The sequence below is a fragment of the Neltuma alba genome, unplaced genomic scaffold (assembly GCF_004799145.2).
Source record: "Neltuma alba isolate B1F8T4 unplaced genomic scaffold, ASM479914v2 tig00012963_pilon, whole genome shotgun sequence".
Classification (NCBI taxonomy): domain Eukaryota; kingdom Viridiplantae; phylum Streptophyta; class Magnoliopsida; order Fabales; family Fabaceae; genus Neltuma; species Neltuma alba.
This window is the reverse complement of record NW_021637322.1, coordinates 169,444-232,799: the sequence shown is the minus strand read 5'-3', so window position 1 is coordinate 232,799 and position 63,356 is coordinate 169,444. Positions and strand designations below refer to the sequence as shown.

Sequence of the window (63,356 nt, the reverse complement as noted above, 5' to 3'; positions counted from 1 at the left end):
GATGTAATGAAAAAAAATAATCTGCTCAAAAAAAAAAAAAATTGAGAGACCTGATTCAAGATGGAAGAAAACTACAAGGATCTTCATATTACTTTTCCCGTCCCTTGTGCAGAAAATTCAAAACTTATCACTAGACGCAGGTCCCCTACTCCCCTTCGTGGCAGCTGCTGAAATAATGAAAGGATTGACTTGCCTGCCTCCCTTGATTGTGATTAAATAGAGTGTGACAGAGAAAAACGAATTCTCATAAAAACTCATGGGTATATTTCAATAAACTCATGGTATATTTCAATAAATTAGATTTTTCTTATGCCTTATAACAACTAAAAATAAGGAACGAATATTAACAACTTTTTTTTTAATAAAAAGTTCATATAGTAAGAAATATAAATGTATCAATTATAAGTTTATATAAATGGAATATAAATTATAAATATAGTATAATACTTAATTTAATAAAATAAGAAAATTAATAAATATTATAAGTTTTCTACAGCACACACGCGCCCCTTTTTCTTTTTGGATACTTCCATTCATTTTCCAACAATTGGTCTCCCTCTCATTGACTGGGGTTAGCCTTCCGTCACCCTCACGGGCCAACACCTTCACAGCCATTGCACTAATCTAGTTCAAAACATACACGCCACCTACGTGATTTGTGCCTTAGCCATCGCAATAGTGATTACCTAGTTCTGTATTCAAGCTTTATTTGTGGTGTCAAAGTCCGCAATTTCATCTTTTTATGGGACCCTCTAAACCACATTAGTCATTATTTTCTGTCAAACAAACAGTCAACTTTGAAATATTCAACGATCATGAATTTTATCAGCTTTTTTAAAAATTTCATATTATTTTTGCACTGAATGTTTGTTTATGATGCTGGACTCACATTGGGAAAAAAATTCTTGAGTATAATTTACAAATAACCCTTTAATTTGAGTACGTGGGAGGTCTGTGGGTATTTGAGCATCATAGATTTTAGAAGTGTTTGGATAAAACCAAACCGTGGTTTGGAGGATAGTTTCTGAAGAGTAGATTTATGGAAGAATAGATTTTGTGAAAAAGTGATTCTGAAAAAGTGAGAGTGTTTGGATAGTTGTTATCAGAAGCATTTTTTGCATGTACAAATTACTAAAAAAAACATAAGTTAATATGATAATTACATAAAATAAATTTTATAAATATTTGAATTTGAAGAAATAAATTTATTGATGATATATTTTTACCAAATAATTAATAATATATTAAAAAATTCAATTAATAAATAATTAATGTGTATATATTTATAAAATATAAGATTAAATATGTTTATAAAAAAATAATTTTTTCTCTAACAGAAAAGTATAATTTTCTTTAAAGATTTTAAACATGAAATCCCATAACATTTTTCACAACTAGTTTTTGTAACAACATACCACTTCCGATCTTTAATATAATTAATTAATTAATTATTACTACGTGTATATATATTTATAAAATATAAGAGTAAAAATATTTTTGGAGAAGATAAAATTGTCGGCCAGTGATTTCAAGCTAGGTGAAATAAGGGTGTTTTTGGTCTCAAATAAAACCGTTGGCCCCTCTACACTCCCTATTATCACTACAATCAACTACCAAAAAGCAACAATTTTTCACTTCTCACTAAACTATGGTTTTACCAGACCAAAAATATGGTTTCAGCTCTAATCAAGTTTTTTAAAAAAATTGAGCCTGTTTGGATCTCATCTTATTCAAACTATGATTTTGCCTTCCAAACTATGGTTTTGGATGACACCCAAATAGGCTCTTAGTATGAGTGTTTTTGGATCCAAAAAGGCAAGAACCAAGATTTATGATTTACAGAATGAGAAGAGACAAGAGAGAGAGAGCAGTCAAGATGCTCTGTTTACCGATTTTAATTTCAAGCAAGTATAGCATTTAGGATGATGATGAGCTTTCTAAGTAAGAAGTAGGCACATTAGATGACAGTCCAGTAAATCATACTCTTTACCCTCAATGGACGGTTAGTTCTGCTATCTACCATTACTAATGGAAGAAGTGTTTTACAGTAATTGAAGAAGGGAGGGTAAGCGACGACCTTGTTGCAGCCATTGCTTACAAAGATAAGAAAAATGATATTGTCCACAAAAATAAAGAGCAATAAGACGATTTCTCACCACCCAAAAAAAAATTGAGAAAGATGGGGAAAAATCAATCACAAAAGCTTATTATAAGCAATTGAGAACACACACACACACACCCACACTTGTATATAAGAAAACCAACATAGCCTCTTAATGGACATCAGAATAAACAGGGGGCCGAAGAAAAGAAATCCAAATTTAAAATTATTAAACTGTTATTGTACTAGAATTTCATTCAAAGACTCTAGGGAGAAATTTTCAGGTAAGGATAAAAAATTCAACATAAATTCTAGTGTTTTTTTTTTTGGCCATGTATGATATACTACCTCCAATTCTAATTAAAGATTTATTTATATTTTAATTTGCACTATAAACTAATTAGATTTTATAATTAGGACAGAAAGTAGTAGATTTTTTGCCCTCAAGTATCTATCTTAGATGTGCATAACTTTCTTGAATTATATGTTGGCAAAAAAATTCTTGAATTATAGGCTAAAAATTTCAAAATGTATGACATTGAATGGATTGATGATGACAAATGAAAACTCGGAAGTATACATTGGTTTATTTATTTACATTTGTGTCATTTTAGACTTATTTTGGAAATTCAAATCAAATTATCACTAGTGGCTAATCGACTACCCCCTTTGTGGCAGCTGCGGAAATAATGAAAGGATTGACTTGCATGCCTCCTTGTCCTTGATTGTGATTGACTGACAGAAAAACGAGTGATCAAAAAATTTTTAACCCTTTAAGCTTACGTTACATAAAATTTTGTTTTAACTCTTTAACTTTAAAAAGTATACTTTTAATCTTTTAATCTTAAAATTTTATAGTCTTAAATAATTATTTTTTTGTAACAATCATTCATTGTTTGAATATTAAATTTAATATGTTAATATGTTAATAATATTTTATCTGTTTTAGGAGTTTAATGTTATCAGGATCAAAATAAAAAAAATCTTGTATAAAGTTAAAAGACTAAAGTATATTTTTAAAAACGAATATTATAAAACTCGGTATTTTGATCCAAACACTACAAACATAAAATAAATTTCCCAAATACGACACGTGGGAATTATTTAGATATATGCGACATTTTTTAGAAACTCGTTCAGCCTAAAATGAATTTTCACCCTGACACGTATTTTTTTAAATTAAAAAACGAACCTTCTTTTCATTTTGGTAAAGTATAAATACAATTAAATCCCTCTTCGCCGATTCTCTCTACCTTTTCAATCTTAGAGAAAATTACAATTAAATCCCCATCCTCTCGTGTCTACCCCTTCCACTTTTTTTTCCCGGATAAAGTTGCCTTTGGCACTATGTTATTTTTTAGGTACATTCAAAATTTTGATCTTTTATATGATATATCCAGTAACCCTATATTATTTTTTTCTAGTTACATTCAACATTTTAAAAGTACTGAATGCGCTAAAATAAGATTAAGATGCTAGATGTATATGTATTCTTTTCTTTATTTTGTATCTCTTTCTAAATAAAACGATATGAGTAGATTTTGGATGTATTAAAAACTTTAAGTGCACAAAATCATGAAAAGGTAATTTAATTAATTAATTTATTTCCTATAAGTTAGAGATTTGGATATATTAGAGTTCAAAAAAATCTATAAATATTTTATATCTATTTAATTTATTTATTTCCTGTGCATTTAAGTATCAAGATGAAAATTAATTTTTGTATAAAATCTTCTCATATCATTTTTATTTAGAAAGAGATGTAAAATAAATGAAAGAGTAAAATGTATCCAGCACTTTAAAAATTAGAATATGGATTTAACTTAAAAAATAATATTGGGATGTTGGATATATTATATAAAAGATCAAGATTTTGAATGTACCCCAAAAAAAAAAAGATAGCGCTGAATATGCCTTTATCCTGAAAAAAAAAAGAAAGAAGTAGATATGAAAGGATGGGAAAATTAGTTGTAATTTTTTTAAGATTAAAAAGGTACGCTGCAGAAGCAAAAGAAATAGGGTATTTAATTGTAATTTTTACCAAAAATAAAAGAGGAGAAGGTTGAACTCGTTCGCAGTCCCTTTTTTTTATTGAAAAAAATAGGTGCCAGTGTGAAAAGTCATGTTAACCTGAATGAGTTTCTAAAAAATGCAGCATATGTGTAAATAGTACCCACGGTGTAGTATTTGGAGAATTACTTTTATTGTTTATAGTATTGGGATAAAAATGCCCATAAAGCTCATTGGTATATTTTAATAAATTAGATTAGATTTTTGTTATGCCTCAACAAAAACTAACAATAAGAAAAGAACATTAACAACTTTTTTTTATAAAAATTAATATAATAAAGAATTAATGTATCAATTATATGTTTTATATAAAGGAATTTAAACTATAAATAAATATTTGGGAAAATGAAAAGAAAAGGAGCTGAAAATTTGTAAATGCCAAATAAGAATGTCAACAAGAATTTGTTATCATTTGCAAATTCAATGTTGTCAACACCAAATAAAGTGTTATTACTAAACCTGATTTAAATTTAGTAATTTTCAGCTTTTTTTAATCATCATCCCTAAATATTAATACTTTAATTTAATAAATAAGAAAATTAAACAAAATCATTTAATAATAGCAGTAATGTTTAAAAATATTTAACATGTAAGATATAAGTACTTAATTATATCATATACTAAGTATATTACCTTCGGTTCTAATTATAAGAGCTAGTTGACTAATTTGAGGAGATTAAGGAAAGAAGTCAAGTTAGTTATTTGTAATAAATAGGTGCCGTCTTTCCTAAAATATCCTTGCTAATCAAGTGTATTGGCTAGAACAACTATTATTAGAAGGACTACTTTGAGAAAAAATACATAAATATGAAAGACAAAATAGATTAGGTCTTATATTTAGAAGCAAAAAAAGTCAAACAAGGTCTTATATTAAGGACCAGATAGTATATATCTATATGTAGTTTAATGTTAGGTTGAGCTTATTTTTGCATATTCACATAATTCGTATTTGTGAATTTGTTAAGTATTGGATCAGGCTAAAATCAGTTCAGAAAGTTCGAAACATATAGTTGTTTATTTTCAATAGTTGGATTATGGATTCATTATGTAGTGCAATTGTTGGCACTGAATTTCATTAATCTGGATGCATGTTTACAGTACAATTCTCGTTTCAATTTCATGATTTGAGCAGGTGGGAGATCTTGTGGGTATTTGAGCATCACAGATTTTGTTTATACAATAATTGCTTCTGAGTTTTACTTTGAAATTTATATTTTTTTTCAGTTACAGGAATGATAAGATACAATGAAATTTTAATTACTGGGCATATGAAGCTAAAGTATTGAGTAAATACATTAAAAATCTAAGGCTCTGTTTGATATGAGGGAAAATGAGAGGAGGGAGGGGAGGGGAGGTAAATTTTAATAAGCTCGAGTTAAAAAATTAAAAAAAATGAGTTAAAAGCTTTTAATTAATTTTGATTGCTCTTCTATATTACTTTTTCTCTATATTGCAAAACCCCACTTTTTCAATTTTTTAAATAGAGCTCATTAAAATTTTCTTTCCTTTCCTTCCTTCTCTCCATCTCTCTGATACCAAACAGTAATTAAAGGAATAGATCCTTAAAGTAATTAAACAGTTAATTCAGAAACAAAATTTTAATTTAATCATTTTTGAAAACTTAATTGTACTGATGCATCTTGTGTGATAGCGGAGAACGAATTTGCTGTCTCTAGAGAAAATCCGGCCACTACGGCAGCACAGGCGTTTATTTTCATCTTCAGTTTTCGTTTATTTCCAAGCAGACTCAATTGGACCTTATTAATACCGAAATTAAAGATTATTAATGAAATGTCTATAAGTGAATTCTGTCCTCAGCAGGACGAGGCTTTTTATTCATCTTGTCGTTTGCCACCAAGACTCAATTTGGTACCTTATTAATTAGAGAACAAGTATTTTTATGTTATTCTACCGAATAAGGAAATTCAACATATGGCAATCTTGATATTTTATTCAACTATGTGACTCCCATGCATAAATTAAACATCATTACAATCTATGTGTGTATAAATAGTAACAATTACAATCGTATAACTAAATTTCAACTTCTCAATTAAATAACCTTTTTTAGTGTCAAACTTTATCAACAAAACTCTAACAAATAATAAATATAAAACAATTGAATTAGTTTGAGAACATAAATTCTACTACACCACATATAAAAAATGAACTTAGCATGAAAGAGCAAAAAGTTACAGATAAGTTTTGTCTTCTTGCTTCCAATGCAATCCTTTCAAAATTCTCAATTAACAACATAATCAATATGTTATGATTAAAACATATGAAAAGGATTTTATAATTAACTATGTACAGCAAAAAGTCATAAAATCTGAATCCCTTGTCAAACATAGATAACCGCAACCCTAAAGTTTTAAATGTGATTGCCAAAACAAACCGGATAATCAGTGTACAATGAGTGACGTCAGCAATTGAGTAAAAGCCAAGTCTACAAATGAGGGAAGTACTACTAACGTACTTCAATAGAAAAGTGGTCATAGCCTGCAATCAACATTTAAAACTTTAGGGTAATTGAGTTAAAAATAGCATGCGTATGATTTTTCTTCAGAATCTCCTTATAAGTCTTGCTCTTTTTTAATCTTCCGATAATAGAAGCCGAAACAAAAAGGCGTGATTGAAACAATAAGGGACACCGCTATTATAATTGTCCGTGAGTGGTCTTCGTCTTTTCCTGTGTAAAGTAAATGAGTGTGTACTTACATGTCATGGAGAAAAAACGGAGAAGATTTGTAAGCACAAAATTGAGAGAGAATAAAGAATATCAATTTATATGTAGTGAACTATAAGAAAAATGATTAGATCCTCAATTACTTTACCTGTATTTCCTGAGATTTTGGGAGTTTGCGGGTATGCACCACTATTATTTGGGGGATACGCAGTTGTCACCGAAACAGGACTTTTACTGTCATTATAAAATCGATACGATTCAAACCTCAAGTTGTGGCTAGGATTCATGACCTATCCTCTAGACATTTTTGGCAATCTTGGCCGGACAGATTTGGAGTACGTTGTCAACTCGTAAGAGCTGAATTCTGTTTTTGTTGCAAAATTTTTCACTCCTTCATAGCTGATGAGTTCGATGTCGCCGCCACTAGACCATTCAATGTACTCGCTAATAGCCTATTGAAGCCGTCGTTTTGGTTTTCAAGCATATCCAAACCAGATTTTGTATATAGAGGTTGTGTGTCCATGGTAGAGAAGAGCAATTGGAATAGCGAGGCATACTCTTATCGTACCAAATGATAGCCTCCCTTGAGGGCAAACACCCTAAGATCCCGTTTGGTACGAGGCATTGAAAATAAAATAAAAGGACTAAGATTGTAATTAAAAAAATCATTAAAATTGTTTTTTAACATGATTAATTGCTTGTTATATAGGATTAGACAAACCGATAAAGGTAAGATTGGGGAATACCATGTCCCCCATGGTATTCCTCAATCTCACATATATGGATTTGTTTAATCCCACATACCAAGCAATTTATCATGTTAAACACTCTTTCAATATATTTTTTTTAATCTCAATTCTAATTCATATCCCTTATTTTTAATGCTTCATACGAAACGGTACCTAAAAGTTCAGTTGCCAGATTCCCTCACCGACGCATTCACGGTGGAGCTCAAGGGACACATCACCCTGACACATAAAGGGGCCGTAGACTGTGTCGGACTTGTTTCCGACGATGGTTCTGTAGATCGAATCCATTGTTTTTGGCGGTGCTGGATGACATGGAGAGTTCGCGAGTGAGACTTTTCACGGTGTTTAGGTAGGGATCGTTGGCAATAAAGCTTTCGGCGGTCCACAAGTTCCAATAAGAATCTCTGTTTAACAAACGAAACAAAATGTTTATGGTTAAGCCATGGCCTTGACCTTTCTTAAACACCCATTCAATCCTTCAATAAATAGAGAAACATGATTGTATTTTAATTATGAGTTAATTGTTATTTTCGTTTTCAAAAGGTCAGCAATTTTTTTTCTTTTTTACCCTTACTTTCATTTGATAATTATTTCTTAAGAATTATTCAATCATGTCTTCAATGAAAAAGACAGGAAAAATTGACTAAAAATTAAATTAGTAGAGATGCATCTCCGTTGACTTTAATTCTTGAATTCTCTGACTGCAAATTATGACAAAAACTTAAAGCCTGCGTGTGCGTAAAAATAATAAAAATAATTTTGTTTAAAAAATGATATAGATAAGAAATTATTCTTATTTTAATTCCTATAACCATTAAAATAATTATTCTAAAAATTTAAAAATAAAAAATAAATTTAATCTAGATTGTCAGGTTTGGACTGCATGAGCTTTGGGTGTTCATCTTTACCGGCTCCACACAGTTGATATTTCAATTGTTAATTTAATTCGAGAACTTTCCAATTAACCAACAGCATAGTATAACAATAACATCATCCAACCTCTAAAGAGAGAAGTTGTAAGTTCAATCCTGAAGGATGGGTTCCGCTGCATGTAACTATCCCCTAAAAAAAAAAAAAAGGTCTCCAAACAAGAAGTATATAGGTCCAACTATTTTTAATACTTAATATATTTGGAAGAGAATAATTAATAAATAAACAAGAAATCAACTGTTTGGTTAAAAAAAACTATATATAGTAGTATTATGTTTTTGAGAAATATTAGGAGTTTACTATACTCATATTACTTAAGATTCCATTAGCATATTGAGATTCATGAGATTCACAATGAGAATGTATAAGAAAGAGCTATCGGAAAAGAGTGTTAAGGTTGAACTGGTAAGGGGCTAATGGAGGTGAAGCTTTTATTAATGGTGCAGTTGTGGTCATAGTAGGTAGGGATGTCTCCGTCAGGAGAAGTGAAGTCGAAGGAGGTGAGAAGGAGATAATAGAATAGCAGTTTCAGAAATGGCATATCCATCTTCCTGTCCAATGCTTCTGCAGGGGTTCTAGTCAATCAAGTGAACCTAAGCTTCCACCGGTTGGGCCTCTAACGCTCCAACCCCACTTTCCACACTCCTATCTAGCGCTCAGATATCTTAATTATTTTTTTTTTGGTATTTAGGGGATATTTGGGAGATCTCAAAATAAATTAAAAAAATATTTTTAAATAAGTCGAGATGAAACTTTTCTCATATATTCATTTCATATGTCATAAAATTATTTTTTAAAATCATGATTTGGTTTCCACCCAACAGCTCTTAATACAAGAATGATTTAACTAATTCAATTCAGATAAATTAAAGAAATTAAAGAAATTACTTAATGATAACAAATGTAAATTTATTTTTCTAAAATATCCATATAAAATACTAAATTATTATAAGTGAAATAAATTAGTTTGCAAAAAAATTAGGACTCTGGATGATTATTATTCTTTATTATTATCTTTTAAATTCCAAATAAAATAAGAAACATTTTCGTATCCTGCTATTATAATAAAACGATTCGACTGTACTTATACTTTCATGATCTTTAAAAGATAAATTTTTTTTTGCATATTTTAATTTATTTTCTTAAAAAATCATAAAAGGTGCAAATGGTACCATTTTATAACTATAATATATCATAATGTGTTTTATTTCATGTGGAAGATGGTAATTAAAATATTTTTAAAAGCATTAGATAGAATATCATGAGAAGTATTAGAGTGCGCATGAGTGATTTATCCTTATTTTGATGATGATTTGCTCATTTCAAATTCATTGGCCGCCAAGTCATTTCATCACCGTCACGATTCCATCGGGAGCGTATTCAGGAAGCCTTTTTTATTTTTGGTTAAGCTAAATCTAGCATTTTAATTTTTTTTTTTTAATATGTCCAGTATTTTGATTTTTTTTTGCTTTGATGCTGGACACATTTTAAAAAAGACTTTAGAATATTAGACGCACTTAAATAATATTTAGGGTGTTAGATGAACTAAAAATATTTCAAAATACTGAATATACTTAAAAAAATACTTTAAGATTTTGGATACATCATAAAATACCTTAAGATGCTGAATACACTTTAAAAAATACTTCGAATAATGAATACATCTTAATTTTTTATTTTACCCCAACGAACACGCTTTTAGTCTCTGCCATCTCTCCATCGGTAATTAGAAGTAGAGTCATTCTCAATTAATGGGGCCTTCCCATTCATTGGAGAATTTAGAAAGCAAAGCGTCGACTTGCGTCAGCATTCGTCATCATCAGTCAACCAGGCAGGGGACGTTTATGCCTCGTTTGGTAACACTCAATTGGAGGGGAAGAGAAACGGAAGTGGGAGTAGAACCCCATTGCTTTGTGGGTTTTCTGGAGAAGTTGGTTCTTTAGATATACTCAGAATTGAGATGGTTCCATGAACGTAAGATTTTCTTACTATTTTATTTGTATCATCGGTTATGTTATCAATTGACAATTTTGCTCATCACGGACTATATAAGCCATATTTCATCTCTCTTCTCCCTCAGACCCAACTTTAATTTGTACGTCAGTTAATCTTGGTAGCTGATGTTGAAAGTTAATTAGCAGGGAGTCCGTTAAATTATAAGCCACACTATATTTGCAAGACTTGTTAACATGGGATGCATAACAAATTCTAACGTATTGGCTTAAAGCTAATTCAATATATTGTCGGGAGCTTTTCTTCTAAACCAAATCCCAAGATCACTCGTCCAAGCCACCCAAATGATTGAGATACTTTCTCCCTGCAAACCATTGTTAACGCTGCTCCCCTTCTGTAAGTGCTAGCATCAACAGGGACAAGCACGAAGAAAGCAAGGCCTAGAACATCAATGGATCCCATGATAGAGACTGATATATAAATTTTCTAGATATATCTTTAACTATTCATTTTCCCTTTATGTGGAGCCTAGGCTCCCCTTCATCATAATTTGATGCGTGACTAACTGGCTCGATAGATCCAACACGTACGCGTTCTAGTCTCCGGGACACCGAGGAGGTACCATATATTTTGTAGGACCACAGTCACAATAATTGTTCGTAATTGACGTCCTTTTTCCCTTCGATCATGAAGGCAACATCTTCAATAAAAATAATTCAAAACTTTTCGACTAAGCCTATTATAATCCGTTTTCATATTGGCCAATATATTTTAGTCGATCGCACACGCTGCTGGGTCGAGGGACAGTACAAACACCAACGTTGAATCCATCTTCAAGACGTGTTTGATCATCTTAAGTAAAATTATGACTGAGTCATTGGTTTTTTATTTTTGGAATGTTTATCTGATGCGTCCGAAATTATTTGACTTAGAATAAATATCTTTGATTAGATTTTAACTTATAATAATCTTTCAAATAAAATTTACTTTATAATATCACGTACAGTTACTCTTATTAAGTTTATAACCAATACTCTTCTAGTTATATTTATAGAGTAGAGAGAAAAAACCATTTTTTGGGTTCTATTTATATGGTGTTGAGAAAAATTTTTATATGGATATACAATATTAATTTTACTCTTCATTTATTATTATGTTGACTTTGTTTAATACATGATACATAATGTATATTAAATGTGGATCAAGTTAAAAAATTATTGAATTTTAAATGAGAATCAATGAAATTTAAGGTTTTTCTTAGTCTATGTGAAATATGTTGGAAGTGATTTATAAATAAGAGGAGAGAAAGATATAGCTGTTTAATCAATGTGTAAGTTGGCGAAGAAAAGGATAACTGTGCTGTGTGTATGTATATTTCTATTAAATGCCGCAATGTAATTAATTTAATGGAAAATGTTTATTGATAATGGGTGATTTCCATATATTTAACTAAACTAGATAGCATTAAATCAATATCAAATATCGTTAATATAAAAAAAATTTACTTTTTATGCGAAATTATGAATAGCACGGTTCATCTTTGCTGTCACAAAGGGGAAGACATACCTATTACCTTGTCTAATATGATCACAAGAAATCTTTGCGTTCTTCTTGGATGACACCTTGGCATGCGCCATTAATTATTGCTCATTATCTGTGATTGAAAACAACAATATTATTTAATTTCTCAAAATGAAAAAAAATGAGGACGGACTGAAATTCCAAACTGTATTATTTGATTTATTTGATCACTTGCGGGTCAAGCTGGACTGGCTTTGGAGCATTCTCAAAAGATTTTTGAGGTCAACTGCGCTCTATGCGCGCTTTAATTAATGAAGTTGGTTGGGAAATTATTGTTCTATGTTTGAAAAACTTGCCAGATCAAAATGAACACATATTAATAAGACTATTTCAATATTATGAGCGGATATTAAATAATTATTTATGGAAAATCAACAAAAACAATTATAAATAGAGTACCTCTGAGCACATCGGAGTTCATAATTCATTTGAATGTGAGCAGGGGCTTTGTAAATTACATTTTGAAAAATATTACTAATAATGATTAAGATCTGAAAATATTCAGGGTTTAAATAAGTTAAATGCTATATAGTTGAATATAAAGTTTAACTATATAATTATCAGTTTTACACGATTGTCGTAGTCGTAGTCTCAATCTCATGTGGCGCGACTTTAGGTAGCCTTCCTTCCTACTATCTCTATTGATAGTCCTTCATAGCACGGTCTCCGCATGATAAGCCTTGGCTAAATTTTATGAGAGAAATTTAATTGATCCAAGCAAGTTTAAATTTATCATTATCTTTTTTCCCGAAATAGTGGTTTTAACAATTAAGAGATAATTTTTATTTTAAATCTTATACACATTAAAATTTTAAACTGTTAAGAATATAAAATAAATGATCTTAATATGTGGCCTATTTAATTTTAATGGGAACGGTAGAGATTTCATGTCCATCACTTGGATTAGGATCACCTAAATTGAATTCCCCCCTTCACTTGTCATTGAAATTCACTCAGTCATAAATCAAACTCTTCAAAACTATAAAGCATTCGCCTCGTCTAAAATAATACCACCAACACACCTTAACAATATGCCTTTCAACATCATAATTTTGTTACTCTGCTTCATCGGCTTCCTCCATTCTTCTTCTGCTCAAGTCATAGGTCGTAATTCTCTTCACCCTCAATGCTCCACCCACCACAATTTCACCGCCAATAGCACCTTCGACTTTAACCTCAACACCCTCTTTTCTTCCTTAACTTCCAACGAAACCGCCCACCTCGACTTCTACAACACCACCGTTGACGGCGGTGGCGAGACCATATACGGCCTCTTCATGTGCCGGGGCGACGTCAACCAAGACGCATGCCACCAGTGCGTCGTTGAGTCAACTGCAGAGTTAGCTTACTATTGCAGATTTTCGAAGGCGGCTGTAAACTGGCTTGACCCGTGCTTGGTTCGCTATTCTCAGCACAACTTCTTCTCCACCGTCGATAGAAAGCCTAAACTCAAAATGTTGAACACTAACAATGTCTCGAACCAGGCAGGATTCATGAACGTATTGATGACTGTTATGAACCTGACGGCAGATGAAGCGGCGAAGCCTGCTTTGATGAAAAAGAAGTCGGCGACGAAAGCGGTGGTGGTAGATATTCAAACTCTGTATGTGATGGTTCAGTGCACGCCGGACCTTTCGCCGGGAGATTGCAGAACGTGTCTGAGTGGTGTGATCGGGAACCTTCCATGGTGTTGTGAGGGCAAGATCGGAGGAAGAGTGGCATATCCAAGTTGCTTCGCTCGCTATGAGCTGTATATGTTCTTTAATTCTTCTACGCCTCTCCGGCCAGTAAGGCTGCCCCCTCCGCCTCCGCCTCCTCCTCCTCCTCCGGCTCCATTAACTCCTCCAACTCCTTCAGATGGTAAGCTTAATTATGTGCTTTTCTGATTTCTGTTTTCTATGTAAATTAGAGTAAATCTATTGATGAAAATATTATGGATGCTGATTTTGGCATATACTCCCATTTAACTGTAAATTTCTGGTTTTGTGAGAACTAGCTAGCCAGGTTAATTAAAGTCTCATGCTCATGACCATTTCATAGTTTAGTTTCTCATCGATTTTTTTTTGTATATGAAAGATATGTATATATAGATTGAGGACATATGTGGTCAAACACGTAAAAGAAATAATTTCAATTTTTGAAGGAAGTACGAGTTAGAAATTAAATAGTATATTATTATTTTATTCATACAATAATAAAGACCCGAAACTTATTCGAGAAGTTTAAATATTTTTTAATAATATTTTATTCTTTCAACTACCAATATAAGAGCATAATAAATTACCACCCCAACCAAAAAAAGAAAACAAAAAACAAAAATCAGAGCACAACACATATTCTGGAAAATATGTATTTGAGATTTTAAAATATCAAGGGAGAAAGATGAAACTTTATAGGTGGGGCATATATATGAAGCTTTTTATATCTGAAAATGATAATGTTCTCTTCTATTAAATTAACTAAATGATAATGTTCTCTTCTATTAAATTAACTAACTTGTATTTTTTGACCTCATAGCAAGGATGCATCGAGATCTTTAAGGAAGTCCTTTAAATCAATTTGGAATCATGTGTAAGAGAATCTGAAAAGTCGCTCCCTTCAAGTCAATTTGGAGTCATGTGTGAAGAGAATCTAACATGCTTCCCTGAATTATTTTGAAAATCGCTTTCATATTAGATTTTCTTGACAATCTCAAAAGTTGACTTGCTTGGAGGTTGATATATAGTCTCTTATGGCTTTTAGCTCAAGATTCAATGTGCTGATTAATACTCCCTCCAGTCCTAAATATAAAACCCATTTTATAAGGCAAATTATACTATAAAATGAGTCTTATATTTATGACAAAAAAAGTAATTTAGGGAGAAAGTGATAATGAGTGACATTAAGACGTGGAAGTATCTGATGTTCATACAGTAAGAAGGAAAAGGAGATTAAGGACTATTGTGATAGCTGTGGCTTCTCCTGTTGGTGCTGTGATACTTCTATGTTTCTCCTTCTATTTGTCGAAGAATCAAATAAAGAAGATACGTATGGCTTTTCTCATGCAAAAATACTGTAAGTAATTTTCATTCTATCTCTTCACAGGAGTGGTGATACCTCTAGTATACTTTAATATTTAGGTTTATTTGTCTAGTTGGAAGCGAAAGCAACACTTTAGAGCCTCTGCAATTCAGTTTGGCTACGATTGAAGCCGCGACAAATAAGTTTTCACAGGAAAATTGTTTAGGTCAGGGTGGATTTGGACAAGTTTACAAGGTGAGAAAGCAGGCAGTGCCAATGGAAATATTGTAATATATAATTCAATATATGTACCGTTTTTACTAATTAATTTAACCATGATTTCAGGGCATTCTTTCAAATGGTCAAGAAATAGCTGTAAAAAGACTTTCAAAAAGTTCTGGCCAGGGAGTAGAAGAATTTAAGAACGAGGTTTTATTAATAGCCAGACTCCAGCATAGAAATTTGGTGGCCTTGCTAGGATTTTGCATAGAAGAGCAAGAGAAAATTCTCATTTATGAATATGTTCCCAACAAAAGTCTTGATTATTTTCTATTTGGTTAGACACTTCTAAACTCATTTTAATTCTTGATTGAAATTGATATACATGCGTGTTAATAATTATTTAACTTTCTCTATCTTATGAATATGCTCAAGTCAATTACTTATTTTCAACTATCTTTATTTAATTTGTTAGTTTAGTCATTAATGATAACTTTATGTATAGGTTCTCAAAAAATCAAAGTACTAAATTGGGAGGAGCGATGTAAAATTATAGGAGGAGTTGCTCGAGGAATTCTTTACCTTCATGATTATGCTCGAGTTAAGATTATACATCGTGATCTCAAGCCAAGCAATATTTTGTTAGATAATGAAATGAACCCAAAAATTTCAGATTTTGGCATGGCCAGGATGGTTGGAATCCATGAAATTGAGGAAAGTACAAGTAACATTGTTGGAACCTAGTAAGTTCTAAATCTCTCCTTCAAACTTTTTACAGCTATCATGATATGGTTGCATAAAGGAAAGTTGGCCTAAGTTGACATAAAAGTTCTACTACTACATATATTACAACTATAGCACTTATTTTTTCAAATCAGTATTATTTAGGAAACATTACATGCCCATCGCTCCCAAAAAAAAAAGCACTACAGCTTCCTTTTTTAAAACAAAAAATTAACAACAAGTGTAGCGCTTGAAATGTCCACGTATGTTGCTTACTATCTACTGGAAAAAAGTCTATGATTGATATTTTGTTTTTTTTAGTGGTTATATGTCTCCGGAATATGCAATGTTTGGACAATATTCTGAAAAATCAGATGTTTTTAGCTTTGGAGTAATAGTATTAGAAATGATCAGTGGAAGGAAGATCACAAGCTCTCAAGATCAATCTCATGGCCTCCTAAACTATGTAAGTTAATTAATTATGATAATGTGTTTATCTCACTAGTATTTCATGGGTAATTGTCTTAAATTTGAGAGATTAATATAAGATAATTAAAAGGCAGTGATTAAAATAGCTAAGCTTACTAAATTGGTGCAGGCTTGGAATCAATGGAACGAAGAAAAGATATTAGATGTATTGGATTCAAGTCTAAATGAACCTGAATTGTTGAATGAAGTGGACAAGTGCATCCAAATTGGGTTGCTATGTGTTCAAGAAAATCCGGAAGCAAGGCCTTCTATGGCTACAGTTGTTTCATATCTTAGCAATGATTCAATTCAATTGCCATTTCCACAAGAACCTGCATTCTTTCTGGAGGGCCAAATGGAGCTTAATACCGACAGTAAAGAATCAATTAATGAAATGTCTATAAGTGAATTCTATCCTCGGTAGTACAAGGCTTTTATTGCATCTTGTGCTTGGCCACCGATGCTCAATTGGGTACCCTGTCAATTAGAGAAGAAGTATTTTTATGTTAATGCACCAAAATGAGGAGAGTCAACATATATAGTAATCATGATATTAGTATTATGCAATACTATATTTTCCATTACTGTTATATTAATTTTTGAAGGAAGTTCAAGTTAGAAATCGAATAATATATTATTTTTTCCATAAAATAAAGCATGGAGTTCAAATGTATTTTAATAATATTTTATTTCAATTAAGCTAAATTCATTAAATTATTCTTTTTAGATATTTTAACATTTAAATCACTGAATACATTAAATATCCACATGGAACGGTAAAGTCATTCCATGCAAGTCAATTTGGAATCGGACATGCTACCCTAAAATAGTGAAATCACACTGGCAAGCGCGAAACGCAGAAACGACCCTACGGTCGCTTTTGCGCCCTGCTGTTCCACCGACGTAAGTTTTTGGGAAGGGGGAAACATGCATCCACTTCAAAGTTAAGATGATTCATATTAGATTCTGTTCGCACATGACCCAAAATATTGACTTGCTTGGAGGTTAGATAAATTAAAGTCTCTAATGGCTTTTAGCTTAAGCTTCAATGCCCTTATCAGTATTGTAGAGAGATAGCAATGATGAGTGACACTGGGACGTGGAAGTGCCAAATATACAGTAAAAAGTAAAAGCCGATTAAAGACCATTGTGATAGCTGTGGTTTCTCCTGTTGGTGCCGTGATACTTTCATATTTCACCGACTATTTATCGACGGATCAAATAAAGAAGACACGTATGGCTTTTCTCATGCAAAAATACTGTATGTAATTAATTTTCGTTCTATCTCTTTACTGTTCATCATAGTGTCTGTCTTGCTAGTTGGAGGAGTGGCGACACTTCTTCGAGTACATACTTTAATATTTTGGGTCTGTTTGTCTGGTTGGAAGCGAAAGCAACACATTAGAGCCTCTGCAATTCAGTTTGGCTACGGTTGAAGCAGCAACAAATAAGGTTTCAAAGGAAGCGAGTTTAGGTCAGGGTGGATTTGGACAAGTTTACAAGGTGAGAAATGCCGTCAATGTAAATGTTATAATATACATATAGTATTGGTTACATTGTTTTTCCTATTTAATTTAACCATGACTTCAGGGAATTCTTTCAAATGTTTAAGAGACAGCTGTAAAAAGACATTCAAAAAGTTCTGGCCGAGGACCAGAAGAATTTAAGAATGAAGTTTTGTCAATAGCTAGCTAGACTTCAGCATAGAAATTTGGTGGCCTTGCTAGGATTTTGCATTATCATTTATGAACATGTTCCCGACAAAAGTCTTGACTGCTTTCTATTTGGTTAGACTCTTCTAAACTCATTTTAACTCTTCGTCGAAATTTATACACATGCGTTTTATTAATCATTTGACATTCGCTGTCTCATATATGCTAAAGTTAACTACTTGTTTTCAATTATCTTTATTTAATTTGTCAGTCTGGTCATTAACGATAGCTTTATATATGTACAGGCTCTCAGGAAAGCAAAGTGTTAAACGGGGAGGAACGTTACAAAATTATCAGAGGAGTTGCTAGAGGAATTCTTTACCCTCATGATTATTCTCGAGTTAAAATTATACATGGTGATATGGAACCTAACAATATTTTATTAGATGATGGAATGAATTCAAAATTTTCAGATTTTGCCATGACTAGGATGGTTGGAATCAACGAAATTGAAGGAAGTACAAATAAAATTGTTGGAACATAGTAATTTATAAGATTTTCCCTTCAAACTATCTATATCTATCATGATATATGGTTAAATGAAAAAAAGTTTTTGCCTCAGCTGACATATAAAACTTCGCCTTCCATTTTTTTTTCATTTGAAATGTCCAAGCGTGTTGCTTGTTATCTATTGGAAAGAAGATATAATTGATATTTTTATTTTTTTCAGTGGTTTTATGTTTTTAGAGTATGCAATGTTTGGACAACACTCAGAAAAATTAGATGTTTTTAGTTTTGGAGTAATAGTATTAGAAATTTTTAGTGGAACGAAGATCACAAGTTCTCCCAGTCAATCTCATGGTCTCCTAAACAATGTAAGTTAATTTTATTACGCTGTAATAATATTACCTATGTAATTGTCTTAAATATGAGAGAGATTATCTGAACAATATTGTGTGAAATAATAAAAGGGTGATGATTAAAATAGCTAAGTTTACTAAATTGTTGCGGGCTTGAAATCAATGGAAGGAAGAAAAGATATTAGAGATTTTGGATTCAAATCTAAATGAATGTGAATTGTTGAACGAAGTGAACAAGTGCATCCAAATTGGGTTGTTATGCGTTCAAGAAAATCCAGAAGCAAGGCCTTCTACGGCTACAGTTGTTTCATGTCTTGGCAATGATTCAGGGGATGTTTGGAAACACACATATTTATTTCGTAGACTGTAAAATCACTTTGAAAACCATAGTTGGGTTGTTACCCAAACACCCCGTCAACTCAATTGCCATTTCCACAAGAACCTTCTCTCTCTCTCTAGAGGGCCACAAGGAGCATGGTACCGAAAGTCCAAGGATCTATTAATCAAATAATTTGTCGGTCCTTGATATAAGACCCATTTAACTAATTTGATTAAATTAAAGAAGTTAGATAAGTTAGTTAATTATAAGAAAAATGACATTTTTTCTAAAATATCATAATCATCACTACTACAGAATTATCAATACTTGACCCTAAATACTTGACGGTTATAATAAAAACTGTCAAATAAAGTGAGACGGAATTTACCAGAAGAAAAATTGACAGTTTTAAAAAGAACCGTAAATTTTTCTTTGAAAATACTTGATGGTTTTAAAAAGAACAGTCAAGTATTCATCAAATATTTGACGATTTTTTTTTAAAGCCGTCAAGTTTACTAAATTTAAAATATTTATTTGACAGTTAAATTAAATAACCGTCAAATTTACTCATTGAGATTTTAGGTCATCCTCATTAAAGCTTGTTCTCACCCTTCTTCTCACGCCGAAGCTCTCTACTTCGCCCTCTCATCCATCTTCCCTTCCCATTTCCTTCAAGAGTCTAACACCGCTTCATGGAGGAGAGGAGCTAAAATCAAACTCCTCACTCTCGATCCCTCTACTGATGCTAAAGCCCTCTCTCGTCCTTATCCTTCTTTTCATCCTTTCCTTCAAGAACCTAAAAACACGATGAGAAGAGGTCGAAATCGAACCTACGTTGGCCGTTGCTCTCGCTGTGGATTATACAGGGGATTGGTTGATTTCGTTCTCATATATTATGTTTTTCAAAGAATTTGAGAAAGGAAAGTTTTGTGCTAGGTCACATAACGTTTCTTCCGCTACTCGCTTGGTTTCTTACTCTCTCCATCTTGTGTTGCAGTACCTCAGATCTGATGAACAGATTTTTATCGCGTTATATCACCGATATAGGATACCAGGACTAATGTGTCCCTCGTATTATGAGAATGACGCCCTGAAGACTTGACTACTTCTCGCTCCTGGATGTTTCTCCTTTTCACTTTTCTGCATTTTCCTCAGAAATTTTCACCTGGTATGCTAGATTTCGGTCCTCAATTAGTTGCTGCTGCTCTTTGTTCTTTATCATTGCTATCCCTGTTTCAATTATCTGTGCTTTTCGGCTTCTTGTTTTTGTTACTTTTTATTTCCCAATAATACATGATAATTCTGCCTCGATTCTTCATAGTTTTGTTGTTTGTGAGCTCTTTACTGACTGTCGGTTGTTTCTTAGTAGCGTTCTTTTGTTATAGGCGTTCGACCTGAGTGTTGATGTCCTTTCTTTGATTTGCTCGACTTTGGATTCAATTGTCCTTTCTTTTCGAGAAAAATATGATATATAAATAGATATATGTCTTCCGGCTAGTGATCGAGGGGCAGTTAGATGCTAGCATTTCTTGCTAAAATAGTTCATTTTCATATTTAGTTTTAACAAAATTTAGCTATGGGTTTACTTTCTGAAGATTTGGAATGGTTTTGGTTTCCTTCTATCTTTTCGGCATGTAAATTGGAACAATTAACAGCAAATGCGAGATTTGAGGAAATAAGCACACATAGGAAGTCCCATTACAAAACAATAATTTTCCTTATCAAAATCTTCACTTTGTAGGGATTTAGCAGAGTTGAAGAATATTGGAAAAAAGAGGATAAAGTGGAAATAAATGGCAAATAATTGATTGAAGAAGAAGAGCAATAGTGAACTATTTCTATGTAAAAGTTTTCTGAGATGATGCTCGGAAATCTAACTTATGCTAAGGAAGCCTGTGGCGTGTTTCCTTCTTCTGTATGGAATTTTATTATTATTGATGTCCTTGATATTAGATTTATTATTCGTACTAGAGTTCTCTCTCTTGAAAACATTTTCTTTCAACCTATTGAACAATTAATGTGGTTCCTGTTTAGATTTTTGCCTTTTATTAAAGTTGCTTTATAGGCTATCCAAACGGAGCATATAACCTTCTTGCTTTGCCGAATGTTGACAAACAAAGTGTTTGATAATCTTCTCTTAACTTTTGACAAGCTTCTTTCATGTCTTTCAACCCAAATCTGATATTCATATCATGCAAATCTCTTGCATTGATGAGGGGGAAAAACACTTCAGGAGCCCTGTCGCACATAGTGCTGCTTCATTCTTAACTTCTTTCTTTGTAGACACCTTTTATTGAAGTATATCTTCCTAACCAAACTTATCCATAATCATAACTCTGGCTAGGAAATTTTTTTTTTTTTTTCATGTTTTGGACCATATTTTGCACTTGAATAACTTGACGGCGGAAAATTCTGTTTTGCTAATGTTTATTATTGCAGTTTTACTAGTTTACATCAGAGGCTATATCCAATGTGAATTTATCAGGGGAACTTGAGTCTTATACCATACTGCTATCAAGTTCATTAATATGGTATTGTTCTTTCTTGAATTGCTTACAGGGGGACTTGAGTCTTATACTGCTATCTTCGTCTCTCATTTATTGGAGATGATGGCAATGTAGAAAGGATGTTCACCTTAACCAAGAAACCTAAATTGTCAGGAATTGAATTAATTGGAAAGGTAATTTGGGTTGCATTTTTTCAGTCATTCATTAAATTTTTCTTCTTGGCTCTCTTCATCTTTTTTTTTTCTAGGTTGTATCCTTTTTTTATTATAAGAGATTTGGACAAATATTAAGAGTTTTGCATAGTTTAGAAAAAGACCAATTTAAATCTAGCACAACAGAACTTATTTTTCAAGTATTATACTTTTCTCATACATCCAATTTACCTTTTTCAGGCAGCTTGAGGCAACAGAAGGCTATGGGTGCATAAGCAAAGAGTAGAGTTTGTACTATGGTGTTTGATCAAGAACCAATTTTTAGGAATTTTTTATTAATAGAATTTTATTTTAGAATTCAAAAGATTTATAAGAGAATGTTCTTTTGTATAGGAGTGCTCAGTGATTGATTATTTTCAAATTTTATGATGTTTACATCTAATGTATTAGATTTTAAATTCTATAAATATATTTGTTTATTTAATATTATTCTCTTATTATTATTGAATAATTATATTGTACATCATAATAAATATTAATAGTAAAAAAATGAAAAGAAATAAATAATTAAAAATAATTATATAAAATTAAATAAAAATATTTTTTTATACTTTACCTTATTTGACGGTTCTTCATGAAGAACCGTCAAATAAGGTGACTTTATTTGACAGTTGTTGGTAAGAAACTGTCAAATAAGATTATATTATTTGACAGTTATTAACAAAAAAACCGTCAAATATTCAAAGAATATTTGACAGTTATTCACAAAGAACCGTCAAATATTTCTAAGAATATTTGACAATTCATAACCGTCAAATATTAATTTTGAAAATATTTGACGCCTTCTTATTTGACGGTTCTAAACAGTCAAATATGAACAAAAATAACTGTCAAATATTCTTAATTTTGTAGTAGTGCATCTTTTTTAATACCACTCTCCCTCTTCTACTTGATTATAGTTGAGGGAGTATCCATAGGGGTCATTTAGAAAAATTGACAAATATAAGAAATTGATCTTATATTTAAAATCAAACCAACTCAAGACTTGAGTCTTATATTAAGAACCAGAGGAGTATCTATAAGTGAATTCTATCTGTAGTTGATAACTCATTATTTTAAATATCTTAAACGAATATTTTGAGTGATTTTTGAGAAGTTATCAATAGGATTTTGGATGATTTAAAAGAGATTTGAAAAGAAATTAATTGTGAGCATTATTTGGGAGATTTTATTATAAATATCTTAGTTTGAAATAAATAAAAATGAATAATTTTAGGTTTAAGATTTAGTTGATTTTATCTTATCGTATTTCAATTTCTTGTAAGTTATTCCCTTTTTTATTTTATTTTTCAGCTTTTTCTCTTTTATTTGTTTTATTTTATTTTCTCTCTTCCATCAGCTTTCACGTGCTGCACAAGAGGTTCATGAAGAAGACATCAACGCACCGTTTGAAGAAATAAAGATTGGAATTTGAGGAGGGACGACAGCGTTTGTGAGAAAGGTCGGACGCAGCGTTTTGGGGCGACCATTTTTGGATACCTAACGACACCGTTCATCATCGTCTGGGAGGCGGGTTGTGTGAAGACGGCGCCGAACTGGCTTGGAGAGAAAACTGGAAGTGACAGGAGGCTCCCTTTCGGACTGTGGAATATCTCCTGGGATCTTCATCTTCTAATCTGCGTTTTGAGGAGGACGTTGACGCTCTGCTTCTCAAGTTTTGGGGCTCGGTCGACGGGTTCAGCAGAGGAGGTCAAAGACGAGAGGAGGTCGCCAATGCTGGTTCTGGACTAGAGGGATCCAGTAGCAGAGATCGGAGCTGAGGAGGACGATTTCGACGGAGCCGGAGAGGAGAGACTAGGCACGGTGATTTTCTGATCTGAAAACAGAGAGATGCCGTCAGTTAACAGTTGAGGAAGAAGAGCAACTGTTCATCATCTTCAAGCTGAAACACTCGAGCTATACCTGAGCAATATTTTGATTCCCTGTTTCTCTGTTTCGGTTCCTGCTTCCTTTACTTTTGATTTTCACTATGGGTTTCGCATTTGAGATTGTTGCTTTAGAGTTGGGACTGATTATATTCACGTTTAGCTAATTTTCTTTTCAACATAGAGGAACTATGAACTTGCTAATGGATTAAATTTTGTTTTTAATGGATTGAGAATGCTTAATGTTAAATTTTGGTTACTTAATCTTGTTCTTTATTGTTGATTTGATGATTAGCCACCATTAATTGTAAATTTGAGAATTAAAATTATCTTTAACAAAAGGGATTTCAAAATATGGGATTAGATGAGAATCTAATTTGTGATTAGAAAAGAAATATACCTAATTGCCCTATATAACTGTTGATAAGTGAGACTGAATTGTTTAGCCTCTTAAATAATTGTGAGAGATTACAAAATTAATTTAAAAGAAAGTTATAAGTGGAGCCCTTATAACTAATTAAACTCTAGATCAATAAAATTAACATTAAAACTAATCAATTCAGTGAAATGAGGTTTAAGAAGCCAATAAGGGATTAGTGACTTTAGGTTGGTTTTTTTAATGTTTGCTCTAGTAATTTGAGAAAGCACTGTTTTATTTATTTTAATTTCTTTTCACTCAATTTCATGAAACTTTGATTTATCAATTTAAACGAAAAGAGGATTTTTATTGTCTAATCACTGTTACCTAAGTTTTTGTATGATCGACCATGATTTGTTACTATATATTTTTGTGACCTGTACACTTGTAGTACATCTTAATATTTGGTAGCATCAGTGGTACGAGGCTTTTATTTCATCTTGCCCTTGCCCACCAAGACTCAATTTGGTACCTTGTTAATTAGAGCACAAGTATTTTTACGTACTGTACCAAAACAAGGCAACATGCTCTGAAATGAAGTGTCGTTGAGGCTTTTATTATTTCTTCTTTTTCATAAACACACCAATGCTCCGTTTGGTATCTACAACAATGAAGTATTGCATAAATACAAAGATAGAGCCTCTTATAATGGATGGCAGACGAATAGGAAAGGGGCCAATAAAGACAAAAACCGAATTGTTATTGCACACATATTTTAAAAATAAGACCATGCGTATGCAATGAGAAAATAAAAACAAAAGTTGAAGCCTCCTATAATATATCTAGCGAGGAGATATTATACTCTCTGACATTTCGTTGATGGAATATTGATTGTGGTTGCCAAGTCGAGCCTCCATTTCTCTACTGGTTGCTGCTGGTTCCATTTGACTGTGGATGAAGAATGCTGGTTCTTGAGGAATTGGCAATTGCATTGAATCATTATTCAGATATTGAACAACTTTATTCATGGAAGGCCTTGCTCCCGGATTTCCCTGGACACACAACAAGCCGATATGGATGCATTTGATTATTTCACCATGTGACCCAGCTTCTGTCAGATTCGAATCCAATATAGCTGTCAATCTTTCATCCCTCCAATGCTTCCAAGCCTACCATTATGCAAATCATTCATTTAACAAAAAGGCTCTGCTACCAATTTGATTATAGAATATTATTAACATAAGCTTCAATGGTTGGTTGATGCTTATGATAATGACAATGATGATAGGTTTGAGATGATCATTTGAGAAATAGTACAAGTTTGCTATACTTACATCACTTAAGAGTCCGCCAGTATATTGAGATTCATGAGATTCACATTGAGAGTGTATATTCTTTCCACTTACAATTTCTAAAACAATGACTCCAAAACTGTAAACATCTGATTTCTCAGAAAATAGTCCAAACTTAATGTATTCTGGAGACATGTAGCCCCTACAATAGATATATAAAATCACACATGAAAATGTCAATATATTTGTTGGAATCTTAGAACCAGATAATTTGAACTATATGTTGTACCAATATTTAAATTCAACAGTAAAGTGCATACGCGATATACAAATAAACACATACACACATGCGCACAAGTAGGGAGATAGTTAGAAAGGGAGAGAGAACTCACAATGTTCCAACAATTCTATTTGTGTTTCCTCTAGTTTCATTAATACCAACCATTCTTGCCATGCCAAAGTCAGAAATTTTTGGATTCATTTCATCATCTAGCAAAATATTGCTAGGTTTGAGATCTCGATGTATTACTTTTAGACGTGAATGTTCATGGAGATAAAGAATTCCTCGAGCAATTCCTTCTATAATTTTATAACGCTCCAACCAATTTAACACTCTTGACTTCTGTGAACCTAAATGTATAATTAAATAACTTTGTGAGTATACAAATGAATGACAGATACGTCGCATACATTTATGTCTAAATTAAAAACAAATTAATGACTATACCAACAAAAATATGTTCACCTCAAAGAGTAATAAAAAAATGGATAGCACGTGCATGAATAAAAAAATTGAAAAATGGTAAGATGAGCTTGGTTAGAAAGGACAAACCAAATAAAAAGTAATCAAGGCTCTTGTTGGGAACATATTCATAAATAAGTATTTTCTCTTGATCTTTTAAGCAAAATCCTAATAATGCCACCAGGTTTCTATGTTGAAGTCTGGCAATTAGTAGAACCTCATTCTTGAATTCTAATAATCCCTGACTAGAATTTTCTGACAATCTCTTTACTGCTATTTTGCTACCGTCAGGAAGAATGCCCTGAAATCATGATGTAGTTAGATATGAGGGCTTAGGATATACATGCAACATATATATAAACACACCCATATGTTTGAACGCATAATCAAATTACCATGTAGACTTCTCCAAATCCACCTTTGCCTATTCTATTTTCAATCGAGAACTTATCTGTTGCAGCTTCAATTGTTGCCAAATTGAACTGCAATGACTCTAATGTGGCTCCTTCGCTTCCAACTATAAACATAAGTATATTTCACGGTAAGTACACTACAATAATATGATTTTTCTCACAGTTGACTGAGTTGTTTTTGTTTTTTAAAAAGAAATTAAAAAAAAAACAGCATACATACAGTTTTTCTTCAAAATCTCCTTATAACTCTTGCTCTTCTTAATCTTCCAGTAACAGAAGCCGAAACAAAAAAGCATGATTGAGACCACAGTAGTGACGGACACCGCTATTATGATTGTTCGTGAGTGGTCGTTATCTTTTCCCGCGTAAAGTAAATGAGTGTGTATTTGCATGCCATAGATAAGAAATGGAGAAGATTTGTAAGCACAAAATTGAGAGGGAATTAAGAATATCAATTTATACGTAGTGACGTATCTCCGCGACACAAATGATTAGATCCCCAGTAACATTACCTGCATTTCCTGAAACTTTGGGAGTTTGGGGATGGGCAGGTGGCTCCAAAACACCACTAGTATTTGGGGGATACGCAGGTGGAACCGAAGCATCACTCTTACTGTCATTATAAAATCGGTACGATTCAAACCTCAAGTTGCAGCTAGGATTCATGACTTGTCCTCCTTTCCTTTCGAGACAACATGACGTGATATTTTGCAGAGCAACCCCTAGACATTTTTCACAATCTTGGCTGGACAGGATCGGAGTACATTGTGCAAGAGTGTACAACGTTGTCAATTCTGAAGAGCTGAATTCTGTTTTTGTTGCAAAATTTTTCACTCCTGCATGCGGTGATGAGTTCAACGTCGCCGCCACTAAACTGTTTAGTGTATTCGCTAATAGCCGATTGAAGCCCTCTGTTTGGGTTCCAAGCGTATACCCACCAGTTACTGCATATATAGGTTGTGTGTCTAGGGTAGAGAAGAAAGAGCGATTGGAATAGCGAAGCATGCACTTATCATACCAAATGATAGCCTCCTTAGAAGAGGGACATGTGTCGTTTAGTTTCACGATTCCTTCCACGATGCATTCATTGCAGAGCTTAAGGGGCACATCACCTCGACACATGAAGAGGCCGTAGACGGTGTCGGACTTGTTTCCGATGCTAATTTTGTAGAATCCATTGTTTTTGGTGTTGTTGGACAACTTGAAGAGTTGGCGGGTGAGACTTTTGAGGTTGTTTGGGTAGGGATCTTTAGCACTCCAGGTGTCGGTGGGTGAGCAGTCCCAATCTGTAAGAGTAGGACTCCCAAGCGCTGTTTAACAAAAAGAAACAAAATGTTTATGATTATGGATAATTATTTCAACAAATTTTTTTCTTTTTCAAAATTACTTTCATCGGATAATAAGTTCTTAAAAATTCAATCATGTCTTCAGTTTAAAAAAATAGGCAAAATCAGTTAAAAATACATCAGCATGTACAGAAACATAAGATGTATAAATCTTAAATCCTGAAAAGATTAAATATGTGGACGATGCAGGGAATCTCCTCGTCGTTGTCGTCTTCTCCTCTTGGTTTTCCTCATCAAGCTGTGCAAACAAGGGGGGGAAAAAAAACGGTGACACTACGTACCTTGAGTGGAAGAAACATCAGAGGGAGGCTGGTTGCCCTTATAATAAAATCGCTCTGTGTCGAGTCTCAAATTGCAGCTCGGATTCAGAATTCTTCCCCGCATTCCACTGTGCGGGGTTGGAATAAGTTCGATCATGCCATGGAGACACTCACTACAGAGTTGTGAAGGCAGATCCGGTGTGCACTGGACAAGAGTATACACGGATCCCCAACTACTGAGGTTTGCTTCTTTGGTTGAAAATTTCTTGGTACCTGATGATGTAGCTGCCTCCACCGCTGTTTCATTCAACATCGTGTTGAATTCTTCATATGAGTTTGCATCGTCTGAGTTTCCAGGACCGTGTCCGTTTCCCACCATGCCATGCGTCCCGCCTTGGCTTTCAGATTGCATCCAGCTTCTGTTTTCAGATCCCATCCGGCTTCTGTTTTCAGATTCCATCCCGTTAACTGTAGGCTGTTGGTAGAGGGTGGAGAAGAAAGAACGATGGGAATAGCGGAGGAAGCACTGGTCGTACCAGATGATTGCCTCTTTATTGTGGGGACACTCTGAGACTATTCTGCTTGCGGCGTCCTGGACGCAGTCTCGACAGACCTGACTTGGGACGTCTCCTCGGCACATGTACTCTCCATATACAGTTTCGTTCGTGTTTGGGCTGCCAACAGTGGTGTTGAAGAATTCAGGATTCGCTTTAGAGCCAGCGCCAGTGGCCGTGGTGTACAAGGAAGCCAAAAGAGTGTTGAGGTTGAACTGGTAGGGGCTATTGGAAGTGAAGTTTTTATTAATGGTGCAGTTGTGATCATAGTAAGCCGGGATGTCTACTTCAGAAGAAGCGAGATTGAAGGAGGTGAGAAGGAGATGATAGAATAGCAGTTTCAGAAATGGCATATCCATCTTTCTGCCCAATGCTGCTTCTGCACGGGTTCTAGTAAATCAAGTGATAACTAATAACGACACTTCTTTTCACACGCCTTTAATTAACCCCACTTTCTAATTTTCTAATATATTTTGTAATTTGTAATGCGCAAACCCTTCATTATTATTCTTTTTTCATTATTTCCTTCTAACTAAAATAAGAAAACATTATAAATCTATGATTATTTTTTTAAAATTTATCTCATATTTCAGTATGATGCCTTAAATTTAAAAAGTGTATTTTCAATCCCTTAATCTTAATACCATTAGTCTCATTTAATGGAATTGCTAACTTAGCAAATTTAAATAGTGATCTTGTAATTAAATGTTAGCGTACAAGACATATTCTAAATTTTAATCCTTCAACATAATTAATTCTTATATTTTAAAATTTTAAAAATTTAAAGAATTAGATATATGATAAAATATTAAAAAAATTAATTATCTATAAAAATGATTATATTAAAAAAAACAATTTAGAGCATGTTCTGTCAACATTGATTGCAAGATGACTATTTAAATTTATTTGATTATTTAAATTTATTGGATCAACATTATCCGTTGAATGAGAGTAAGGACCTTAAGGTTGAAGGACTAAAAATATATTTTATAAACTTAAGAGACTAAATTGAAATTTGAGATAAACTTAAGGTTAAAGTATACTTTCAACTTTATACAAGGTTTAAATTTAATCTTTTTAACTTTAAGAAGTATATTTTTAATCCTTTAATCCTAAAAGTATTAACAAAAAAAATGATAATATTAAGATCTTGAATGTTAATAAAATATTCTTAAATGCTAATATATTAAGTTTAATTTTCAAAACAATCATGATTATTACAGAAAAATATCATTTAAGACTAATGATTATGTTTTTTAAAGTTAATGAACCCAATTGAAACTTTATATAAAATTAACATACCTTAACCTAAACTTAAAGAATCAAATCTATATTTTAGCCAAAAAAATTTATCAAAGAAAAACACAATTATACCATTGTAAGGAATAAAAAAAAAACAAATTTGGAAGATAAGGCATTAATTATGTAAAGTATTGGGGGCGTGGGCCATTAGAGTCCCTCACCCAGCTATCACGAAACGTAAATTTCCCAATGACTTCCATTCTACAAAGTGGGGGGAAGCTTTAATCCTTTGGTCATACTCAATTTCATTGACTAGCAAGTCAAAATTTCATGATTGTGTGGTCAGGATAGGAGCCACTTTATTAGGCAACCTTTTTCTTTTGCCCCTTTCCATAACAAACGCGCTTTTACTAAGATAATGCCCACGACCGTAACTTGCCTTTAATAATATAATCTCCATAACTAACATCTTTTATTTTAATAATATACTTTCCACCGCTAACAAACTTGCTTTTAATAATAGGGTAAAGGTAAGCCCAACACTCTCATTTATTTTTAGAGATGCACCTAGCACCTTCAACAATTTAATTGTGTAATTTTATCCCCAAACTAATAAAAATGGAGCAAGAGGGGAATACTTGCCACCGTTTGTTGATCAACAGAGGGGCATTTCTTTTTTATGACTTACTCTTGATCAACAGAGGGGCATTTCTTTTTTTATTTATTTATTTATTTAATAATGATGAATACTGCGTTGCGGCCACACCTTGTGCATCGCCGTGAAATGTACTGCACTCTCTTCATTATTTGCGCTTAGCCCTCCATTCTCACATTCTGTTTCTTGGTGAGTAATTTCATCAGATTCAAGTGGCTTTAAAATCAGAGATGGAGCGCCCCGCAGCTCTTTTACTCTTTGCTTTGCCACTTTCTAGATTTCCTCTGCAATCTTCATCCTCCTCTCTTTCCTCTCTGCAACTCTCTCTCTCTCTCTCTCTCCCCCCTCTCTCCCCTTCTCTCTCCCACCTCTCCATCTCTAACCTTTATAGAAACACAATCTTGGGATGAAAACCTTCACCACCAATTTCCTCTCCCAATTCTGGGTTTTCACCTTCCGATGGACAAGTTGTGGCTGCCACAACGCAGTGCTATCATTATTTTTTTTGGGCGGGGGGGGGGGAATGCCCATATGTCAATTACCAACCAGTGTTAAGAGGAATCTGTTAAGTTGGGTGGAATTGCTCCATTTTTATTAGTTTGGGGATAAAATTACACAATTAAATAGTTTAAGGTGCTAGGTGTATCTCTAAAAATAAATGAGGGTGTTGGGCTTACCTTTACCCTATTATTAAAAGCAAGTTTGTTAGTGGTGGAAAGTATATTATTAAAAATAAAAGATGTTAGTTATGGAGATTATATTATTAAAAGCAAGTTACGGTCGTGGGCATTATCTTATTAAAAGTTTTCATTCCACCACTAACACGCTTTTAATTTCCACCATTTATTGTCTCTTTCAAGAGTAAGTCATAGCAATGCGAATGTTTTAATCCTTAAAACATTTTTCCAATCCCGGGGGGAAAAACTTTAACATTTATTTTCCACTAGATAGTTGAAAAAGTCTAAGATATGTGGGAAATTTAAAAAGCAAAGAATTGGAGATAATAATATAGATTGAGTTTGCAAGCTCAATATATCAAATAGTTGTGTTGGATTAGTAGAATGAAAACTTGTTTTGAGACAAATATTTTTAGCCTGCGCATGCCAATTTTTTTTTTTTTTTTTGGCTAGAACAATCAGCTCACTTTTTTCTCTAGAATAATTTTTTAATTTTGATAAAGAAATTTATTATTCTCAATTAATTTAAATATAGCCCTGATTTTTGTGAAGAAGATGATTCTAAATTTGATTTCTCTTTTTAATTTATTTATTGATTTGTAATCTATATATTAATAAAATAATTATGAAAAATACATTATTTATTTATTCACAAGTTTTGAGTTAATTTAATTATATAGTTTTATTTGATAAAAATAATTTAAATTTAATCTGTGAAATTTTATAATTTAATTCAAAGACCTTAGAACATATATTTGAAAAATATAAAAAAAAAAAATAAAAAGATATACGGTTTGGCAGTCTAACCCTGGAACTTGCTTCCAATAGGCTTCGGTTGGCTGAACGCCAATCTACAGGGAGGTGGGTTTTTTGAGCCCGACTTATCACAATTGCGACCCGTAGGGAGTCAAACAGCAACCCATAAGATAACCTGTATTGGGTCCACACAGTACAAACACATCTTGAGACATTTTGTCGGCCTTTTTGTTCACACTTTTTCTTCAACAACATAATTACATAATTACAGTTTTCATAATCAAATAATACAAACATATGAGGTTTGAATCCCTACTAGGAGGGTTACCCCAAATTTAGTGCCCGATAGAATAGAATTATCATCAATATAGAAGGATAGCTATACGTAACCAAAAAAGAAACATAAACATTCGAGTTTCTTGAACCAACTCACTTAGATTTTTGTCCCGAAGAAGCTATGGGCTGTGGCCTTGTTCTCAAACAAAAAACAAGTTCAAAGGGAAAAAAACCCTGCCGACACATCCCTGTTCCCTGACAGTTTTTCGTAATGTATGTGATTTTAATTTAATTCGGGCGGCTTTACTCCCAAATTTCCTTACTCTCTTTGTTTTTTTTTTGGTGAAAAAAGAATTCCTTGCTCTATTCTTTGCCTGAAAATAAACTTACTTATATTTTTTTTCTCTAAGCATTGTCAATCATCAAATGTAGACACCTCTCAAAGCGAGAATTCAAACATTGTTTTGTCATATTGTGAAAGACTACACCAACTCTTGTTGCTAAACTTATTTATAATTATTATAATAAATTTAACACTATTAAATCAATAAAACAAATAAAAATAATGCTGATCTTGATACGGCATTCGTTAGCCCCCATATTCATTCGTTATACAGATAAGGCATCATAAGGAAAATCCCTATGTGATCTTGATTATGTGCCTACATCTCCTTTTTACAATAGTAACAAATCTAATTGTTTCTTTTAAATATAAAATTTGAATAGTATTTTTATGTATTTTGTTGGTGTGAAACATGGTCAAAATTATTATAATTAAATTAATTCAGTATAAGTAAACACTTTTCATAATTAAATGTATGAAAGAAGATGCTTGCATTTTAAATATTGTGAAGGTTATTATGGAACGCTTTACGTTTTGATTCCTGGGATAGCAAGATCTTTTTAAAATAATAATTATTCAGTATAAATTTTTCTTATTATTTTTTTGGCCACACAATAGAGATTCTTATTATTTTTTTTAAAATATATATTTTAGATATGCCTAACTCTTTGGTTCAATTATACGTTCAAAATCTCAAAATGTATCAAGCATGTGAAATGTTAAAAATCATTTATAAATCAAACAGGAGATAATCATTTTAAATGTACTCTGAAAATTCCAAAATTCGTCACTGATCGTGCAGTCCCCTTCGTGGCAGCGGAAGAAATAATGAAAGGCTTGACTTGCCCGCCTCTTTTATTGTGATTGACTAGGCGGTGGACGGAGACACAAATAAAAATTAAAGATAAAAAAGGCCAGGAAATGTGACATATTACTTTCCGGTTCTAAATATAAGACTTATTTTATAGTGTAATTTAACATACTATTTTCCAGTTCTAAATATAAGACTCATTTTGTAGTGTAATTTATACTAAAAAATTACACTATAAAATGGGTCTTATATTTGAGACTGGAGGGAGTAATATTTATATATCTCAGTAATAATTATTATTACTCTCAGTTATTCTTTTTAAAAATACATATAACCCTCACTAACCCTCACGTCACATGTATATTTTAAGTAGAGAAAAAATTAATAGAGTATTTTATTTAACGAGGTTACTCAAATATATGTCTGATATGAAATTATCGTCATAAACAATAATATATAACTTCTAAAAATTAAAAACCCCTTGTAATAATATCTATTTTAATACAATAATGATCACAATACACAAAATTTAATTTGAGTCGGTGGGAGATCTTACGGGTATGTCCGTATCGAGCATCAGATATTTCGTCTGTACAAGTGCTCAAAACTATTTATTTTGAAATTTAGGTATTTAGCTACAGAAACAATGGAACAGTCGAGGAAGCAAAGGTTGGTGGAAAAGAATAAATCAAAGCAAAGCTTGACTTGCTCTCCCCAGTTTCATTGACTTGCGTCCGCGAGCTTCCATCGGGCTTCCGCAAGCTTCTTCCGATCCTCCGTTGCACCTTGAGTGTTTTTCCCCAAATTGTTCTGTGTATTTGATATGTTTCACTATTGTATTTTCTACTTTTGGGGAATGCTTGAGAGTACGTTGGTGGGTATATTTGACTTGGATATGAGATTTTGGATTTCAATCTTCATCTTCTTCGATTGAAAAGTCTTCCGCAAACGAATTTCAATGCCTTGCGTCGACCTTCTCCATTATCAACCATCACTTTCTCCGCAACTGCAATATCTTCTCTCTCTCATGAAATTAAAGATTCTCCCCTACTTGCCATTGAACTGAAATATACTGCTCAGGTTTTATTTATAAGGCTGAGAAATGATTTATTTTATTTTATTTATAAATCATTTTTTTAAATTTTTAGTGTGAATGTACTATTTTATCATTTATTTATTATAGTGCAGGTAGTTTTTTTTTAAAAGATACATATACTAAATATGAGTAAAGTTACAATAATATTATATTTTAATAGAGAGTCAATATATTTTAATATTTTTTTTAATCTATGTGAAATATAAATGTTTTATGGCAAAAAAAAGTACTGAATAAGAAGTCGACAAACTATACAGCTGGCGCCTCATCTCCAACACCGCTGACGCATCCTTCACCCTTACCATAAAGTCTGTGGTCATGGCTTCCCTCAAAATTTTCTTGCTCTTGTTTATTAGCTTCCTCTTGTCTCCATCAACTGAAGCACAACAGGTTACTCATCTTTGCCACAATTGCTCTTCCAACAAAACCTTCTCTATCAATAGTACTTTTCAATCGGACCGAACCAAACTCCTCTGTTCCTTAGTTTCTTCCGCCAACACCGACTTCAACAACGCCACCGATGCGTGGTTAACGCGACCGAACGATCATCTTCCCAGTGCAGAGTTTCGAAGGAGCAAGGCAATCATCTCGTACGACGAGTGCATGGTTCGTTATTCGAACCGTTCTTTCTTCTCCACCATCAACACAAGGCCTCGACGCGGCCTCTTGAACACCGGGAATGCGACCCGGCCGAGCTTCTTACAGTTGTTGTGGGACACGCTTAACTTTACGGTAGACGATGCAGCTAACGACGCCAAGAAATAAGCCACAAGGGAATCCACCATATCTGGGTACGGAACTATGTATTCTCTACTTCAGTGCACGCATGACCTGTCATCCCAAGATTGCAGAAAATGTCTGATTGCTGTGATTGGAGACCTTTCATGGTGCTGTGTCGGAAGACAAGGAGGAAGAGTTCTATATCCCGGCTGCACCGTTCGCAATGAGTTCTATCCTTTCTATAATAACTCTGATGACCAGCCTGAAGCGACGATGCCCGCACCGCCTGCACTTGCCCCTCCAACTAATCCGTCAGATCCTCCAGGTAAAGTTCAACTTAAAAGCAATTTTTATTGTTTGTTGAACAGCCAATGCCCTTTTCTGAATTTTTTTTCAAATGCATATTTGGGTAAATCTATTAAAGAAGAAGATTATGCTGATTTTGGCAGCAAATCAAATTAAAAAAATAATAACATGAGAGCTGAGGAAAATTGAATCTAATCAGAATGCGAACATGATCCCCTAGTCTTACGGGATACAGTCGATCATCATATGATTTTGTGCAGTAAAAGGGAAAGGTCAGTCCTCAACAGGGACTATTGTGAAAGTTGTGGTTTCTTCTGTTGGTGATCTGGGGATATTTTTTTGTGTCGCCTACTCTCTCTCAAAGAGTCTATTCAAGAAGAGACGCGACGCTCTTCTCAGACAAAAAGTACTGTCAGTGATAAAGAGTTTTTGTAACTATGCTTTTATTTGCTTTCAGCATCCTACTTTAATATTTTCTCTGTGTCTAGTTGGAAATGAAAGAAATAATTTAGAGCCTCTTCGAGACATTTTGTCCGCCTTTTTGTTCCGTTTTTCTTCAACAACATAGTTTCAGTTTTTCATAATCTAATAATATAAACATGTGAGTTTCTTGAACCAACTCACTTGGATTTTTGTCCCGACGAAGCTATAGGCTGTGGCTTGTGGCCTTGTTCTCAAACAAAAACACAAGTTCAAAGGGAAAAAAGCCCTGCGGACACATTCCTGTTTCCTGACAGTTTTTTCGCAATGTATGTGATTTTAATTTAATTCAGGCGGCTTTACTACCAAATTTCGTCACTCTCTCTCTCTTTTTTTTGGTGAAAAAAGAATTCCTTCCTTTATTCTTTGCATGAAAATAAACTTACTTATAATTTTTTTCCTAAGCATTGTCAATCATCAAATGCAGACATCTCTCAGAGCAAGGACTCAAACATTGTTTTGTTATATTGTAAAAGATTAGCTCCTACAACTAGACCCAACTCTTGTTGCTAAACTTATTTATAATTATTATAATAAATTTAACACTATTAAATCAATAAAACAAATAAAAATAATGCTGATCTTGATACAGCATTCGATAACCGCCATACTCATTCGTTATGCAGATAAGGCATCATCAGGAAAATCCCCATCTGCTCTTGATTATGTGCCTGCATGCTCTTTTTACAATAATAACAAATCTAATCGTTTCTTTTAAATATAAAATTTGAATAGTACTTTTATGCATTTTGTTGGCGCGAAACATGGTCAAAATTATTATAATTAAATTAATTCAGTTGTATGTAAACACTTTTCATAATTAAATGTATCAGAGAAGATGCTTGCATTTTAAATATTGTGAAGGTTATTATGGAATGCTTTACGTTTCAATTCCTGGGATAGCAAGATCTTTTTAAAATAATAATTATTCAGTATAAATTCTTCTTATTATTTTTTTGGCCACATATGATATAATGTATTATATAAGGATAAAATTAAAGTTGTTGAATTTTATAAGAAAGTCAATGGAGTTTAAAGTTTTTTTTATCAGTATAAAACATGTTAAAAATCATTTATAAATAAAAACAGGAGATAATCATTTTAAATTTATTTTGAAAATTCCAAAATTCGTCACTGATCGTCTAGTCCCCTTCGTGGCAGCTGAAGAAATAATGAAAGGCTTGACTTGCCCGCCTCTTTTATTGTGATTAACTAGGCGGTGGGCGGAGACACAAAAAAAAAAAAAAAGAGGATAAAAAAGGCCAGGTAATGTAATATACTAATATTTATATATCTCAGTAATAATTATTATTAATCTCAGTTATTCTTTTTAACAATACATATCACCCTCACTAACCCCCACGCCACATGTATATTTTAAATAGAGAAAAAAATTAATAGAGTATTTTATTTAACGAGGTTACTGAAATATATGTCTGATATGAAATTATCGTCATAAACAGTAATATGTAACTTTTAAAAATTTAAAACCCTTTGTAATAATATCTATTGTAATATAATAATGACCACAATACGCAAAATTTAATTTGAGTCGGTGGGAGCTCTTCTGGGTATGTCCGTATGCGAGCATCAGATATTTCGTCTGTACAAGTGCTCAAAACTCTTTATTTAGAAATTCACGAATTTAGTTACAGAAACGATGGAACAGTCGAGCTTCCGCAAGCTTCTTCCCATCCTCCGTTGCACCTTGAGTGTTTTTCCCCAAATTATTCTCTATATTTGATATGTTTCACTATCGTACTTTCTACTATCGGAAGTACCTGGTTTTCGGCCTTTAAACAGTTTCATGATCTTAATAATTGAGGGTATGCGATGTCCAAGAAACCAGAGTCATTTTCATATCAACAAAATCATTCTAATCCAGCCAAAAATCGGTTTCGGAAACGGGCATCCAGAACGTCTTATGACTAATAGCGTGTTTGGATTTCAATCTTCATCTTCTTCGATTGAAAAGTCTTCCGCAAACGAATTTCAATGCCTTGCGTCGGCCATCTCCATCATCAACCATCACTTTCTCCGCCACTGCAACATCCTCTCTCTCTATCATGAAATTAACGATTCTCCCCAACTTGCCATTGAATTGAAATATACTCCTCTGATTCTATTTACAGGAGAGAGAGAGTTTTTTTTGTGTCTTATTTATAAGTCACTTCATTAAATTTTCAGCGTAAATATACTATTTTGTCTTTCATTTATTGTAATATAAGTAGTTATCTTTTTTGAAAGATGTATATATTAAATATGTATAAAGTTGAAAAAGTGTTATATTTTATCTGAGAGCTAATGCATTTTAAATTTTTTTTTGTTTTGTATGAAATATGTTGGAAGTGTCTTATAAATATAATCAAGTATTAAATAAGAAGTCCACAAACTATGAAGCTAACGCCTCATCTCCAACACCGCTGACACATCCTTCACCCTTACCATAAAGTCTATGGTCATGGCTTCCCATAAAATTTTCTTGCTCTTGTTTATTAGCTTCCTCTTTTCTCCATCAACTGAAGCACAACAGGTTACTTATCTTAACCACGATTGCTCTTCCAACAAAACCTTCGCTGTCAATAGTGCTTTTCAATTGGACCGAACCAAACTCCTCTCTTCCTTAGCTTCCGCCAACACCGACTTCAACAATGCCACCGCTGTTGGTGGCGGCGACACTGTCCACGGCCTATTCATGTGCCGGAGTGACGTCAATCTCTCTATGTGATACCAATGCGTGGTTAACGCGACCCAGTGATTATCATCTGAGTGCAGAGTTTCGAAGGAGGCAATCATCTATATTAAATTTGAATAGTTGAGATTTGATGAGTATTAATTATAGTATTTATCACGGTAATGTGTATTGAAACTAGTTTCAACTAGAATTGTTTTGTTTTCTATAGATCTCAGCGATGATTCAATTCAATTGTCAGTTCCATAGAAACAAGCTTTTTTATGGCATTGTCAAATCTGGAGCTTACCAATTGATTTGGAAGTAAAGAATCATGCTTTGAAATGAAGTGTGGTCGAGTGAATTCTTTTACTCTCGACGACAAGGCTATTATTTCTTTTTATTTTTTATTACTAAACACCAGTTGCTTAGTTTGATATCTACGTGATTGAAGTATTGGTCACATACAAAGATAGAGCCTTTGTTAACCTTGTGAAATTTATGTTATTTCAGCATGTTTTCCCTTAGTTATCATACTTTTTGGTGAATTAATGCATATTTAAAAGTATTTATGATAAGAAAATATGCGCAGTTGATACTTGAACTAAAATTATAGATTTATGATTAATTGTTAATATTTTGTCCCTAGTTCATCAACTTTAGCTTTCATAGTTTGTCCTGTTTTGTTAGATGATTGAAGTGTGCTAATGGATCCAATTGAAGCAAATGTTAATCCCCTTAGAGTGGATAGAGGGTGAGAGAGCCATGACCTCTTAATGGATGGCAGACAAAGGAAAAATGAGCCAAAAAAACAAACCAAGTCTGAAATAATGAAATTGTTATTGCAAGCATATTTTAAAAATAAAGCCACGCTTGTTATGCAATAAGAGAAAAAATTCTGAACCTTCAATCTTCAATTAGAGAAAGACAAAAGTTGAATTCTCTTGTGATCTAGCAGGGAGATATTATATCCTCCGACATTTCATTGATGGAATCTTGATTGTGGTTGGCAAGTTGAGCCTCCACTGACCTACTGGTTTCTTCTAGCTCCATTTGACTATGGATGAAGAATGCTGGTTCTTGAGGAATTGGCAATTGAATTGAATCATTACTCAGATATTGAACAACTTTGTTCATGGAAGGCCTAACTCCTGGATTTCCTTGAACACACAACAAGCCAATATGGATGCATTTGATTATTTCACCATGTGATCTATCTTCTGTCAGATTTGAATCCAATATCGCTATCAAATTGTCATCCCTCCAATGCTTCCAAGCCTGCCATTATGTTAAATCATTAGTTTAAAATAGGACCATGCTACTGATTTGATTATAGATTTTTGTTAACATAAGCTCTAATGGTTGGTTGATGCTTATGATGACAACAACAATGACCGGTTTATTGAGGTGATCATTTGAGAAACACTAAAGGTTTACTATATACTTACATCACTTAAGAGTCCACCAGCATATTGAGATTCATGTGATTCACATTGAGAAGATATATTCTTTCCACTTATAATTTCTAAAACAATGACTCCAAAGCTGTAAATATCTGATTTCTCAGAAAATAGTCCAAACTTCATATATTCTGGAGACATGTAACCCCTACAAAAACAAAAAACAAAAAACAAATCACACATAAATATATCAATGTTGGAATTTTAGCACCACATAATTTGAGCAAAGTCTTGCATCTATTTAGATTCAATAGAAAATTAAAGTGCACATAAGCGCACACATATACATATAGAGAAAGAGAGACAAGGTCATTGAGATAGAGAACTTACAATGTTCCAACAATTCTATTCGTGTTTCCCCTAGTTTCATTAATGCCAACAATTCTTGCCATTCCAAAATCAGAAATTTTTGGATTCATCTCATCATCTAACAAAATATTGCTAGGTTTAAGATCTCGATGTATTATTTTAACGCGTGAATATTCATGGAGATAAAGAATTCCTCGAGTAATTCTTCCTATAATTTTGTGACGCTCTGCCCAGTTTAATACTCTTGACTTTTGTGAACCTATAAATAATTAAATTATTTTGTGAGCATACAATTGAACCATGATGTAAATATTTATGTCTAAAATCAAATTACAGATTATACAATAAATATATATTCACCTTAGAGTAATAAAAAGAATGGATCGTAGATAAATGGAAAATTGAAAAATGGTAAGAATAGTTTGATTAGAAGGGACAAACCAAATAAACAGTAATCGAGGCTCTTGGTTAGGAACATATTCATAGACAAGTATTTTCTCTTGATCTTTCAAGCAAAATCCTAATAATGCAACCAAGTTTCTGTGTTGAAGTTTGGCGATTAGTAAAACCTCATTCTTGAACTCTAATAAGCCCTGACTTGATTTTTCTGACAATCTCTTCATAGCTATTTTGCTACCATCGGGAAGAATGCCCTGAAATCATAATATAATTAGAGAATGAGGGGGTGACAATCTATTTTCATAATATAATAGACGGTCTCTTTACGTACAAACAACAATATAGATAAACAGACATGTTTAATCGCATAATCAAGTTACCATGTAGACTTCTCCAAATCCACCTTTGCCTATTCTATTTTCAAGTGAGAACTTATCTGTTGCAGCTTCAATTGTTGCCAAATTGAATTGCAATGACTCTAATGTGGCTCCTTCAGCTCCAACTATAAACATATGTACATTTTAAGGTAAGTACACTGCAAAAATATAGTTTTTCTCACAATTGACTGACTTGTCTTCCTCTCTTTCTTTTTCCGAGAAAAAAATAGCATACGTACAATTTTTCTTCAGAATCGCCTTATAATTGTTGCTCTTTTTTCTCTTCCAGTAATAGAAGCCGAAACAAGAAATCATGATTGAGACAACAGTAAGGGACACCGCTGTTATAATTGTTCGTGAGTGGTCGTGATCTTTTCCTGCGTAAATTAACACGTGTATTGGCATACCATAGACGAGAAATGGAGCAGATTTGTATGCAGAAACTTGAGAGCAAACTAAGAATGTCACTTTATATGTAGTGAACTATGTCTATGAGAAAAATGATTAATTAGATCCTCAGTTACTTTACCTGTATTTCCTGAAATATGAACTTCGGGAGTTGGGGGATATGCAGGAGGCAACGAAACAGCACTTTTATTGTCATAATAAAATCGGTACGATTCAAACCTCAAGTTGCAGCTAGGACTCATGACATTCCCTCCTCGCTTTCCAAGACAACATGACTTCATATGTTCCTCAGCATCCTGTAGACATTTTTGGCAATCTTGGCTGGACAGGTTTGGAGTACATTGTGCAAGAGTATACAGCGTTGTAAGCTCTGAAGTGCTGACTTCTTCTTTTGTTGCAAAATTCTTCGCTCCTACGGGCGCTGAGTTCGATATCGCCTTCACTAGATCATTCAATGTAGCAGCTAATAGCCGATTGAAGCCATTTGTTTGGTTTTCAAACATATCCGAACTAGCTTCTGTATATATAGGTTGTGTGTCTAGGGTAGAGAAGAAAGCGCGGTCGGAGTAGCGAAGCATGCACATGTCATACCAAATGATAGCCTCCTTGGAAGAGGGACACGTTGAGTGCAGTTCCTCAATTCCATCATCGACGCATTCATGGCAGAGCTCAAGGGGCACGTCCCCTCGACACATGAAGAGGCCGTAGACAGTAGTGTTGGAATTGTTTCCGACTGTGGTGCTGTGGAATCCATTGCTTGTGGTGTCGATGGATGACCTGAAGAGCTCGAGAGTGAGACTTTTGAGGTTGTTTAGGTAGGGATCGTTGACAGTAAAGCTTTCGGTGGTCGAGCAGTTCCAGTGTACAAGAGTAGGACTTCCAAGCCCTATCCAATGAAAGAAACAAAATGTTTATGACTATGTCATGGCCTTGACGTACTATTCATAAATACCCAATTAATGCTTCAACAAGTAAAGAAAACATCATTGTACTTTAATTATGAGTAAATTGTTTTCGGTGGTCGAGCAATTCCAGTCTGCAAGAGTAGGACTTCCGAGCCCTTTTCAATAAAAGAAACAAAATGTTTATGACTATGTCATGGCCTTGACGTACCATTCATAAATAACCAATTAATACTTTAATAAGTAATTGAAGTAAGGAAATATCATTGTACTTTAATTACGAGTAAACTGCTGTTTTCGTTTTTGAAAGGTGAACAATTTTTTTTTCTTTTTTAACTCTCACTTTAATTGGATAATTATTTCTAAAAAATTCAGTCACATCTTCAATTTAAAAATAGGAAAAGTTAACTAAAAAATAAATTGGCAAAGACGTATCTCCTTTGACTTTAATCCTTGAATTTTTTTTAGTGCAAATTAGTGACAACTATTAAAAGTTCGCATGTATGTAACCTTTAATTTGAAAGAACATACATAATCAATCCCAAGGAAAAAAAATTATAGAGGGCAATGGATTGTGCCACTTTTATGAAAAATAAAAAAATAATGGAAAGAATGTACTACTTTTGATCCTAATTATAAGACATTATCTGTAATTTACAAACGAGGTTTTGTAATTAAGACCGGAAGCAGTATTAAGGAATTAAAACATTAAATTTATAGCTTTGATGTCGAAGTACGAGGCTGAAAAAACGCGGGTCACAAAGGAAACATATGGAAAAGCTTTCCGGACTTTTAGTAGGCGGGACAAAAATATGAAGGAACTCTCACTGGATCCAATTTTCAATTGTTAATTTAATTTGAGAACTTTCCAAATAACCAACGGCACGGTATCACAATAACATCATCCAATCTCTTTAGAGAGAGAAGCTGTAAGTTCTATCCTGAAGGATGGATTTCGTTGGATATAATTGTCCCTTGAAAAACCAACTCTTTCAAAAAAGAAAAGAAAAGTATATACATCGAAATATTTTTAATTCTTAAACATATTTGAGAAACAATTAAAAATAAATAAACAAGAAATCAACTATATATATACATATCATGTTTTTGTTTTCTTATATATATATATTATACTAATCATTAATGAATATATAAAAATTAATTTATTTTACACTTTTACTTTATTGTGTTTTTTGAAATTTATGCAGAGTGACCAAATTTTGAATTATCTGCGCGTGGAGAGACGACTGATTGTATCAATAAATTATGAAGTATTACGCAGAAAGAAAAACATAACATGCATAAAAATTAAATCAGAGCAAAATCAAATATGTGGGAGTATTAATCCAGCGACGAGGGAAGTCTTTTCTTCTTCTCCATGGTTTTTGGCCGCTTATAAAAATAGCCGAATTATCAACTCGCGCAGTCGCGCGTAAGAAGAGGAAAGAAAAGGAAAGGGAAAAAAATCATGGTAACGTTACCTGGATAAGTGGAACCAATGGAGGGATGCTGGTTGCCCTTATAATAAAATTGGTATTTTTCGAGTCCCAAATAACAGCTCGGATTCTGCCATCGAACACCCACGCAGTCCTCGTCCTTCAGAATATCTTCTATCAGGCCATGTAGACACTCACCACAGAATTGTGGGGACAGATCCGGCGTGCACTCTGCAAGAGCGTATAGCGATTCCCCAGTACTCAAGTTTGCTTCTTTTGTTGTGAATTTCTTGGTACCTGTGGGCCCTGATGTCGCTGCCTCCACCACCGCATCATTCAATGTCTTGTTCGCTTCCTTGCATGTCTTATCTCTTCCATTTCCGATTTGGATGGATCCGTAGCATTCTCTAGCAGTATAGTCACGACACTCGATCGATAGCACGCTGTGAGCAGGCTGTTGTTGGAGGGTGGAGAAGAAAGAGCAGTCGGAATAGCGGAGGAAGCACTGCTCGTACCAGATGATTGCCTCTTTGTTGTAGGGACACATCGAGGCTATTCTATTTGTGGCGTCCTGAACGCAATCTCGACAGACCTGACTGGGAACATCACCTCGGCACATGTACTCTCCATATACGGCGTCGTTCATGCTTGTGCTGCCAACGCTGGTGTTGTAGAATTCAGGAGTGGTGTTAGTGCGGGTGGCCATGGAATAGAAGGAAATTAAAAGAGTGTTAAGGTTGAACTGGTAGGGGCTATTGGAAGTGAAGTTTTTATTCCTTGTGCAGTTGTGGTCATAGTAAGCAGGGATGTCTACTTCAGAAGTAGAAGCGAAATTCAAGAAGGTGAGAAGCAGAAAATAGGATAGCAGTTTCAGAAATGGCATATCCATCTTGTTCGTGAGTGCTCCTAATACACAGGTTAATGTTCAAGTAATCAAAGTGAAGCGAGCTCTCACGGAACGGAAATTAATTTGTATATGATTTCCATATCCCAGAGCAGAAAGCTTTGCCACGGCAAGTCTGTCCTTACCTTATGACACTTTAATTTGCGCCAATGACTGGATAAGAAGAATGATATTGTCCACAAAAACAAAGAGCAATAAGACGAAAGAGAACCATAACGCATCCATCTTTACAAATCAAGTAAAATTGATCGTCACAAATTTCTTCGTTATTGTAGGAGCGACCTCCTGTAACCTAAACAACAAACGCTTAAGCAATTGAAAAAAAAATTAATAAATTAAAATTAAAGATCAACGAGAGAGATGGAGCTAAGAACATATCCAAATATAAAATAATCAGATTTAAGCTACATATTATGGCAATAAAGCTAATAAGTAATAAAAACTCAAGGATTATAGATAAAGCCGTTGCCTTATCTCAGTCGACCACCAGTAATACACGCTCACCGTTAACAGTTATCAAGTCTATTCTTATGGTTTGCCACAAAATTTTCTTACTCTTCTTTATTAGTCTCCACTGACGCCACTTTTTCCCTCCACCAAATTCTTCAGATGCCCAAAGTAAATGAAGTTAAACTTATACCTTTCTGACTCCTTTTTGAAAACTATAAAAAATCATTAGACACATCCTTTTCTCGAATATATAAATTAACGTGCAGTTAAATCATTAATCAATATGTCAATCTCAATTTATATTATAAAAGCTATAATAAATCCACTATATTTTTATGTGATGAATAGTAAAATTCACCTCAAAATTTCACCTGATTATTTAAAAAACACGTTCAGTTTAATTTCAAATAAATAATTTTTTAAAATGTGTTATTCTGGTCATGTCATACCTTGGGTCCCCTGGGGAAGACTTTAGGAAACATTCTTATTTTCCACCACTAACGTGCCTTTTGGATCATCTTTCTGCCTCTATTAAAAGAAGATTCCTTCTTGATGGGGTGTATTTTTCAATTTCCAAAGATTCTATTTTCTCACAGATAATTTTTTTGGCCAAAATTTCCCAATGGATAATTGGAAAAGGCTACGGAGTAAACGAATGGAAAATTCGAAAGCAAAACGTTGACTTGCGTCGTTGTTCATCATCGTCAGTCAACCCCTTCCGTGCCATTGCAAGCGATGACGACCTTTATCCTTGTGCTGACCGGTGACCAGAAAGGTTCAGTCCAACTAAAGTGGGTTGGGTTTGGCCCATAACGGTAATTGACATGAAACCCCTGGGAAAAATCCGGGACCCTTATTTATTACTTTTGGTTTTAAATATAAAAATTAGTTAACAGTTTTAAATATAAAATCTCAATTTTTTTTATCTTTCAAATTTAGACATGAAATCATCATCAAGTCCTGATTTTGTATTTAATTTTTATTTTTCATAATAATGACACCGAAAGATATTTTCAAATTCAGGAGCCAATCATCTTTAATGAGGGATTTTGATTTTGGTTTTTGAAATTTTTTTTACTTTCTCCTTTTTTTAAAGATTCCACTCTATATTTTCTAATTTGGAGGTTAATTGGCTTTTAATTCATACCTTTCATTTTATTATCATTTATTGTAAGAAATTTTTTTTTTATTTGCCACATGTGGCTTTTTAAACTTGGCGTCCAAGAAAGAATCAAAAATTTTTTTTTTACTATTTTTTATTTTTATTTTTGTTTTTGTTTTTGTTTTTTAATTGACCTGGACAAAATAAAGTGTTTACATGTGATTACAGGGGTAGGAACCCGGCTTTCACGGAAGGGGAAGTTCCCGTATGATTTTCATTTTCCAACGTAGAAAGCTTTGTCATGCAGGGGAAGACTTTTCTGTACGTGTGTGAATTTCCAATCCATGAGAAGAATGATATTGTCCACTAAAATAAAGAGCAATTAGCTAGACGGATCATAATCACAATGCACCATCATTTTTAGGACATGCACTCTCAGAGCGCCCCCCCCCCAAAAAAAAGGAAAAAAGAGGGAAAAATATCCATCACAAACCGAATAAAATTAAGAGGCAAATTTAAAACAATCAATTTCTTATCATACACGTGTTTTGGAGAGAGAATTTCATTCGAAGACTACTGTAGGGAGAAATTTTCAGTAAAGAATAACAATTTTGAAATACATCTCTGCAGTATCAAGGGGTTAAATCGAACTTAAGTTTTGTTGATTAATTATCAAAATTCCCTTGACCTTTTTTTTTTTTATGTTCTTTAAAACTGGAAGTATGTTTTTTTTTTCCCCCGGCGAACTGATCATGTGACATTTTCAAAATCGTATATTTCTTAGAATAACCTTTTCTTTTATATTTGCTCATCTCAATTTCATGGACCAGCAAGTCGATCATGTCACGATTGTCACGGTCGTGCGGGAAGACTTTAGAAAGCCTTCTTTTATTTTCCACAACTAACTTTCAATTTTCCGCCATCTCACTTTTAGCTCACGTTCTCACTGGTGTCTCCACGCATTGCACATTTTTCAATCATTGCCAGTCACCACGTGATATTTCAGACCGTTTAGATGAGTGCTCAGAGCTAATTCTAGACCGTTCAGATGAGTTAAAAAATAGAAGGACTAAATTTTTTTATATTAAAAAAGTGATATTTCAGTTATTCCTAATTTTTATTAAAAAAAATTGTAGGAGGGAATGTAAGAGGTTCAATTTTAATTAAGGGTAATTTAATGTTTCAAATTTATATTTTCATTTTTGATCTTTTTAAATAATTATAATTTTTATTATCTTCTCTCATAAAAATCATTCTCTTTCATTCTAATTTCTCCTTTATTCTTCAACTGAAAAATTGAAAAATTTACCAGAAACCGTTGGAACATTTAAGGAAGCAAATGTTTAACTCTCTAAAACTCAGAGTACATGATGCTCCTCTGGTGATGTTTATAGGGTAAAAAAGTTTCTTTCCTCAATAGAAGCACACTACTAAATTTATTATATGAATGTATAGTTTTATCTCTAATTTATATTTTTTAAAGAATAATTAATGAGGTTGGTGATTTTTTCCAATGAAAAATATTGAAAATACCTGATAAATATAATTAAATGAGTTTGTTCCTATTTTACTCTTTTATACAATCAATGACCCAACTTCCGTTTAACGTGGTTAATTTTTAGTACGGGTAGATTTGGAAAGCATTATAATAATACTTTTATATCCTTTAAATGAAGCAATTGCCTTTTTTGCCCTTTTCGCTATGTGCATGTCGAAATCTGGACCGTATTGCAGACTGAAGTAGTAAAGTAAATGTGAGACAAGAAAGTAAAATGCCTTCTTAGAGTTATTTTAAATGAGGAAAAGTAAATCAACATTACAGGCCATCAAGCAATGCGTAAAGAAAAAAAATCTCAAAAAAATACCTCTTAAATTTTAAAATTTTAAATTAATCTTATTTATTATATTTTAATAGAAATTGACTACATTTGAAACGTAAGGCACAATACATTTTTGTAATAATTACTGATTTGATATTTTAAAATTTAAAAAGTATTTTTTAAAGATTTTTCCTATATAATTTGAAACACAAAAACGGGACGGAGTTTGGAAAAACAGGGGATCCACAAATCGGGATTTTGATCAGCTAATAAAATTTGAGGGAAAGTTTCAACTCCCAGCCAGTGTAACTCAGTAACTCCTAAATTTTGTTTTTGAACAAAATTGTGAAACTTCACGTCCCAACACATCTTGATTTTGATTAGTAAATCTGAATGGCCTGGGAAGTTAAAAAAAATTTTCGGAGAGACTTCTAAATTTTTAACTTGAACGAAATCGAACGTTTTTTTTTTTGTACTAATAAAATTCCTGTATGGTTCGCAACCGTCAATGCGGCATCACATTACATCAAAGAACTGCTGTAGGTTATGCCAATTTGGTTGTTATGCATTTGTCTGTTTCACGAGTCATCGTTGCGTCAGTATGGGTAGTCTTCTACTTCCTTTCCTATCTTTAATATAAAACCTCATTTGATTTTTATTTTGGTCTTAAATATAAAACTCCAATCCACTTTGTCTATCATGTTTATGTACTACCTCCGGTCCTTAATATAATACCCTATTTGACTTTTTGTTTGGTCCTAATTATAAGACCCCAATCCATTTTGTCTCTCATATTTATGTATTTTTTTTCAAGACAGTCCTTCTAATAATGATAATTCTAACCAATACACTTAATTAGCAAGGATATTTTAGGAATGACAACACTTATTTATTACAAATAACTAACTTAACTTGCTTCCTTAATCTCCTCAAATAAGTCAACTGGATCTTATAATTAGGACCGGAGGTAGGTAGTATTTTTTCCAAGGTAGTCCTTCTAACAATAGTAGTTTTAGCTAATACACTCGATTATCAAGGATATTTTAGGAAATACAACACATATTTACTACAAATAACTAATTTAACTTATTTTCTTAATCTCTTTAAATTAATGAACTAGCTTTTATAGTCAGAACAAGAGGTATTATTTTGAAGGAATTGATCAATCGTCAATATTATTCACACAAAAATTACCAAAAAGAACATTATTCGAAAATAAAACACGAAGCGTAGGGCATATCAATAAACAGTACTAGCATGTTGTGATTAGGAAGAAAAGATATTAGAGGCATTGGATTCAAGTCTAAATGAATCTGAATCGTTGAGTGAAGTGAACAAGTTCATCCAAATTGGGTTGTTATGCGTACAAGAAAATCCAGAGGTAATGCCTTGTATGGCTACAGTTGTTTCATATCTTAGCAATGATTCAATTCAATTGCCATTTCCACAAGAACCTGCTTTTTTTCTGGAGGGCCAAATGGAGCTTAATACCGACACGAAAGAATCTATTAATGAAATGTCTATAAGTGAATTCTATCCTCGGTAGTACAAGGCTTTTATTGCAACTTGTCCTTGGCCACCGAGGCTCAGTTTGGCACCCAGTCAATTAGAGAAGAAGTATTTTTATGTTACTGCACCAAAATGATCCTTAAATATAAGGAGCAAGGGTTAAATTAGCTGGAGCGAGAAAATGCAGATCTCCTTTGTTCGATGGCTGTGGCGGAACTGAGATGTTATAAGAAACATCATACATCATCTTAAATATATCAGTAATGGAAAATATAGTATTGCATAATACTAATGTCAAGATTACCATATATGTTGAATCTCCTCATAATCCTGCCTCAGATGCACGCAGAAGATTATTTTAATTTTGAACCATGTTATATAAGCTAATTAATAATGGAAGGGAGATGATTATAACAGCAAGTTTTGCTTTGTTACAGCCCTGTGATCGATAGAGGGATGAAAAATTGTTAGAGATATTGGGTTCAAGGGTAAATAATGAATTCAGATCATGTAATGAAGTGATTTAAGTGCATCCATTCGCATCAGGGTTGTTTTTTATTCAATATAAGATCCAAATGCAAAGCCTTTGCGCACGGCTGCAATTGTTTTACCTATATATATATATATATATATATTCCAGCAATGATTCAATTCAGTTTTCACTTCCAGAGAAGCATGCTTTTTGGGGCATTGTGGAATATACGGGGCTCACCAATTGATTTGGAAGACGAATCATGCTCTGGAATGAGGTGTCGTTGAGTGAATTTTATTCTCACTAGGACAAGGCTTTTATTTCTTCTTTTTCTTAAACACCGATGCTCTGGTTGGTATCCACAAGACTGAGGTATTGCATAAATATAAAGATAGAGCCTCTTATAATGGACGGAAGACGAAGAGGAAAGGGGCCAATAAAGACAAAACCGAATTTGAAATAATCAAATTGTTATTGCACACGTGTTTTAAAAATAAGATCATGCTTATGCAATGAGAAAATAAAGGCAAAAGTTGAAGGCTCCTATGATATATCTAGCGAGGAGACATTATACTCTCCGACATTTCGTTGATGGAATATTGACTATGGTTGCCAAGTAGAGCCTCCATTGCTCTACTGGTTGCCGCTGGTTCCATTTGACTACGGATGAAGAATGCTGGTTCTTGAGGAACTGGCAATTGCATTGAATCATTACTCAGATATTGAACAACTTTATTCATGGAAGGCCTTGCTCCTGGATTTCTCTGGACACACAACAAGCTGATATGGACGCATTTGATTATTTCACCATGTGACCCAGCTTCTGTTAGATTCGAATCCAATATCTCTATCAATCTTTCATCCCTCCAATGCTTCCAAGCATACCACGTTCATTTAAATAGGGCTCTGCTACTAATTTGATTATAGAATATTGTTATCATAGGCTCCAATTATAATAATGACAGTTATGACAGGGTTGATCGTTTAAGAAATATTAAAAGTTTACTATGCTTACATCCCTTAAAAGTCTGCCAGTGTATTGAGATTCTCATGAGATTCACATTGAGAATGTATATTCCTTTCACTTATAATTTTTAAAACAATGACTTCAAAACTGTAAACATATGATTTCTTAGAAAATAGTCCAAACTTGATGTATTCTGAAGACATGTGGCCCCTACAATAGATATATAAAATCACACATAAATATGTCAATATATGATGGAATCTTAGAACCAAGTAATTTGAATTGAACTATATGCTGATGCTGTACCAATATTTAAATGCTCCCACGATTTGACGAGCGGAGATTGCCGGAGATGTCTGGGGGATATGATGGCGGATATTCCATCCGTTGTGTTGCCTTGGGAGAGACGGCGAAATGGTTCTGTATCCACGCTGCAGTCTCATGTTTGGGTTGCGACTCTTTTACAGAGAGGTTGAGGTTGTTCACGCGCGTTCGCCTGAGCGTGTCTCACATGATTCTGTTCCTGTTGATGGCGGTAAAGAGGGCTCAGCGCCAGAAGGTAAAGTTCTCTTCTAAATGGCTAATTATTCATTTTATACGTCGCCGATTTTCAGGGGGGAAAAAATTTATACGTCACCGATTTTGAGATATATGTTACTACTAGTTTTTAATTTTTTGACCAGCACTACTGGTTTTTAATGAAACCTTAATGTGGGTCAAGTTCACAATTTTGTCACATGCCCAACGAATGAAGGCTGTCTGGCTCAAATGACTTTATGATAGGCCTTATTTTTGTGGGCCAACTTCGTCCATTTTGATGGCATTAGAATGCAAATAAATTATTTTTTAGATAATAAAAAATAAATTATTTCATTGTACCTTAAGAGAAAAATTGGTGGAAAAAAGACAACATTCACCTATTACTACCTCCTCTACTCTTTAATACAAAAGTTCGTTTGACATTTATTTTTATTCTAAATATATGACCTCAACCTATTTTGTCTTTTAATTTATCTAACTTTTCTCAAGGTAGTTCTTATAATAATGGTAATTCTAGTCAATACATTTAATTAGCAAGGATATTTTAGGAAAGACAACTCATATTTATTACAAATAACTAGCTTAACTAATTTTCTTAATCTATTTAAATTAATCAACTAGCTCGATCGGAAATAGTATTATCAATGTTATAGCAAATATTTTGTTGCACAGGAGGCAAAAAAGTCAGGTCACGGATCATTATCGCGGTGGTCATCCCAGTCGTTATTACAGTCCTGCTGTCCTATTTCGTCATCTATTTGCTACGAATGAAGGCAAGGAGGTGATATGCCATTCTCAAAGAAAACTGTACGTTTTGTGAAACAGAAAATAGAAAATCAAACCAACCATGCTCTCCCTATATATATATATATATATATTATGCCTAGAATGGATATGCTTCTTTGAAAAGTACATATATAAACTGAATGTACTACCCTGGAGTTACTGCAATTCGATTTCGCTACAATTGAAGCTGCAACAAACAGGTCTTCAGTTCAGAACAGGATAGGTCAAGGAGGATTTGGAGAAGTTTACAAGGTGAGAAATTATTTTATGTCCATAATGCAAGTGTTAACATCTTTTCAACAGTTATATATCTATAGTACCCAATACTAATGACTAATCCATATTTGATTATAGTTGCAAATGCTAATTTTCACTTATGCATGGTCTTAGGGTACTCTTTCTAATGGACAGAAAATTGCTGTGAAGAGACTCTTCACGAGCTCTGAGCAAGGCACCCTGGAATTTAAGAATGAGATTTTACTAATAGCTAAACTTCAACATAGAAATCTAGTGACATTGTTGGGATTTTGGTTATAAGAGCATGAGAAGATACTTGTTTACGAATTTGCACCCAATAAAAGCCTCGACTACTTTCTCTTTGGATTGGCATTTACGTCTGCTCTCAAGTTTTATTTATTTTTATTTTTCACCGACACATTTACTGTTGAAGTCTAACACCTTTATCTTGTTATTATTGATATATATTTACAGATTCTCAAGATCAACTCTTGTTAAATTTGTCCAAGTGCTTTAAAATCATTGAAGGCATTGTTCGAGCAATTCTTTATCTTCATGAGCATTCACATCTTAAAATTATACATCATGATCTTAAGCCTAGCAATATTTTATTAGATGAAAACATGAATCCAAAGCTTTCTGATTTTGGAATGGCAAGAATGGTGATGATAGATCAAGAACAAGAAAGAACAAGGAGGATAGTTGGGACATAGTGAGTTAGTGAATGCTGAATCCCTTACCCCACTTCATTACTTTGTTCTTCTATTTGTTCCGACATGTAAAATGTTGTTTCTCATTGGCTTATATTGGCCGGATATTTTTCTTTTCTGCGGCGGCCTCCTGAGTATGTAAATTTCAGAAAAACTGGATATCTTTAGTTTTGGAGTTATAATGTTGGAGATTATAGGTGGGCGGAAAAATTATTGTTCTTATGAATTACCCAGCATTAATGACCTCTTAACTTACGTTAGTTGTTACTTGCTATGACTTGTAACTTTGAAACATATCACTTGATGAATTGTACGTATTCATTTTTGTCAAATTTCAATAGATAAATGTTGATATAAATAAGCTGAAGCAGTGTGATGCCATCGTGCCTCAATAATTATATCATCGCCTGATGCATAGAAAGTTATAAGAAGAAACGGCAAATATCAATTGACATATGTGTACTGTGAAAATTTTGCAGGCTTGGAACCAGTGGAGGGGAGGTGAGACGCCATTAGAAATGATGGATCCGAAGTTGAAAGAATGTTGTTGTGAAACAGAAGTGATAAAGTGCATCCAGATTGGATTATTGTGTGTGCTCAAGAGAAAGCAGAGGATACGCCTCCCATGTCAAGAGTTGTTCCATATTTAAGTAATCTTTGTGTGGAATTACCATTTCCTCGCAAACCCGCATTTTATGTCCATGGTAGGATGGACCCAAATTCGGGTCATCATTCTGCTTCTGCCAACAATTCCATTCCATCTTCTGTCAATGAAATATCTATGACACCATCTTTTCCTCGTTAGCATATATGAAGCCTTATACTTCGGAATCATTGTCAAATTTCCTTCTTACTCCCTTTTTTGGCCAAAAAGACAGAATATTCTGGGTCGATCTTCAAGTTTTGGATCGCAAAAGGATATGAACTTTTAAAAAAAAAAGCACTAATTAATGACGTAGATGTTATCTGTTTGTGAATATATATTCTTGCTGTACATTTTACTTTATTATTTAAATGCTAAAATTAATGTATAATTATTACAGTATTTTCATATGTTCTTTTTTAAACTGTGTCTTTTCCCCCACCAAAACAAAAAAGTAGTTATGGCCTTATGGGAAATGGTAATCCTGATTCCTAACAAAAATAAAATGACTTAGATCTTAAAGGAGGTTTAAGCAACTTTGGGTCCCCAAGAATTTATGTCTTGTTGATAAAGCCCAACTATATAGAACCACAAGAATGAGCCCGTTTTGAAAAACCCTACGGCCCAGCCTGGAAACCTACAACATTAGAAAGAGAGGAACCATTATGGCTTTAGCGATGCCTATCACATTATGACAGCATCATCACTATTACGCACCAGCCTAATAATCTCAATATTATGACTGCACATATCATTATCTGTTATTGAAAACAACACCTTCATTTAATTTTTTTTGGAAAAAAAATGAGGATGGACTATAATTTCATGTTACATTATTTCAATTTTTAGAGCATTCTTCTCGAAAGAATTTTTAAGTCAACTGCGGTCTATGTACGCTTTAATAATGTCGTGTAGATGACGAGTCTTGGAGTCTTCTCTTCGGATGATACCTTAGGATGTGTCACTAACTACTCCTCCGATCCTAATTATAAGACCCAATTGACTTATTTAAAGAAATATAATTACGGAAGTAAGTTAAGTTGGTTATTTATAATAAATAAGTGTTGTCATTCCTAAAATATTCTTGCTAATTAAGTATATTGGCTAAAACTATCATTATTAGAAGGATTATCTTGAAAAAAAATACATAAATATAAGAGACAAAATGGATTGGGGTCTTATAATTAGGACCAAATAAAAAGTCACATAGGGTCTTATAATAAGAACCGGAGGAGTAATTAATATTGCTCATTATATATGTCATTGAAAACAACATTTTTCATTTTAATTTTATTTCTCAAAATGAAAAACTTGAGGATGGACCATCGGATCAAGTTGGATAGGCTTTGGAGCATTCGCGGAAGACTTTTAAGGTCAATTGCGGTGTATCTACGCTTTAATTAATGAATTCATGCAGATAACAAATTTTGGAGCCTTCTTTTTGGATAACACCTAATTAGGATGTGCCATTAACTAATATTCAAAACAACATTTTCTTTTAGTTTCCCAAAATAAAAAAAATTAACGATGGACTATATAATTCCGCACTAGCTATATTATTTCATTTGCTGGTCAAGCTGAATTGGCTTTGGAGCATTCTCAAAAGATTTTTGAGGTCAACTGCTGTGTATGTACGCTTTAATTAAGAAAGTTGTGTGATAAATAGTTGGGAAAATAAGAATTTTTCTACATTTTAAAAATTATCAGATGAAAATGAACACATATTAATGTAACTATTTCAATATTATGAATGAATATTGGGTATTATGTTTGGAAAGTCAACCAAAAAAAGAGGCTATCATTAAAAGATAGAGAATAGAATGAATTACATCTTTATAATATGAATTAATTAAACACGTACGAAGACAATATCAATTTGTAATAAATCATTAATGAAATGGTAAAAACTGGGTATGATAGGATGGTTTTCTTGTTTTTTTCTATGACATAATATAATATAATGTATAAACAGTTAAAGGAAAAATAACTAGGTGAAAAATATCGCTTTTGGTTTATTACGAGTGTCTGTTGAAATAAAAGTTTTGAATGGAAACATTTTATTTAGTCAAAAAAGAATAGAAACATTTAAAATCAATTAATAAATTGTGGGGGATTGTAAAGCATTACGATTTATGATGTCTAGGTATCTTGTTGGCATCATCGTTAAAATAAAGCGATGGATATTTTAAGAATAAAATACATATATTTTCCTCTTATTTTGTTTTAATTATAGAAAATTTTTCACATAAAAGAATATTAAAAATTTAATAATTTATTTAATTTGCATGATTATTTTTAGTAAGCATGGCATGCCGAAAATATCTAACAAATTTCATAATTATCAGTTTTTCACGACTGTCGCATTTTTCTTCGGTCTCCCTATCTCAATTAATAGCCTGTTCACGTCGTGAAGTCATTGTATGACTTACTATGATGTGCAAGGACTTATTCGGCAGAAACTGGGAAATTTGGTTAAAAGTGTTAAATAGCTCAGACATTTAAGAAAAGGACATGGTGACTTGCTAAATATGAAAAAAAAAATTGTAAAATTATACAAAAATTGCAGATTCTAAATTTAGTCTTCTTTTTTAATTCTGGCTTGCAGTGTAATTTCACAATTCTTTATGTTAGATTTGTATTAACTTTCTTGAGAAGTCCTATAATAAAATCCATCCCTATAAATCTATAATATCATTTGGATCGGCAGAATGACACGAGCAAGTGATGTTGCTGGTTCAAAAAAAAAAAAAAAAAGATGTTGGCGGTATTTTATTGATCTTTGGGAGTATTAATTAAAAAATTTCTCTTTGTGTGCTTGGCTGAAATTGATAGATATAGATGATCTTTCTTGATCTCAAGTTAAAACACAAACTGTAGAAAATTTTGGAACACTCATTTTTCCTACCGAGATGATGGAAAAAATCCTGACAAGCTTGACTTGACCATTGAGTTGGGTCAACCTTGCCTGTATCATCGTCGGTTAAACTGATCCCCTTTCGCTGCCATTACGATGCCCCCGTTCCTCCGGCGGCCCACTTGCCATCAAAATTTACTTCATCACAAAATTTAACTCAAACTAGAAAGCATTATCCTCATCTCAAACGCCATCAATAACATACCCTTCACCCCTAATTGCCATGACCTTCAACATTATAATTTTGTCACTCTTCTTCTTCATCGGCTTCCTCCTCAATTCTTCTTCTGCTCAATTCATAGGTCGTAATGAGTTTTACGCTCACTGCTCCACCCGCAGTAATTTCACTGCCAATAGTACCTTCGACTCTAACCTCCAAACTCTATTTTCTTCCTTCACTTCCAACAAAACCGCCAACCTCGACTTCTACAACACCACCGTTGGCCACGGCAGCGAGACCATATACGGCCTCTTCATGTGCCGGGGTGACGTCAACCAAGACATATGCCGCCAGTGCGTAGCTGACTCAACCCTAGATATAGGTTCCGTATGCCGATTTTCGAAGGAGGCCGTAGACTGGCGCCATCCGTGCTTGGTTCGCTATTCCGATCGCAACTTCTTCTCCACCGTCACTACAATGCCTACACTCCGATTGTTGAACCCTGCCAATTTCTCGAATCAGGCAGGATTCATGAACGTATTGACGTTTATTATGAACCAGTCGGCGGATGAGGCTTCCAAGTCTGCTGAGATGAAGAAGTTTAAGACGAATGCGGTGGCGGTACAGTTTCAAACTCTGTACGTTCTGGTTCAGTGCACGCCTGACCTTTCGTCGGCCGATTGCAGAAGGTGTCTGAGCGGAGTGATTGGGCACTTTAGATGGTGTTGTGATGGGAAGATCGGAGGAAAAGTGCTATATCCAAGCTGCCTCGCTCATTATGAGTTGTATCCGTTCTTTAATTCTTCAACGCCTCTTCTGCCAGTAACGCTGCCGCCTCCTCCGGCTCTACTTTCTCCTCCAAATCCTGGTAAGCTTCATAATTATATGCTTTGCTGATTTCTTTTTTCTAATTAAGTAAATTACAGTAAATCTATTCATGAAAATATTAATTATATATGCTGATTTTGGGACCAAAATAGTTACTCTTCCGGTCCTTAATATATGACCCAATTCTTGAGTTGGTCTTGGTTCTAAATATAATACCCATTTATCATATTTATCAATTTTCTCTAAATTACCCCTATAGATACTCCCTCAACCATAATCAAATAAAAGAAGGGAGGGGGTATTAAAAAAGATGATTATGGTATTTTAGGAAAAATGTGTCACTTTTCTTATTATTAACTAACTTACCTAACTTCCTTAATCTAATCAAATTAGTTAAATAGGTCTTATATTAAAGATTAGAGGAGTATTTTAAAACAGGACATTAAAGCAGAGCAACCGTGAGTCCGCATTAGATGCTCATCGAATCCATGAGCTCCTGGCGCTGAGTGGTCAAACGGTGTCGCATCATCGACACAGTGAAACGCTGAAGGGATTTGGATTTCCCTCTCCATCCGCGAGAAAATTGATGCCCCTACCTTTTCTTTTCTTTTCTTTTTCAAGCCACTCACTTTTTTCATTTAAAAATCTTTATGATTAAATAATTCAAACATAGCAATTATTTTTTAAAATTAACACATATATACTACGTGTACTATAAAATTATATTTAGATTAAAATTAAACCTTTTACAATATCTTACAAAAAATATTTATTTATCTCAGGCAGGGCCAAACGAGCAGGACAGGGTACCCCGTCCGCGGTCCAACCCTGCCCGTTATCAGCCCTGTCCAAAAAGTATCCTTTTTTTTGTTTCAATTTTCGGGTTGGGCTGGACTTTTTTTTTTTCTGAGCTCGGGCGGGCGCACTAGGCGAATGGCTTCATGAACACCCCTATTTCCTCCCTCCTATCCAGTTTTCATTTCAATCATAAGATTGATTAAAATTTAAACAGTTCAAATTTCATATTTTATAAAATTATTAATAAACTATTATTTTTTTAAAAATACATATATAAAGTTAAAATACTAAATTTTAGTCATGATAACTTAAAATATTTAATGAAATTATTTTATGAAATATAACATATAGATCATTTTAATTTTAATTTGAAGAGTTGAGATGGGATGGAGGTGGACGGAAATCCACTCCCCATCTTACAGGATATAGTCATCTGTTATATGACGTCATTACATTGAGACGTGGGAGTCGATGTTTACCGTGCAGGAAAAGCGAAAGGTCAGTCAACAAGGACTATTGTGATAGTTGTGGTTGCTTCTGTTGGTGTTTTGGGGATATTTATTCGTCTCGCCTGCTATCTCTTAAATAGTCTAATAAAGAAGAGACGCAACGCCGTTCTCAGACAAAAATACTGTGAGTAATTTTCATTCTCAGACAAATTTTAACTAATTCATATGATTTGGCTTGTCCAACTTGTTGTGGCGATGCTTTTATTAGCTTTAGTGTATCCTTTAATATTTTGTATTTGTGTAGTTGGAAATGAAAGCAACAACTTAGAACCTTTGCAATTTAGTTTGGTCACTATTGAAGCTGCAACAAATAATTTTTCAGATGAGAAGTGTTTATTAGGACGAGGTGGATTTGGAAGAGTTTACAAGGTACTACCTCCGGTCCTTAATATAAGACTCTGTTTGACTTTTATTTTGGTCCTAACTATAAGACCTCAATCCACTTTGTCTCTCATATTTATTTAATTTTTTTCCAAGATAATCCTTCTAATAATTATAGTTCTAGTTAATACATTTGATTAGCAAGGATATTTTAGGAAAGATAACACCTATTTAGGACAAATAACTAACTCAACTTACTTCTTTAATCTCCTCAAATTGGTCAGTTAGTTCTTATAATTAGGACCGAAGGTAGTAACATCAATATAAATGTTAATAGAGACAGGCAAACACATGCATGCGTGTTTCTTAATTTTTAATCCAATCATCTATGATTTCAGGGCATTCTTTCAAACGGCCAAGAAATAGCTGTCAAGAGACTTTCAAAATGTTCAGGTCAAGGCGCAGAAGAATTCAAGAACGAGATTTTATTAATTGCCAAACTCCAGCACAGAAATTTGGTAGCTTTGCTTGGATATTGCATAGAAGAACAAGAGAAAATTCTTATCTATGAATATGTTCCGAACAGAAGCCTTGATTACTTTCTATTTGGTTTGACTCTTCTCAACCCACTTTAGCTATTAATTGAAATTCATAGTACATATGTTACATGCAAGTTATTAATTATCTGTTTCATGCTATTTGGTGTATGTTAAGAGTTGTAATTGTCCATACCTAGATTATCTTTATTTTGTCTCTATAGTCACTTACAACAAATTTATGTACAGGTTCCACAGAAGGAAAAGTATTAAGTTGGATGGAGCGTTGTAAAATTATTGGAGGAGTAGCTCGAGGAATTCTTTATCTCCATGATTATTCCCGTCTTAAAATTATACATCGTGATTTAAAGCCAAGCAATATTTTATTAGATGATGAAATGAATCCAAAAATTTCTGATTTTGGATTGGCTAAAATGGTTGCCATCAACTCACAAGAGGGAAGTACAAATAGAATTGTTGGAACGTAGTAAGTTTTATGTTTCTCCTTTTAAAGCTTTGCAGCTATCTTGATATGGTTGAATGAAGAGAAATAAGTGTATCTAAGTTGACATCGAAAAGTCTACATCTCAACTATATAATGCCCCCATTACAATGTTCTTACTATTGATATTTTTCTTTTTCAGTAGTTATATGTCTCCAGAATATGCGATGTATGGACAATATTCTGAAAAATCAGATGTTTTTAGTTTTGGAGTTATAATTTTAGAAATCACTACTAGAAAGAAGAACACAAGCCGTCAAAATGAATCACAATATGTTGATGGCCTATTGAGCTATGTAAGTTATGATAATATGTTTCTCTCCTGTTGTTATTTCTCGTGCAATTACTTCAAGATTATTCAAGTTAGAGAAATAATTATTTTAACAATATTCTATAAGTTTATAAAAGGGTGTTAATTAGTGTTACTTAATTGCCATAGGCTTGGAAGCAATGGAAAGAGGAAAAGTTGCTGGAGATATTAGATTTAAATATAAAAGAATTTGCGTCATATAATGAAGTGATCAGATGCATTCATATTGGTTTGTTATGTGTTCAAGAAAATCCAGATTCAAGACCCACAATGGCAACGGTTGTTTCATATCTTAGTAATGATTCCATTCAACTGCCATTGCCACGGGAACCTGCATTCTTTCTGCACGATGGAATGAAGCCCAATACCAGTGGAAGTAAGGAATCAGGCTCCATTGTTGAAGTGTCTATGAGTGAATTCTATCCTCGTTAGTACAATGCTTTATTTATTCTATTTCTTGGACCCCCTGTAAGAGGCAAGCGTTCTTATTTAACTATACAAAAATCGAGATATACAATTATGCTGCACTCGTATTAATATTATTTGATCGTAATGATTTAAGGGACAGATGATATTTTCCAAGCATGACATTAGTTTTTGTAGTGTTATTCTATTGATTTTTTGTTCGGGTTTTACTCTATTCGACACAATAACAAAGATAATGGAATGTACCAATGATTCTTTGTTGAAGAATGTTTGGTAGACCTGAATTAAACTCTCTAGAGAATCAGATTTCAGCTAGAAGGCTTGAACCCAATTCCTCCTTGCCTACGATGGAATCAAGACCAAAATGTCCAGAACTCCAGATGTTCTTGTTATATGGATAAAATTTTATTGATATTTTTCAGTGGTTACAATTTAGAGTACCTATGCAATGTTCGAATTCTGAAAATTCACAATATGGCCTCTTGAGCTGTGTAAGTTGTAACAAAAAGCATTTCAATTCTTTCATATTAGCATTTCTTATGCAATCATCATTCTATCCCAGCCTTCAGATACGAGAAAAGAATATTTACAATTATCGTAAGTTAATAAAGGGATGACAGCTGATGATTCAAGCATATTGTTCTGCAGGCTTGGAAGCTGGACTCAAATAAAAAAGGGATTTGGATCATATAATGAAGTGATTAAGTGCATCCAAATTGGTTTTGTTGGGTTTAAGAAAATCCAGGTGCACAGCCTTGCTATATAAGCTAGTGGGGACTTTCGGGTTGGTTTCTTAGAGACTAGCTCGTAGGGGGCCTTGTTTTCTTTCTGGAAAACGATGATATATAACCATTCAACGCATAATTGAGAAAGTAGGCAAAAGGACATTAAATATACAGGTGTCGTAAATGACTTGTGATCGAGTGGGAACTTCCCCACCATTGGGCCCCTATTCCCGTCAAAGCTAACAAAATATGGTTTTTTGAAAGTTCTTCATCTTATCGTCAAGGGACGTCGGGACACCAATGCAAGACAAAATCCTTTTCTTTTTTTCTTGTTTCAAATTTGGATGGATGTAACAATTACTTTTGTTAGGAGGGATAAATGGAAAATATAAATGTGAGACTGAAAAACTAAAATACCTTCCTAACCTTAATTTTAAGGGGAAAAATAACTTTTAATCTCTAAATAAAGAAACTTTCTCTCAATTGTTGATTAAGTCTATGGACTTTGATTCGAAACAGCTCTTGATTTTTGTAGTTTATTAAGTGGCAGAATTATAAAGATTTGAGTTCTTTAGAATTAAAAAAATAAAAGGACTAAATTTTTTTGTTATAAAAATGTGATATTTCAGTCATTCCTAATTTTTTTCTCCAAAAAATTGTGAAGTTTAGGTACCAAACTTGATTTTGGTTAGGAAATTTGAAAGTGGGAGTTAAAAATTTTGGATGGGAGACTTCTAAATACTTTGAACACAATTTAAAGATCTCTTTTTGTATTTAAAATTCTTTTACTCTATGATTTGCATTGCAACTGTCGTGGCAATTAATGAAAAAAGTTGAAAATAAATTTGAAACGAAATGCCAAGTGGAGGGACTTGTCAACAGTACTGACATGTGGGCCTAAGGACTCTTAACTCTCAATGCAAAGTTCACATTCTATGCGTTTCCTAGAAAGAAAATGGAGATGAAAAAAATGTTAATGAGTTTAATTTTAAAAAATTGAGAA

The 63,356-nt window shown here is 33.3% G+C and overlaps 5 protein-coding genes and 1 pseudogene across 5 annotated transcripts; 3 read left to right on the top strand and 3 right to left on the bottom strand.

Annotated features, from left to right (window-relative positions):
* The first annotated feature begins 13,101 nt into the window (after positions 1-13,101).
* Positions 13,102-16,976, top strand: LOC114733033 (cysteine-rich receptor-like protein kinase 10). The gene is made up of 7 exons (XM_028920444.1): positions 13,102-13,930; positions 14,984-15,124; positions 15,204-15,325; positions 15,416-15,626; positions 15,795-16,032; positions 16,334-16,478; positions 16,611-16,976. Exons 1-7 carry the CDS (start codon positions 13,102-13,104, stop codon positions 16,902-16,904), a joined length of 1,980 nt encoding a protein of 659 aa, XP_028776277.1. The 3' UTR covers positions 16,905-16,976.
* A 7,938-nt stretch (positions 16,977-24,914) lies between these two features.
* Positions 24,915-29,219, bottom strand: LOC114733032 (cysteine-rich receptor-like protein kinase 10). Its single transcript, XM_028920443.1, has 7 exons — positions 28,328-29,219; positions 27,267-28,010; positions 26,683-26,804; positions 26,378-26,588; positions 25,938-26,175; positions 25,588-25,747; positions 24,915-25,422 (listed from the first exon to the last, which is right to left on the bottom strand). Exons 1-7 carry the CDS (start codon positions 29,217-29,219, stop codon positions 25,096-25,098), a joined length of 2,694 nt encoding a protein of 897 aa, XP_028776276.1. The 3' UTR covers positions 24,915-25,095.
* A 10,482-nt stretch (positions 29,220-39,701) lies between these two features.
* LOC114733031 (cysteine-rich receptor-like protein kinase 10) lies at positions 39,702-42,792 on the bottom strand (annotated as a pseudogene).
* Positions 42,793-42,829: 37 nt separating this feature from the next.
* LOC114733030 (cysteine-rich receptor-like protein kinase 10) lies at positions 42,830-45,204 on the bottom strand. Its single transcript, XM_028920442.1, has 2 exons — positions 44,230-45,204; positions 42,830-42,906 (listed from the first exon to the last, which is right to left on the bottom strand). Exons 1-2 carry the CDS (start codon positions 45,071-45,073, stop codon positions 42,830-42,832), a joined length of 921 nt encoding a protein of 306 aa, XP_028776275.1. The 5' UTR covers positions 45,074-45,204.
* Positions 45,205-51,822: 6,618 nt separating this feature from the next.
* Positions 51,823-54,486, top strand: LOC114733029 (cysteine-rich receptor-like protein kinase 7). The gene is made up of 4 exons (XM_028920441.1): positions 51,823-51,967; positions 52,922-52,986; positions 53,125-53,252; positions 54,240-54,486. The coding sequence occupies exons 1-4, from the start codon at positions 51,823-51,825 to the stop codon at positions 54,484-54,486; spliced, it is 585 nt and encodes a 194-aa protein (XP_028776274.1).
* A 2,975-nt stretch (positions 54,487-57,461) lies between these two features.
* Positions 57,462-61,634, top strand: LOC114733028 (putative receptor-like protein kinase At4g00960). The gene is made up of 7 exons (XM_028920439.1): positions 57,462-58,266; positions 59,550-59,657; positions 59,778-59,902; positions 60,253-60,463; positions 60,640-60,877; positions 61,035-61,188; positions 61,332-61,634. The coding sequence occupies exons 1-7, from the start codon at positions 57,462-57,464 to the stop codon at positions 61,632-61,634; spliced, it is 1,944 nt and encodes a 647-aa protein (XP_028776272.1).
* The last annotated feature ends 1,722 nt before the right edge of the window (positions 61,635-63,356 follow it).

Bases quoted from the DNA above. Each gene is read 5' to 3' on its own strand.
- LOC114733033 (XM_028920444.1), top strand. From the start codon at position 13,102: ATGCCTTTCAACATCATAATTTTGTTACTCTGCTTCATCGGCTTCCTC. The intron at 15,326-15,415 runs GTGAGAAAGCAG...CCATGATTTCAG, and splicing joins GATTTGGACAAGTTTACAAG to GGCATTCTTTCAAATGGTCA. The intron at 16,033-16,333 runs GTAAGTTCTAAA...TGTTTTTTTTAG, and splicing joins AGTAACATTGTTGGAACCTA to TGGTTATATGTCTCCGGAAT.
- LOC114733032 (XM_028920443.1), bottom strand. From the start codon at position 29,219: ATGGATATGCCATTTCTGAAACTGCTATTCTATCATCTCCTTCTCACC. The intron at 25,748-25,937 runs GTGAGTTCTCTC...TATCTATTGTAG, and splicing joins AATAGAATTGTTGGAACATT to GGGCTACATGTCTCCAGAAT. The intron at 25,423-25,587 runs GTAAGTATAGCA...GCATAATGGTAG, and splicing joins CTGGCGGACTCTTAAGTGAT to GCTTGGAAGCATTGGAGGGA.
- LOC114733030 (XM_028920442.1), bottom strand. From the start codon at position 45,073: ATGGATATGCCATTTCTGAAACTGCTATCCTATTTTCTGCTTCTCACC. The intron at 42,907-44,229 runs GTAACGTTACCA...TTTATTGAAAAG, and splicing joins CATTGGTTCCACTTATCCAG to GGCTCGGAAGTCCTACTCTT.
- LOC114733029 (XM_028920441.1), top strand. From the start codon at position 51,823: ATGGTTCTGTATCCACGCTGCAGTCTCATGTTTGGGTTGCGACTCTTT. The intron at 51,968-52,921 runs GTAAAGTTCTCT...CTACAATTGAAG, and splicing joins AGAGGGCTCAGCGCCAGAAG to CTGCAACAAACAGGTCTTCA. The intron at 52,987-53,124 runs GTGAGAAATTAT...GCATGGTCTTAG, and splicing joins GATTTGGAGAAGTTTACAAG to GGTACTCTTTCTAATGGACA.
- LOC114733028 (XM_028920439.1), top strand. From the start codon at position 57,462: ATGACCTTCAACATTATAATTTTGTCACTCTTCTTCTTCATCGGCTTC. The intron at 58,267-59,549 runs GTAAGCTTCATA...CTATTGTGATAG, and splicing joins ACTTTCTCCTCCAAATCCTG to TTGTGGTTGCTTCTGTTGGT. The intron at 60,464-60,639 runs GTTTGACTCTTC...ATTTATGTACAG, and splicing joins CCTTGATTACTTTCTATTTG to GTTCCACAGAAGGAAAAGTA.